Source organism: Aplidium turbinatum, chromosome 17, assembly GCF_918807975.1.
Source record: "Aplidium turbinatum chromosome 17, kaAplTurb1.1, whole genome shotgun sequence".
NCBI classification, from domain to species: Eukaryota; Metazoa; Chordata; class Ascidiacea; order Aplousobranchia; family Polyclinidae; genus Aplidium; species Aplidium turbinatum.
In genome coordinates this window covers 2,468,410-2,536,237 of record NC_137488.1, presented here as the reverse complement: position 1 = coordinate 2,536,237, position 67,828 = coordinate 2,468,410, and the positions used below count along the sequence as shown (strand labels likewise).

The window sequence follows — 67,828 nt, the reverse complement described above, 5'->3', positions numbered from 1 at the left end:
CCCTGTCATAACTCTTTTACCTTCTGTAATTACCACACATCGTCATAACTCTTTTACCTTCTGTGATTACCACACAACGTTCAAAGCGCTGATCAACTCTCTGGCTAAGTGCTAGAAGGGTCACAATTGGACTGGAGCTACTTAAACATAGCTTCTGATTGGTTCATGCCTAACAAGCTCTTACAAAAGTTGTTACGTTGAAGTGGCTACCGAAATTTATGACGTGATAGCTCCCTCTACCGGAACACAGTTTGTAAAAACACTTCACAAAAAGGTCCTGTCTTTCCTTTGGTTTTATCTCCCACCCCCTTCAGTTTGTTAAAAATTGCACTTTCTTCTACCTTTGAAATGCTTTCATGATGACCGATTATAGCAAAACTATATAGTTAAACAATACATGGTAGCTATTACAAGTTGAAACGACCGATCAACGACAAACAAAAGTGAAAAAAATATAATTTGGTTTAAACTATTTTACTACACCATCGAAAGGTTTTAATATTTATGAAACTGTAAAATCCGCTCTTCCGGTTTGATAAGAAAGTCTGGATTTAATTCAGCGATTCACTTTTGGTCAATGTGTCCTTCTGGCGCTAACTGACCAGATTACAGGCTCGATCAAACCATCTATCCAACATTACTTTTCACCTCTTGCATTTCTTTTTACACCAATTTGGTATTACATCAAATGTACATCTGCAAATGTTGAACCAAACTAAACAGGACTGCTTAGCTGACCAGGCGAAAGTTTTTTTATTTTATTTTTTTATGAGTTATCCAATGCCATATACAAATCTGTTCTTTAAAACCTAATTCATAACACGCGGACGCTTGATAAGGTATCAACTAGCAACACTGTTTTAATATTGAGTGAATAAGATTTAGCACAAAGTCACTAACACACTGACTTTATTTATGCTTGTAAAAACAGCACTTTTAATTATTTATTTGGTCATTATACTAAACTCGTTATGCAGTATATTGGTGACGTAATGAGCCCTTGACGCGTAAATCAACACATGACCATGAGCAACAACATCCTTAGGTAGTCATGAGCAACAATTCTTCCAGTAGCTTTTCTCGCAAAGTCTAGTGACTCATGGGATAAAGTATAGATTATTAGATTAACAAGATCACTAACACAATTCTCGCTTAGAATTGTTGCTGATCCATCAAATGTGAGTTTACAAGTTTCTTGCTTATTCCTCCGCACATTTGCATACACTGTAATGCTTGCATTCATGCTTCGCAATCATCGTCTGTGCGGTTTAGGTAGTGATGTACGCGCATACAAAAAATGTTGACGCCGTCAGCGTAAACGCAAACGTTCGAAAAACCATACGCCGTATGCGTCAACGTAACTTGTAAAAAAAGTTGGAGGCGTCAGCGCATACACTAGCGTAAACTCATTTTGCTTGCTAGGTGCCAAACATTCACACGGTATAAACCACTCGAAAAAAACAAGTTTTATTTTGAATTTCCACGAAGAAACACAAGCATCTGAAAGTGTTCATCTGACATTTTGCTGCGTTTTGGTTTCAATATGCCCTTGCCCATTGAAAACATTCTTTCAACTTATTCAAAATTTGAAAAGTTCAATAAAAAAAATGCAAACAACAGCTAAGACATTAAAAAGTATGCGTTGATGCCAGTGCCGGATTAAGGGTCTGCTGGCCTGTAGGCACATTTTATAAGTGGCCCGAAAATCAGGGTTGCCAACTAAAAAATTAGAATTATCAGTGTTGCCAAATCATTGTCACAAAGATGGTTGTTGCAACTATAACACGGGGTACCGTGCAAAAACTTGGTCATATATGCCTAATTAAATAGCACCTTTGCGCGTTTTTGCGATTGAAAACTCGTTAACTAGTTTTTGGAGGTCAATCTTACGGAGTAGATCGCTTTCAATACACAAAAGTGCCAGTGTACTAAGACGTTGTTGACACATTGTTGATCGTTTAACGTCTTTAACCCATTTGTGATGAAAGTGAAAGTGCTTAAAAATTTTTTTTGAAAGTTTAAGTATTGCATAATCATGACCTAAAAAACATTTCACAATTAATTTTTTCTTAATTATGTTAGTACTGGTCGAGAAAAAGACCGTCCTACATATAGGACGCTAGGCAAATCCGCTATCAAATTTCGCAAGTTTCTTGTGCGTAATGCGTAGGCCTAATCGTCATCGCTCAAAGTGATAAATGGGAAATGTCTTGTCATCAAGCATTTTATTGAAACGAAAGTTCACAAAATACGAAGATGAAAATTAGAAAAGCAACACATCACTGAAATAAGTCATTTAGCAGATTGAAATCGCTGTGAGGCCGAATTCGCCCACGTCAAGATGCCCTCCATGTAAAAACGCCAACAAAAAACTAAACAATTACCAAAATTTCAGTAAATTACGATAATTATGTTATTGTTCTAAAAACAAACACAACTAGGCTACTTTGTTATACAGCGTGGAAATCATAGGGAATCGCTATTTGATACCACTGGATGCGTGGGAATTGATTGTCACTTTTGCTTCATTTTGCTAACACGTGTGCCTAGCGGCCTATATCTAGGACACCAATCTTTTCAATCAATTTTCTCGAAAATGTTGCTGCCAATTAAATTTAAACATTTGCTGTAAAATATGTTGATACATAACGAATAAAGACAATGACAAATATTTTTGGAAGCTTATTTGCATATGCAGATTTATTGATATAATTCGACATGCATCTTCAAAATTTCAGAATTAGCAAAATCGAGGAAATTGAAAATGATGTCAAGTCTCAACAAAACAAGCAATTTTTGAAAAAAGTTGTGATATATGCTGCAAAAACACTCATAAACGTATTTTGACTTCAGCTAAATCTAAAAACTGAACGTGCAAAGAAAAATTTTAATTTGAGTAGGTGTCCTACATATAGGACGCTAGGCATAAATGGGTTAATTCGTTTCAGTTGTGAAAACGAGCGTTCCCCCCGAGCAATTCGTAGCCATAAGAGACAAGTACATTCTAAGTGCTATTTCAGTGTTCGGAAATGCATTATAAACACTAGTAGGCTAGTGTGCAGCATTTTAAACATCTTCTGGGCACTTCCTGTTGCTGTTGTTTCATCGCGTCTTTGCTCTTTATACCAGCACATAAACTGACGAAATTCTGATGGGAAGTCGGAAGACAGGTCCTTTGATTACACACCAACCAGACCTGCAACAGCAACATCGATGTCTTTAACAGACATGGAGTCGTACTCAGTCAAAACTCCAAACCTCTACAGCACCATGGAATATGCATCGATACGTTTCTGTGGTGCACTCTTCAGTTGGTCGATGATCACATAAAACGTGTTGATTGTAAATTTTTGCTGGCCCGACATTCCTTCCACATCATCTGTAGCAGCTCCATCACTGACATGCTTCTGCCGCTTTGGTGCTCGCCGACTTTCAGATTTATATATGCTGCTGCCACAGCGATCACGTGCCTGCTGCTCATAACAGTCAAAATTCTCTCTGCACTCATCCAAGAATTTATCCAAGCTTCAGCAGACCAATGGCTAGTGTCAGTTCGATAGTGGAACTTTGAAGCAACTTGCTACTAGTATTGAAGCGCTGCAAAATATTGTTCCAAAGTATGCACATTAGGGCAACTTCAAGGGTGTTCATGTGTTTGGCCAATGCACCTGCTTCATTTCGTGTGCTACCATTCTGAGTAGCATCCCCAGAGATTTCCTGGAGAGCACTTTGAAATTTGTGGTACCCAATGGTTTCTTGTGCATCAAAAGTGCTCTGCGGGCAGCACAAAATATGTCCGCGGCCCGCGTTTGGGTTAGACCACCCTGCTCTAAATCACAACATTAGGCTAGAAAGTTCATATCAATAATTAATCAACTAACAACTTACATTTTTCTTAGAAGCATAAAACGTCCGATAAGAAACGGTTCACAAGTCACAGCTTCAATTGCACCATAAAACTAGTCTATGGAAAATTTTTGCAATTTTTGCGAAATTACGATTTTGCAACCTTTAATGCATCTGGAAAAACAGAGCTATTAAGATGAATACTTATTAGTTCAGAAAATAATTATTTTGAAAACATGACTAAGTTTTTACTGATTTTAAAGTGGCCTGGATTTTTGACTGGCCTTGTAGGCACGTGCCTACTTTGCCTAATGGTTAATCCGGCACTGGTTGCTGATGCCATGCGCTAAAAAACCGCGAAAACTTTACGGCGTAGCCTCAAGCGACAACTATCCAAAAAAAATGTGGCCGCAAGCGTTAGCGTAAACAAAAAGTCTACGCCGCAAGTCTGCGGCGTGGAATTTGCGGCGTATAGGCTACGTACATCTCTGGGTTTAGATTATGTCTCAACAAGTTGCTGGTGAAAAATCTTTTTTAGGATTGTTAAGACTTCTTAGATTACAATGAATTTCAATTACAACTCTACTGACTTTTAAACCTAAGATACAAAATACTTGGCCAAATTACTAACCTCAATAAAAACACAAATTTTCTAATTTATTTGCTTTTCAGCTAACTGCAAATTTTTCCAATAAGACCCAAGGGAAAAATAAAAGGGGATGGGGTGGTTTTGAGGCTGATCTCCCACTTATTTCTTTGAATGAAGTTCTCGGGTCCAATCAGCAATAAAGTGGAAGTAGATATAAAATAAATTCCCACGATGTCAATTGAGACTGGAATGCACTTACAACGACTGTGCGTTGTACCCGTGGCCCTTACTGGAATCCTTTGGTGAATAAACGAAACATCTGAGTCTCTCAAAAGCAAGTTTTCAAGTTTTAGGGTATCTTCCTGTAAATTTACAATCTTTTATTTTCTAAATGTGGAAATGCTTAAAGCCCTGGACGAAGAAGGAATAGACATCATATGGAAGCTGTTAGACAGAATATATGAAAGTGGTGTGATTCCTGAGGACATGTTGAAATCAGTATTCGTTGCACTACCCAAAGTTCCAGGAACACTTGATTGTGACAAACATCGCACTATTAGTCTGATCTCACACACTGTGAAATTGCTGCTAAAGATCATTCTCCAACGCTTAAGAAGGCAATTGCTTCCAGAAATAGGGGGCAATCAATTTGGCTTCATGAAAGACAGGGGAACAGCCAACGCAATCTTTACGATGAGAATGCTTGGTGAAAGAGCAATCGAAGTCCAACAAGACCTATATCTAGCATTTGTAGATTTTAAAAAAGCCTTCGATAAAGTTCGTCACGAACAGCTTTTTGAGATGCTGAACAACATTAACGTTGATCACAAGGACCTGCGCATAATTAAGAATGTGTATTACCAACAACAAGCTGCAGTTCGCCTACCAGAAGGTCTGTCTAGATATTTTGAAATTCAACGTGGGGTCAGACAAGGCTGTGTGATGTCACCAGATTTGTTTAACTTGTATAGTGAAATAATTCTCAGAGAAATAGAAGAAATTGATGAGGGAGTTTTAGTGAAAGGCATCTCATTAAACAATATTCGCTATGCTGATGACACTGTGCTCATAGCGACATCCCCGGACGGTTTACAAACACTAATCAACAAAACTTCAGACATCAGTGCAAAATATGGAATTGAAATTAATGACAAAAAAACAAAATGCATGACTATCTCCAAACAAAGTCCTGAACCCCACTTTGTACTTCACCAGGGAGGCAACACAATTGAACAAGTGTCTTCTTTCAACTACCTTGGTTCTCTCTTGACAGCGGACGCACGATGTAAGAGAGAGATACGAAGAAGAATAGGCCTAGCTAAAGACGCTTTTAATAGACTACGACCTATTCTATTGGATCGCAAGCTTTTTATTCTTCTGAAGGTGCGACTTCTCAAAGTGTTAGTGTGGTCTGTTTTCCAGTATGGTTGTGAAACATGGACCTTCAACACAGAAACTAGGCGTAACATTGAAGCAGCTGAAATGTGGTTTTACAGGAGAATGCTCAGGATTTCATATACTGATCACATCACAAATGCAGAAGTTTTAAACCAGGTACATCAAGACAAGGAACTATTGAACAACATAACTCAAAGGCAACTCAAATTTCTCGGTCACATCATCAGAAAAGAAGATTTCGAAAATCTCTGTCTAAGCGGCCGCCTTCTCGGGAAACGTGCTCGTGGCAGACAACGAACAACATTTATATCCAATTTCAATACATCAATCAGCCAACCAAGAACACTTTGGGACACTGCGCGACAAAGGGAACACTGGAAAAATTTATGAACTGAGCATCTAGTTCATCAAAGGCCGCATCGGCTATGATACAGTTGATGATGATTTTCTAAATTGTTTTCACATGCATTGCAAAAATGCGCTTGTACCAGCAAACATAATTGAATTAGTTTTTGTCGTTTGAGCCGACAAAACCTTGATATGCACGGTTGCACACATTAGTTACTGTGGCCCAAGGCTTGGTGTTACAAGGCCCAAGGAAGGTGGTAGTCGAACGACGGACGGATCAGCAAATCCGTTCTTTTTCACATTGATTCAACGTCCACACACAGCACACGTGGAATCAACGTAAACAAACATTGATTTGCTAGTGAAGGTTTTATGAGAATAAGCCAAATGGAAGATTATGGCAGAACTTCCATATTAATATTTTTTTTATTTTGTGAAGTGTGCATTGTAATTTTCAATGAGACCGTCAGCTGCAATATGTTGTTTTGTGTAAAATATTCTTTCTGATCAGTCACAGCCTTGTAGGTGAGTTTGAACTTCATTCTACTTTGACTTGGTCTCCTCCAGTTTAATTTTGTATCTGGCCATCAGCCTACACACAATATTGTCAAGTGTGAGCACACAAGACTAAGCGACGCCGCAGCATTTGTGATGTTATCAAATAAAAAAGAAAAGAAACATGCAAATTGTTTGTCTCTTGATCGCCTTGCAGTCTTCTAGCATTTGAAAATTCTACGTTGCACTAAAATAGGCTACTGAGTGAATGTAACACTTTCTATATACTGACTAAAATCTAACTTTAACTTGTCACAACAAATACAGTAAAAGAAAATCACATTTAAACTAAGCGACTTGGAAGCCTATTTTAGATGAGCCTGGCAACCAAAAGCTGCAATTTGTGACGAAATGTGCACAAATTGATGAAAGCAAAACTATAAAAGTTGCTTCCTCAGTGGCGAACGATGTACAACAAAACAATCAAGTAATACAATGAACTAGTTTTGTTACGTCACTGACGTTTTGTGCACCGCTTGAACATACTTCTCTGAGCCAATCACACCGCATAGGCTTCAAACAATGTGAGCTCTAATGATATATGACGACACAATATAGCAACTCTTGAACAGAGGTGAGCGTCAAGGTTTGACGCAATAACAATGCTTGCGTTGTCTGGAAACGCACAACCGCCGCTCTGTGAGCTGCTTGAGCTTGACCGACGACAAAACAAGGGTATTCAGAAAGACATTATTCTGCAAGCGTATACACTGTGCAGTGTGCAGCCGTAAAAGACCGAGATATTATTCTGACTTGCAATGAGCATGCGTGAATCAACTTACCTTATTTACAAACCAAGCTATAAATGTGTTCTTCTTTGTTCTGTTTCAACAGCGTCTTGATCGAAATATCTTGTCATGTCTCCATTAAAACTTAATTGTTTCCAACGTCATGTAAATCCATGCAATCATGTTAAATGTTAACAGTAAACACTTTAATGATCAGTGTCTGCACAGACAATCTGTGAGCAGAAAAATCATTGGCTTTACTTAAAAACATTTCAAATTCCTCTTAATGTCAAAATGATTTGCTTGTAGCTGGCCAAACGCTTGTTGAAATGGTACAAACAAAATTGAGAGTAATGTAAATTTTTAAAAATGGCTTTGCACTTTAAAACTGCAACCATTCTGTAAAACAAAGTAGCTGGTTTTGAAGTGCATTGGTAAAATGCACAAGTCATAGGAATGAAATGTCTTAAAGCTGGTTCTGATAAATATCATCTCCGTTGTTGCTGGACAAGGAGCAAATCAAAATGATTGTGCTGCACACGTCGCTGAGCTCTTGTTGCGATCGAACTGCCAAGGTTAAGATTGTCCACGTGAAAAGTTTTAACGTCTTGGGAAAGCATGAGTTCGCCTCATTGCTGGACCACTGGGCCAGCCTATGTTCGATTGTGCGGACAAGACTTAGGCTAGATTAGATTTATGAAATCCAAAACTGTGCGTTGTGTTTAACTATGATAACTAGAACAAGTTTTGGTGACTGTTGCAACTTTTTTACAGCTTCAAACAGCTTCTAAAATGAACAACTTATACAGCAAGTCATTTTCAACTATTTCCAGAAAGTTTATTGTCCAACTTTTGGCAACGTTTTTCTTTTTTAATTCAACTTTTAACTGAAACTTTTCTCAAGTATTGTGCCAATAGGAAAAAGAGTAACGAAAATGTTTGTTTTAACTTTTCCAGATGTCAATTGGGGATAAAGTTGCATTTGGATCATCGGCTTGAGCCAAATAGTGGCTTAAAAGCGATTCTAGAAATGTCCCAACCAAACATTACTTCATCACTACATCTAAATTATTACATAGCCAAGCAACTTCATGGACTATTGTGAAAAGCAAGCTATGCATCCAGGGATTCATACTATAGGGATCGCCAACTCGGTTGAATATCCGACAACCGGAGTGTAAAAGTGTTGCCAGACAGTTTTTATATTTAAAAAAAAAATATTATTTTGGCATTTTTAAAGTAGTAGTTGCCCAAAACTTGCCCGTAAATAAATATTTTAAAACTAATCTAAAGCAATTTTTTTTGTTCACTTATTAAACTATCATATTTTTGGCAAATTTACCCTCTCTTGTACATAAAACATATTAAGCCTACTTGAAAAATAATTACCGGCCTCAACACTTAAAACATGAAGCTCTTTATTCCTGAGGTGTATTTTAATTTTCTCAATTTTTTTTGTTCTTAATTGGTTTCTAATAATTTTTTTACACCTGCAAGTTTTATTTAAGTTTGGTACATAAATTTAGAACATTCTTATTGCAAAGTTACACAACTACAAATTACTTTAACTCAATCTTGTGCAACTTTAAACTTCAGGTTAGTTTTAAACGGACAAGCTTTGGGCGACCACTACTCTTTAAAAATGCCAAAATAATATTTTGTTCTAAAAATATATAAATGATCTGGCAACACTTTTACACTCCGATTGTCGGATTTTCAGCCGAGTTGGCAATCCCTATACTATGAATCCCTGTATGCATCTTAAGTAAATGATCATCATACATCGTCAATTTACATTCCAAAATGTTTGGAAACATTTGGCATCGCATGTGAACGAAATTTATCAATAAACTACTGCGGTTTAAAATGCAACTTTCCTTCAAAGTAAGTACAGTTTGCTGATTTTTCACAGCAACAAAAACTTGTCATAATAATAGAAAAGTGAATCACCACAGTTCAAATTTTCAAACAAATTTTAACTTGGAAAAACCAAGGTTTGCAGGGTAAATGTGTTAAAAAAATGTAACAAGCTTTGAATGATTTAAAGCTACAGCAGACCCATTCCACTACATATCGCATTGTTGTCGATTCAATTGTCCCTTCAACCATGTCCCTTTAGTCTTCTGGAATGCAAAATCTAGAAAAATTTACTAGGCCACATTAAGATTTGTATGGTGATATTAAAAGTAACATTTTTGCAAAACCTAAAAGGGTGATAGTCGATATTTTAAGGCAATCAGCAAATTAGTTTATTTTTTCTACGGTTTAAATTATGGTGATATTTAACAGCTGGTATGAATCATTTCTCTGGTTGGTTCTTATCTACAAAACACCGGACAAAAGTGCAATCTTGTGATAAACGCATCATTTTTGAAACAAATTGATTTCAGCAGAGTATTTCTCAATTATCGTCCCAATGGTGTCGTTCAGCTGTGACCTCACTTGCTTCAATTGCTGAGAAGCGAACGCTGTCTGGCTTCGGCCAGTCATCAGCATGACCACTGACCAGGCATGTAATTTTTGATAATGCTCATTCAAAATTTGATCAGTACCATGTAGGCTGCCGTGTCATTATTTGAAGTGTTGATTTTCAAGAATATTTAACATGAATAATTCACTCCTTGCTCATCATCATTGAGGTGTCCTTGTGAAATCATTGATTGGACCTTTAATAACCGCAACCGAGGAAGTTTACGTGCAAGTCACAACTGATTTCAGACTGTGCCAATCCCAAAGCCAACTTATGGTCCATCTAAATAAGTTAATCAATTGGGATTAAATGTTTTCCCATCGACGAATACTACGGATCCATTGACAAGACATCGAAACGACTTGCGGTTACCAATAAGTGCCTGACTTTAAGAACAAAGAATCTGCAAGATCATGCGGCACTGGTTCGACTCTCGGGGTGTGCACTTGAGCAACACATTTCAAGAACAGCTCTCCATTCAGTGGCATCTAGTGAATGGAATAACTCACAGACAACAACGTGGTTATATTATATACGTACAAAGGTGACTTTAAGAAACTTGTTATTAATTTGATTGTTGGCAATAAACATTGTAGAACATTGACATCCAGGATGATAAAAAGATGAGCCCACAGACTCAAATGCAAACGATTACTGATTATATTACTGAGAACAAAATTTCAATAACCAATAAGGGTTCACTTTTTTTACCAATTCACCAACTGCAATTTGATTTTTACTAACTGCATGTTATCAAAAATCGATGCCATTTTATTTTGCGTAGGCCTGTTGTAAGCCAGCAACTAGCATGCTTGTTCTCGCAATCTGGAATGTTGACTATTCAATAGAAAAAATAAATAGAAACGCTGCCAACAATCTGTTTCTTTATTGAGTATTTTTATCTTTGCATGTTCAAAGAGACGATATGCCCTGTGTACACCAACTGTGCGCATTGTAGTTGTACCTACAAAGAGTAGACAGCGTGAGCTTCTAAACGGAAGCTTTTCTCTAGAAACGGCCCACGTACAAAACCTGGACAGACGCAGACAGCAATGAGATAAGAAAATCTGGATTCCTTTCAGTGAATCACTTTTGGTCAATATGTTACTTCGGCGCTAACTGACCAGATAACAGGCTTGATCAAACTTCTATCCAACACTATTTTCATATCATTTCTTTCGCAACACCAGTTTGGTATAGAAAGAGACTGTTCATCAGGCGTTTATTGGTATCGAACAAAAAGTACTGAGTTTTTGCTTTACTGTGTTATCAATCTCATACACAATCTTATTCTTTGAGAACCAATTGATGATGAAAAACTTGTTCATAGTTTATTAAGAAGTAGAGACAATGATACTTCAACATAAAACTGATCAAATTTAACACAAAGTCACCAACACACTGACATTATCTCTACTTGTAAAAACCGCACTTTTAATTATTTATTTGGCAATCAACTGAACTCGTTATAGCTTGGTAATATAACTTTAACGTGTGAAGTTAATCAATTCTTCCAACAGATTCAATAAACGATAGTGACATACTGACATGTCTTTTCGAAGTCTTCAATAACTTGTGGCAAGAAGCATGGGTTTACAATTACGAAATAGTAATTATTATTATTATTTTTCACCACAATGTTAATCCACCAAGTGATAATTAACATGTTTCTTGCCTATTTAGCATCCAGGTTATATAATCACTGTTTCTTTGGGGAAGGGAGTTTTGAAGCAGCATTCTATTAAACGTTTTACTTCTTTTTTTCAATTTTAAGTTGTTGCATGGTAGTTTTAATTCCCTTTGCACGATACAAGATGACATTTAAATATAACAATGAATGTCAATTATAGTCACGGACCAAAGAACTAACAAAGTCAGTGGACCCCTAAACTACTGACAGTGATTCAAACAGACAATGTTTCAAACTCACTTTCAAGAAAATAAATTTTTCTGCTTCAATCTTGAAACTTTTTTAAATATTGTTTTAAACCTTTCTCGGAACGCTTGGAAGTGCATGGCTTTTGGGTTGAAGACCACTGAATTACAGTCTTGTTAATTTTTGTACAAACAGAAGTGAGTTTGAAGTTACTTTCTCCCTGATTGTTTATTCAAACTATTATCTTTTATAAGGTTACATGTTCAGACCTTATTTTATATGTTAGGCTATGTGTTCCCTGGAACCTCATGAGTGGAGTTATAAGTTGATGACCAAATAAAGATTTGAATGAGGAAGGATGGATTTGCTTCTTAAACTATAAACAATAAATTTAATAATTATATGTACACTTGGACACCTGAACAATTATTCAAAGATTGCTTATTTTGTATGATGTCATAACCAAAGCAGTTTAAAACCTTTAAATGTGCGTTGATACGATCCGCCACCGCCACATTTACTGATAGATTTAAACATAAACTTGACTTAAAGGGGCTCTTCGGTTATAAACTTAATTTCCAGTTAATGATGAAATAACTTGTTTGCATAAAACTATTATATTAAGTTTCATCTGAAAGCTTCCTCGTAGCTTAAGAGCTGAAGGTACGGTCATCACTTAAAACTTTGTATTCTCCGGTGGCTGTTAAACCGAACAACTATGACGTCAGAAGAGCGTAAAACACAGCTTTAGATTCAATTTCATAACTTTACATATTCTCTTTTGCCTGCTAGTTGCTTCTTTCAATATACGATTTGACTTTTCAAGCAGACCTTTCAATCTTCCTTATCAATCTTGCCCTTGCACAATCTCATCACGTGATCAAACGTCACAAAGGCATGTTTCGAATTTATCCACTGCTTCTGCTTTTGAACGCGACGCGTAGGAAAGATAACTGATGACAAAAAGACGACTCCACTGATAACAACATAGCAGATGAAAAGTTTGTTACTCTAGCGCCGCTTATGGCAATGTAATGCAGGAATAATTGTCGCTTGAGGGCTGTCACCATTGCGAGTTTGTCACCACTGCAAAACAATTTTATAATCGACGTTTATTACAACCTGCCCCCATAGCTCACAATTGGTTAAGAGCCTGGTTTTACCCAACGAAGCACCTGCAAGATCAATGTGTCTTAAAAGTAGCGCCTTATAATTGCAGGGGTTTATCTTCGTCCCTGCATGATGTTAAAATGTTATGCAAAGATTATCACATCATATTTCTACAGGAAACCTGGCTTGCGAAGCAAAATCTGATATCTTTATCCACTATCAGTAATTCTCACAATGGCTTTGGTATCTCTAACATTGACTATATGAGACTGGTATTCTAGTTGAAAGACCACATGGTGGTACTGCTATCTTGTGGGATAAATCCTTGCAGGCCTCCGTCATCAAATATGAAAATGGCACTACTATTATATTGGTCTAGATGTTGATCATTCTACTTGTAAAATTTATCTCATTAATGTATATTTACCTTGTTGTAGTAACTCCAATACAGATGCTTGTTTACAATGCTGTAGACTATCTAAGCAGTCTACAATTTATGTGTGACAACCTTGCCAATTCTAATCTTTGTATATTAGGTGATTTCAATGCTGGAGAATCAAATGCATTTGGAAATTTTTTGAAAACCTTTAGCCTACTATGAAACACAGCTATTGTATATCTGATAAAGAGCAGCTCTCTAAAGATTCTTTCACATATGTAAGTGATTGCCATGTCTCAACTTCTTGGATTGTTCACTGCCTAACCTCTTTTTGTGTTCATCAATCAATGTCTAAAATGACTATCCTGCATGACTTCATCTCTTCGGATCATAGACCACTTTCTGTGTACTTTTATTGTACAAATCTACCGTACCTATTCTTGAAAAAGTTTCAAATGACTCTTCTCATAATGCGATCAATTGGAACTGTATCTCCCTTGAGCAAAAATATGTGTTTGGTCTGGAATCTAAAAAATGCTTATCCATCCAAAGTTTCTTTGCCAACTGAAATTATTGAATGCAATAATTCTCATTGTTCAGATGCTTCTCATATTGCCTCAATAGACTCTTTCTAAAATAGTATAACTGCTGCTCTCAAAGCAGCTTCTGATAAAATCTTTGTTGATAAGAAAAAATGTAACAAATTTTCTGTCCCTGGTTGGAATAATGGTGTTAAGTACGCTCGTGCTACTGCCAGAGAAACTTACATCATGTGGGTGAAAAATGGGAAACAACGAAATGGTTACCTGTATGTGTTGATGCAGAACAAACGAAAGGGTATAAAAAGGCCTTTTGCCGTTTTATACATGCCTCTGAACAACATAGAGCCAATGCACTTGCCTCAGAACTTAACTTGGACAGCTCACAAAAGTTATTTTGACACAAAGTAAAAAAGTCTACTTGCAAAAATAGTTCTATTCCTGTAAATGTTGGTGGAGCAAAAAGTCCTGAAGCAATTGCTGAGACGTGGAAGCATCACTACAGCTCTTTGCTAAATTCCAGCCAAACCAACACTGAAAAAGAATTTGTTAACTCGTAGGCCTATATTCAGTCTAGGGATAAATATTATAATCTTTCAATAATTCTTTGCAACATGGACACAATATTGGTCCCTTGCTAGTCAAACTGCCATTAAATCGCGCTGCTGGTGCTGATAAAATTTCAGCTGAACATCTTGTTTATGCTGATTATTCTATTTGTTTTTATATTAGTGTACTTTTTAATATGTATCTTAGTCATGCACTGTACCAAATTCTTGCTTAGACACTGTCTTAGTCCCAATTGCAAAGAGTTTGAGTGGCGACATTCAAGATTCAGGTAACTATAGACCTATTGCTGTAGCCACAGTAATCTCAAAACTGTTTGAATGTTTTATTTTTAATCATCTATTGCCCTTCTTGAATACCAGTGACAATCAATTTAGGTTTAATAAGTCTATGGTCCTAGTACCGACATAAGTGTTTTTATTGAAACAAGCAGTGTCCTCTTATATCAGTGATGACACTCCTATGTATATTCTGTGTTTTGGATGCTTCATTTATTGTTTCAAACCCTGATTACACGTAACGTGCCTATGCATTTTGTTTGCTTATTGGAATATTGGTATAGTAAACAAACCATGCAAGTGAGGTGGGGAGATCACCTGTCCCAATCATTTACTGTGTTCAATGGAGTCAAACAAGGTGGGGTGTTAAGTCCCTATCTTTTTGACATATATTATTTTATATATTTTTGCCTTATATTCAAAACCAACCATTCCTGTATATTGATCCGCATTCTTATGAGCTCAATAAAACAAAAGTTGGTTGCTATATCGGCAACTCTAGTTTAAATAATATTGTATTTGCTGATGACATTTGCTGCATCTCGCTTAGTTTATGTGGCTTACAAATTTGTTAGATGTTTGCCACAAGTATGCTGTTGAACATGAAATTACTTTCAATTCTAAAAAGTAATTAGGTATGTTATTCTCCCCAAAAACTTTTATCTTTCACTTGCTCCTCTGCTATATCTAGGTAAATCTGAAATTATGTTAAAGACTCTGTAAAGATCTGAGTGTATTTATTGAGCGTTCTCTCTCAGATGAAAAGGATATTTCAAGGCAGGTACGCTCTTAGTAGCCTAACAATGCAAACAATGCAAACAATGCAACCCGCTGTAAAAAACATGGTATTTCGCCCATATTGTATGTCGTTTTACGCATCCCAGTTGTGGAACAAGTTTAGATCTTCCACTATAAAATAATTACTTGTTGCTTGCAATGATGGTCAACTGCATAGCCGAGTGGTGAAAGCTCTGGTACGGCAATTGAAAGGGCGCTGGTTCGACACCGCTCAAGAGCATGCAGCTGTGTCTTTGGCAGGACACTTAAAGACATGCCTGAAGGTGGACACGAAGATTGGCTTCCTTGCCTTCCCGTCCACTTAATCTAAATCTTCAACCACCGGGTGTAAGCCTGGATACGACAAACAAAAAATGACTTTCAGAGTATTGCACCATTTGCCTCGTTATGTCAGTGCCCGTGAATATCAAGTGATGAATAATACAACAACGTTCGATGCTTTATTGAGGAAAACATGTTTTCGTTTATCAATAATAATAATCGTATTTTTATTTGCGCCCATTGCGATAACATACAGTACACTGCGATCACAGATGCGATACAACAGACAGACAGGAAGCAGCGAAGTGACATAATAGTCTTCGAGTCAGCTGCTCCCCTTATTTTGGCTTGCCTTTAAGTGTCTTTCGCCGAGACACAGCCGCGTGCTCTGGAGCGGTGTCGAACCCACGTCCTTTCGAACGTCGCGCAGACGTTCTCACCACTCGACTACGCAGCCGACGTAGTCGAGCTGTTATTATTTTTATTATTTTATTATTTACGTTATTATTATTATTATTAACTGACGCCATCCAAAGTGGCTCTCTGTGACCTTTGTTCATTTGCAGTTTGTGTATTATTTCGTTATTTTGTTTTGGATATAGAGAGAGAGAGAGAGATACCTTTTATTTTGTCTGTTGCGAAAAAAGTATACGGTACAAAATATAGACAATGCAAATAAAATAGCACCATAACTAGAATCTACAACAGACAGGAAGCAGCGAAAGACTATATTAGTCATCGAGTCAGCTGCTTCCCGTGTTTTTAATGTGACAAATGTCAAGCATCGACATTACGTTGAAACCAAGATATGCGTTAAAACAGGATAAGCTTAAGTTCCGTAAAAAATGAACACAAAAAGTTGTTTACTGCTGCGACAGTCAAGTGAATTCCTGTGGTTTTATTCAAATATCAAAAAAAAAAATTATGCCCTACAAAAGTAGTAAGTTATGAGAAAAAAACAAAACAAACAAACAAAAAAACTATGCATAAACAACAACTTCTAACTGCTAGCTTAAAAGACGAAGCATGAACACTAAAAGTAGGCCTAATCATAGTATATAACTTTAAACCTTAACAAAATCAGTCAGTTTATAGGCCGACTTGAATACAGTTAATAAGATGACAGCTGTTAATAAATAGTACTTAGCACCAGTTCGTGAGTAGTAGGCCTAGGTCTACGTAGTATCAACAATGTTCAATCCGAAAAATTTGCGATAACACTCGTCAATGTTGTGGCAATAAAAACAGTCACAGACAAAGTTTTTTCATATAATAAATTTTAAGTTTTTTTGTGAAAGTTTTTATACTCGTAGTCCCTACTACTTCTGAAGGTAAATCATTCCATATTTTTGGGCCTAAGAATTTCAAACTGCCTTGGCCTTTTCTTGAGCTGACACTACGTAAGTGAAAGTTATTTTTTTGAGAAGCTCTCGTGCCATGGCAATGGACTTCAGTAATTTCCTTAAAGTAAGGTTCAAAGTAGCTTGGCAATAGCATATTTTTAAATTTAAAGACAAATTTAGAAATTTCTAATTGATACAAGTTAGTGATGGGAAGTATGTCGAGATCTTGGTACAGTAGTGAAAGTTTTGTCTGACACAAATAAATAATAAATGGGCACAGGTTCGACTTTCGAGGTGTGCACTTAAGGACGTATTTCAGGACAGCACTGCATCAGCGACACCTAACGGATGGAATAATTTAAAGATCACCGAACGGAATTTTGTTGACCGGTCCTGCGTCAGTGATTCGAAGCTTCTACAAGTAGGCTAGATGCGAAACTGCCAGGAATAATTAATCAAAGAAGCTTTCTGAGTTTAGTTTGTTTTTATTCCTGAGTCCTGACCATCACAACGATAGGCCTATACATTTGTTTGTTTTGTTTTTCATATCTTTATCCTGCATTGCGGAAAGCGGACTTGAGCGCTATGCATCGGTGTACGCCTTCCGACGTACACCTGACCCACGCTGCAGCCGACGGCAATGTCTGTTTCCGGTTGTCTACTCTACTTGTGACTTAAATTTAGTACTACCCATTACTCGAAATCGATCACTGGGTAGAGGCAATTATCGTAAAGTTTCTTGCCCAGAGAAACAACAGCAAGTGCTGGTGGCTGGAGTCGAACACGCAGGCTCTCGACTGCGAGCCCAACGCGCTAACCACTCTTTAAATAAGTTATATCAGCGTGGTTGTTTTCAATGGGTGAGCACTTAACGATTCACACCAGCCTGTTATGTGTTTGTGGGGGTAGATGGAGAGCATGTAAAGTTGGGCGAGTTTGTGACGACAGCCAAACAGACACAAGGTTTACATTCCGAGGACAAACATTTCCACAATCATTTTGAAATAAGCAGAAACAAGCTTAACTACCTATGTAATGTATTTATAGCTTTTTTTTTTTTCAGAAAATCACAAGCAACTGGAAAACTTGTTTGTTCATTTGTAGCGTAGCCTAATTGAAAGCAATTTTCGGGCTTGTTAGCTAGCCTCAAAACGCACCGTTAAAAAAGCTGTCGTTTCTTGATCAAAAAAAAAGAGAGAACATTTTTAATGTTCAAAATAAATGTATGACCAAGTCCAATTTGAAATTCTTCTGTTGCAGATCGCGATTTCGGGTAGCCTATTGAACCCTTTTCAGTAGGCTACAACTTTATCAACAGCATAGTAGGCCGGCTACAGTAAAATTTACAGAAGTTCACTTTAACATTGAATTTCCAGGCAATGTAGCCTACCGGTATCTTTTGATACGTAATTGGGCTTCTCTCTTTCACCAGTTTGACTAGGCGTGTAGTTGTTTTGTAATACGTTAAATTGCCTACACCATTTTTTGCATAGAAAATTCTTATTTTGTTTGTTGCGAGGGTAGTAGGCCTACGTACGGTGTAATTATAAACAATACGAATAAAATAGCATCACCAAAACAACAAGATGTACTGATTCCAAGTGTGAACTTTTATAACACATTGGAGATTGAAACTGAACTCAGCTGGGCTATCTGTGTTGTACATCTGGTCTTACAACTAGGCTAAGGCATGGATCACTGAATTAGATAATTCCGTGATCCATGGCTATTGGCTAAGGACACGCAGCCAGCTCCTTTTAGGGAAAGTCCGATTCTGTAAAATCTAAATATGTGCAGAGTTGCCAGTTCGACTATTCTGTAACTTGATTTTTCTATTTTATGCTTATTATTATAACAATTATAATTTTGCTGAAAACAAAACTTTGTCCATAGTAAGCACACAAAGACGAAAAAACAAGTAAAGCAGACAGTATGATCAATTAATGATTAAAATAGCACGCTCCAAATTTTTATCATTTTTATGTGGATTCATCAAGTTCCTAGGCCCCTTGGAAAGGTTACAGGTCACTAAACTCATCCCGGGCCCGAACCTAAATGTACCACTGGGACCTCCTGTCAACGGTACTGTATGTGATATTAATAACGTGTTTTTATAACTTGAAGTCAATCATTAGTTTATTTTTTTTCTCAAAATATCACGATAACACACTCGTGCATCACATTACGTCATCGTGCATTACATTGCACATGTCATCCAAGTGACTCCTTACGTCTTGTTTTTTTGTGTTTTGGCTTTAATATGGACAACCTTGTCTGATACAAATAAATAAAAATATAAAAAAGTGGAATGAGAGACAAAGAAGCGGAAGACCTTGCGAGGTCACCAAGTCAGCTTCCATCCTGTCAGTTATAACACTCTGTGCATCACAGATATGCATTGTTCTCCGCACTTTACAAATCAGACTGTACTAGCATGGGCGTCGATCGCTCTCTAAGATTGTTGGGGACATCTACTGAGAAAAATTGGAAATAAGGTGGAGACGAGCGAAGTGAGTTGAAAGATCGGGGTCTGTTCAACAAATAAACAAATACAGTAGGCTAGATACAAGTCTAATGCGATGTATTTTACAGTAATTGTCAGTGTCAGCATTGGACAGCAGATGTCTAAACACTGCAACTCGGCAACGAGTCTCCGGCGAATTAAAAACGAAGTCCTTGGAGAGGTAATGGAGGTTGATCGAATTTAAAACTTTGTTGTGCACATGGCAGACCATTGCATGATTTTGCCGTTTGTGTGTCATAGTAGATCGTAACCAAGTTTAGACACGGCGCAAAGTTGAAAATGACCATTCAGCTGAACACGAACTGGCTGGTGAAATGAGCAAAAGTTCCACTTGCGGAAACATTTTCCAAACAGCGGATGGCATCTTCTTGAATATCATTCGAAAATCTTGTGCAATAGTGCTCAAGATCGGTCGACTTGAAATAGTCAGTAAGATTTTGCTGCGCGCTGTCAATGACTGCAAAATACTCTGACCGATATTTCGTTTCTGGTGTTTGAAGTTTAGGAGGTTGACCATGGCCATGTCCATACCGAAGACGATTTGGAACGTGACAAGTCTTTTAAAAATTGGGTAGGGTAAGAGTTTTCTTAATTGAAAAAAATCTGCCTGCCAGCCTTCTAACTGCTGATTTGGCTATATACAATTTTTGCCAAACCGGCAAAGACGTTTCAGCAGCTCTTAACCTCAATGTAATAATAACTGAAAAAACAGCTTTTTTCTTACACAAAAGTAACACCAGCTAAACTTACTGCACTACATGTTTGTGCGACTCTTTCAAAGTAGGCTAATTCTAAAACTCTGCACTGTCTGGCCCTAGCGTAACCAAAACAAATACAATTTGCAAGTTGCACCAGGGTTTGTCCGCCTAATAAAACATTTCTACTGCGGTTGGGGCTTCCTCGCATAAAACAAAAATGTTGTCCCCTCCTTTCAATATATTTTAAACGTATGACTGATAAAATTGTGACATTCGGTTAATATTTTCCCTTTTACGTTACAAAAACAATGTAAAAAGATTGCGGGGACATGTAAAAAGATGGTGGGGACATGTCCCCGCTGTCCTATAGGGATCGGCGCCCATGTGTACTAGCACAGTCGAGAGCATTATTACACACAGCCTGCCGTAATTGCATGAAATTGTGCATGCAGAATTACAATTCTGGAAATTTAGCTTATGACAATCTGGCAACTTAAATAATTGCGTAATCTCAGAAAGTCAGAAGTCCAACTCAACCAGAAGAGCGTCGGTCGACTCGGTCTACGGTGAGAACCAGACCCAGTATTTTTGGTGTAGAATTGTAGTTTAGTGGACTGGATACTGTGGATAGTCTTTTGGATTAGGCTAGGGTGGTTATGATTTTTGGTAGAGATGTTTTAATGCAATAGTTTGTTGTTTTGCGCATGCCAATATTTGGTTTGAAAGGCAGAAGCATTCATACCGGTATCGTACTAGTCGCAAGCAGCCTACTGAACATTGGAATATTAACATCATACAGCCTATCCTACAATAACATGTGAAATGTATTAAATAGAATATTTAAGTAGACATGTTTAATTATGCTTAAAACAGCAGGGCTACGGTATTGGAGCATGTACAAATTAAAATATGATCTCTTGTTTTAGGCTCTAGCTACTAGGGAAGCATAATATAAGATGATGCATTAATTGTTTGTTGGATCTGAAATCCACAAGTTATTTATTCAAAGTTTGTGCTGCTACAACCGCACAGTTATTTGCAGACAAGAACTAGTTTGGAAAACAAGTGTCAGGCTATTCAATTGGTGATATTTTCTAGACTTTCTGTCTGTATATAATTTTTAACATGGTTGCACAATAATGCCTGAGCATTGTCGAACACTAGTACGTTGCTATGTACAAAAGTGTCAGCTTTTCGTCGTTTGGTGCGACTGAAATGAAAAATACAGAGGCATGGAGGAACAAAATCGAAGTCCCTGTTTTTTCTCAAGGTACCGTAAGCTTCATTGTTGTTTAAACTATGAGTCAGTTTTAAAACTAACTCTTAACTATAAATCACGAGTTTTAGGACTTTTGAAAATAAACAAGGCATTTTTGTAGACTTCCCTGTACAAATCACATGAACTACAACAAGTAAAACATGTGTGTTGATTGATCAAATAATTGCACGACTAGATCTGGATTAGATTTCATCAAAGATATGTTATTTAGTATTTATATCTAGCACTTTTTCTAGGTCAATTCATCTAGATGGGGTCATAGTATTGTAATTATTGTTATTTGAAATTGGCAAATTGTCAACTTAAAATAACAATAATTACAACACTGTTATGTAGCTCAACTTATGTTGTTCAATCGCTACAATCTTTCTTTATTTGCAGGTCACAGAAAAGGACCCATCACTCTAAAGTTTAAGCCTATTATCGCTGCAGTTTTTATCATATTATGTATGACTGTTATGTATTTCTACGCTCAACGACCTGAAGAAAGCAATATCTATCATCCTTATTCAAAACTTGGCCGGGTTTCAGGTTTAGGTCAATTGACCTTGAATTTATTTAAATTTTTATGTCAATTTGCAATTTAACGTTATTGGTTTGGTGATTGGAAAAGTTGTTTTATTGATTTGCAATGCTGTGGGGAATTCTGAAACATTTTTTTAGACTAGTTTACTTTCTCGAATACTGGTTAGTATTCAGAATTTTAGATACCCTACTTGTCATATATTTATGAACCCGTTCAACAGACTCTGTTCAAGTTGCTTTATAACACTTCTTTTCACTGCTTGTGCACTAAGCACTTGTGAAGCTGACAAACCAAACTATCTTTTCGCAAATAAATGCCACTGGATGGATGGTCATTTATTTTTGTTTTGGTGCAAAGCAAAACGTACATAAAACAAAAACATACAGTGTACATTCAATGAGAGAGTGCGGAAGACCGTAGCCCTATGAAGGCGTGCATATCTTATAGATTCATTTTTTTTCTCCCACCAAAAATGATAGAAAAAAGTAAACAAATATTGCATCATAGAACTTTTGGAGTGCAGTAATGAAAAGCTGAACACAATGTACAGGCAATTTTTCCAGATGGTGTAAATTTAGGTTGTGACAAAAACAAAAAGTACATCCACAGATTCTTGTCATGCTACATTCATTAATATATAACGTGTAGAACTGTAGGGTCACTGTAGAGTTTACAAAATACCTCACACAAAAAATATTTATGAAACTAAAATCTAGAGAAAAGAATCCAAGTGGTCTTATAATTTCTGACGGCATCGTCATTTCTGACGCGTTGTTTTTAGTTGTAGGTTGGGCACATAGGAAAGTAAAGCCCATGATGAAAAATGATACATTACATAATTATGTTGTATGAACAGGGGTCTGCTACTATTCGGTGAGTCCGATTCGGTGAGAGCCGTTTCGGTGAGAGCCTTTTTCGGTGAGAGCCCTATTCGGTGATTTTTTTGAATTTTTTTTTTTAAATTATCGGGTACTTATAGCCTAATTATCATTGCCGCTTTTTCATCGTTTTAACGTCGCTAAACGTTGAAATAAGACCCTAACTCGTAACCCTTAACTCCTACCCTTAACCCCTAACCCTATAACGGCAATTAGGCTACGGTACTCAATAATTTAAAAAAAATCACAGAATAGGGCTCTCACCGAAAAAGGCTCTCACCGAATAGGGAACTCACTGAATCGGACTCACCGAAACGGGCCATTCCGTAAGAACTAGCCTATGTAATAGAGCATATTTCAGCATATTATATTTTCTGTATATATATCTTTCCTATTACAAAAGTACTTACGTTTGCGTCTTCTAGCCGGCGATGTAGCCAGACGTTGTCCGTTGTACGCAAGACTGCTTGTATCTCAAGATTTTGTATTTTTCAGATTGTAACTCCTTATTGTTGCACAGGTCGTGGCCAACATCGCAAGTTGATGTCATATAACAATACGTACCCATTGACAAAACCAGTTACAACAGTTACTGGAGCTTCATTTCATGTCGGACTTATTACTGATATGGATACGATGTCAAAACGTATGTGGGATAGTTTTTTCAAATGAACTAAGTTATGTTTGGAGGTTGTTGCATTAAGTTTTATCTAACCTTGTGCTTAGCATTGTTTGTATGAAAACACGTTTACTCTCAAAGTATTGTATTCAATTTGTAAACATGTCGTTTCAACAATACTGCTCGCATAATATACCAAAGTAAGGGCAAAAATGAAATCACGCATGGGACAGCATCAACAAATTATGTTCTTCTTTGTCGTCGTATGAGCCTCTTGGGCTGATAGTACCCTTTTACCACCTTAATTTTACCATGTTCCTGGACTACACTGGAAGATCGGAATGGCTCGTTTCGGCGAGTCCGATTCGGCGAGTCCGATTCGACTAGTCCGATTCGGCGAGTTCCCTATTCGGCGAGAGCCTTTTTCGGCGAGTGCCCTATTCGGCGAGTTTTTGAAATTTTTAAAAGGAAATTATCGGGTACCGTAGCCTAATTACAATTGCCGTTTTCACATCGTTTTAACGTCGCTAAACGTTGAAATCGTGCAGAAAGGAATAAAAATAAAATGTTTGAACTATTAAATTAAACTTCGTCATGTCAGTTCAGTTATTTTTATTTTTGACCATCATATCAAAAACAATACACGTCAACATAGCAAAGGTAGAAGCGACAAAACGCGAACGTTAAAACGTGCTTGAATTCGTCATGTCAGTTCAGTTGTTTTTATTTCTGATCATGATATCAAAAACAATTCACGTCAACATAGCAAAGGTGTAGAAAAAGGTAGAAGCGACAAAACGCGAACGTTAAAACGTGCTTGTGACCGAAGTAAGTTATTGAGTTGAAAGAAGTTTGGCAAGGTTGCATCACCTTCAGAAAAATTTAAGATATGAAGGAAAAATAAAACAAAGAAAATGTTACAAAAAAAATAATGTTTATGTCTATAAGTTAGTACTTTTGAATAGTTAAAATCATAGGCGCCTAACAATTTTTTTGGCCGTGGGGGCGAAAGCGTGTTTCATCAGCAGCAACGTAAATTCAGCGAAATGTCACGCAGATGGATGACGTAATTATGTCGTCACATTAGGATTGCTTTTATTGCCACACTCGGAGTTATCGCTACGTTCGACCTGCCGTTAATTATTATAAACAAAGCTCGACCAAAACACATGCTATGCGTCTGCGTTGGCTAGCGGTTGATGGACTGCGACTCTTTAAGCTAAGCACAACATAAAGTTTAGCAACGAACAAGAGACGAAAAGGTTTACTAAAAGGTATACTGTAAATGGAACGAAAATACTAACTTGATCATATGCTTGAAAATATACCTGTTGAAAGTAAAATCATTCATGTTTACATCAATTCAACAGCACGTCACCTTTAATAAATTTAAAAGTTGCTGACATCCGTAAACAGCCCTTGAAAAATATTTACGGAGAGACGTTTGATTAAGTTTTCGACTTGACATTGCTCCCTTTTCACTACAATATCGCAACTTATGGCTGACCAGCTTTCAAGTTCCAATTCGCTGTAAAACGCCCGTTTTCGTGTTGCAGATGAAACAAAAGATGCGCATATTCCCCGCCTTTGATCGGGTTTCTATGGCAACGGACGTGTGTGCGCCATGCAGTTTGCGCGAGTCCGTTGTTGTGTTGATTATGCCGCTTGTGCGACTGTGGGCAGTGCGGTTTGTACCAGCCCTTGTTACGTTGGTTAGTAGTAACCTCGGGCCGAGACTTCAAGTTCATTTTCACAGCAACCGATTCACTGCCGCAACAATTCTCTGCAGAGGTTTCGACTTTCGAAAGCGACAGCGAGACTGTTTGCAAGCGTCTGCAGACGTTAAATCAACGTAAATATGACAGATTTTTTTGTCTGGGGTGGGATTGTAGCATCGCTACTCATTCTAATGATTATTTACTGCAAAGCTATTGCGGTTTGCATTTAAAAATGTTTTCCTGCTGCCGATCGCTAGTTCATCTATTGTTTTATGTATCAATGCCGCATAAAAAGTTGCTCCCACGCGGAAATATGCGTGGGGGCCTGGTCCCCACGGCTTAGGCGCCTATGGTTAAAATGATTAGTTTGGATCAACAAATGTGTGACCTACACTCCTACAGCTTAGATTGAAAGGAAATTATCGGGTAGGCTACCGTAGCCTAGTTATCCCGACCAGCAAAAATTTGTTCCAAGAACCCAGTTAGCCTAACAGTTCATTTTTACATTGTAGTAACAGAATGAAAAGGCTAACCAAGTGTGTGGCCTATCGTTTTAACGTCGTTAAACGTTGAAATCGTGTAGAAAAGGGTGCTTTTGCTGACTAGGATACGTTGAAACTGAGAAACATCCAAGCACGTTTTAACGTTCGCGTTTTGTCGCTTCTACCTTTGCTATGTTGACGTGTATTGTTTTTCATATGATGGTCAGAAATAAAAACAACTGAACTGACATGACGAATTTTAATTTAATAGTTCAAAACATTTTCTTTTTATTCCTTTCTGCACGATTTCAACGTTTAGCGACGTTAAAACGATGTAAAAACGGCAATTATAATTAGGCTACGGTACCCGATAATTTCCTTTCAAAAATTTCAAAAACTCGCCGAATAGGGCACTCGCCGAAAAGGGCTCTCGCCGAATAGGGAACTCGCCGAATCGGACTAGTCGAATCGGACTCGCCGAATCGGACTCGCCGAATAGTAGCAGACCCCTGGAAGATTACTGTATATTATGTGAAGTAAGTGACTACTACGACGATGGACATTTGTTAGAATATTGTCATTCAAAGAAGGCAGAATATTATCAAACAAATACATTTGTGATAAAAACATTTTTCCATTATTATTTTTGTTTTTGTCGTATTCAAATTTTTATGCGGGTAATGAAATATTTAAATTAAGTAAAAGAAAATCAAGCAATGAATCCAATTTTGAAAGCATGTTTTGTTGTTTGTAAAGATCCCACCAAAGAGAACACATGGAGGAGCATATTGCGGTTCGCCAACCTCAGTTTTGACAACCACAGCAATGCTATTTCTATTAACTGGAAGGGTGGAGACGAACAAGGCATAGAGCTTACCAGCTCTTATGCATACAAGTTAGTCACTTTCTATTGCCAACATGCCATGCCAACTTTTACCGACACAGCATTGATCATTCTGTCAATGTAGTTCTAAGGTTTTTCATGACTTACTTGTGCTCATGAAGACATCATCACATCTCACTGATTAACACTCTTCTTAACATATTTCACACGTGCTTGGCAATGGCTAGACGGGCTTGCATTAGTGTCATTTGCCATGGGTTATAGAAACTTACAGTTGATACGGCTTGTAGTTTTACATAGCCGCAAATATTATTGTGCGATATAAAGCTAATAATATGGCACGGCTCAATATTTGTACTTTGGTCATAATAATCTTTGCAATTTTTTTATTGCTTTACGGCCACCCCCACCAGTGGGGACAAAACCGAATTTGGGAAATGATATAAACTCAATTATTTTTTTAATTTTCCATGCTAGAGGTGGATTTTATTCGTTGAAAGCGTAAACAGTGCCGGATTAACCAAGTGCGGGGCCTGTAGCAGATTGATTTGTTGTACAGAATACAGATGATGACTGGGAAGTAATTCAATGTTTTATAGATTTGATTTTCATTCTACAACAGCAAAAGTCTGATGTAATGTTTTAGTTGCAAGGAGAAATATAAAACTTCAACAATATCATTCAAAGGTCTTTTCGACGCATTTTGATCTCTGCAAATTTGGCAATTGTTATGTTAGGAAACGTGGTGTCAATATCGTTTTATTTAAGCAAAGTGAAATAGTTGAGTTCTGGAGAGAAGCGATCAATAGCAATGTGCTTTACAAATTCTGAAAACTGAGGTAGTTCATCTTTCAATCCGTCTTCCACGTCGTCCTGGGAATATGCTTCTGAAAGTCTGTCAGCACTTTCTTGGATCTGCGCAGGTGTTGGGTCATGCAGATTTCGCAAAAAAACTAAACCGTGTGTTCAATTGGGTGTATGCCTTGCGACGTCGCTCCAGCGCAGATTGTAGGCTTTCCAATACTGCAGGGAAACCTTCCACCAGGAATCTGTCTTTAGGTGAGTGATTATCCATTGCATCTGGAACTGAACGGCCACTGCCTACATTCTCATCGCGCCTTCGATTTCCGGACAATTCTTCTTGTGCTTGTTGGTCGGTAATCCTTCACTTGAGTCAGCTTCTGCGCCTTTGAGTCAAACTTAGCGAATTGTTCTCTGAAAGTCTGTAGGGATCAACGCAACGAGGCACACAACGCTGAAGCACTGTTGAGATTTTGCTGCTTTGCTTGAAAAACAAAACAAACTTGAGCTGCCTGCGGAAGCGATCGAGTAGCCTAAAGCTATTCCAAAAAAGCACTCAGATTCCAGTTTCGCGCAACTCTATTTTCTCGAGGAGTCCATTTGCCTGCTGTCGACATTTTGTTCTTGGTTATTCGTAAGTTTCTCCAGTGCCTCCTTTATTAAAAGAAAACGTTTTTTAATAACCTTAATGGCATCAGCTCTTGCGGACCATCGTGTTGCAGAGAGCCTCTTTAGCACTCCACTACCTGAACACTCCAGAACTGACCACCGGTGTGTTGAAGCAGCAAAGAATACATAGATATAAAGTTTACAATAATTAGGAAGGGACAAGACGTTGGGACTAGCAATTTAATCATATAACTATAATATTCTCCGATGCCGTTTCAGTTTGCAAGCCAAAAGTTACTTACCAACTAGGCTAGTAGGCTATGGTCGACATTTTTTTTGCAAAAAAAATGTTTTGCTCACCAAGCGCGGGCCCGTAGCAGCTGCTACATTTGTTACTATAGTTAATCCGGCGCTGAGCGTAAACAGTTTAGCCTTCGTCCAGTAATGGTCGTCCATCATTTGGTAGGGGCCGTGGTATGGAGTTGTCCGAGCTCGTGGTGTTCAATGGCGGGGTGTACTCGGTGGACGACAGGACAGGGATTATTTATGAAATCATCAACGGCAAGGTGGCGCCCTGGGCGATACTCTCCGATGGCAACGGACATGAAGCTAAAGGTGACGGCTTGGACAAGCACTAGTAGACGGCCTAGTTGTAGTCATTATGGTGAAGCAAACTCTTCAAAATCTTATATGGTTGTAGCTACACGTCTTTGCCTGTCAATTAATTACCAGAGAAGGAATTTAAATCAATAATCAAGATAGGAGGACTCATGCCGTTCACTCTCCTATCTTGTTGTTATTTAAGTTTCTTGTTGACCGCAATTAAGTCCCCCTTTTTTCTAACTTATTTCAAACTTTGCGCGCGATAAGTTTTTGTCCAGAAGTTGAATTTTCATTTTGCATGTTTAGTTGTTTTCAGCAATATGTCCTGTGTTTTGCCATGCTAGACAGGTAGTCACTACCTGGTCTAGCCCCCCTGAAGAAGTCAGTCGTGTCTGATTGACGAAACGTCGGAATAAAAGCAGATTGTCACTGTATACATCTTGTGATAGTTTAGCTTAGTTTGCACCAGTAGAACATCTTATATCATTTAAGAAGCATCATAATTGTTGGTGTTTTTAATCTTATCCGAAAGTAGATAAAACACGTTGGAATTCTTGAACGTCCAGTATCAGAGTAGGATAAAGACGCAGCGGCCGACCAGTGTAGATTGTTGAACAGGACTGTAGTTTATTGGCATGGCTGGCTGCTGTTTTATTGCTTTCATCATAAACGTGTCCACGACTAAAACTAAGGTACCCTTTGCGATATACCTTACCGGTATGCCATACAAATATGAAAATCAACAACTCAAAGTGCTCAACGAATACGAACATAAGTGAAATGTTTAACGATTTATCATCTCAGGTTCAGTGCATTTTTGAACTCTCCACTAAACATCGATGACACATGTTTTAATGGTAGAATGGTAGTCCTTGTCGAATAACTCGCAATTTTCAAATGTAATTTTCGCTCTTGCACGAGGTTTTGTTTGATCACGAAGTCATTAAATTTCGAAGTTTTATCTTTCATTGACGGTTGTGTTATCTGGTAACATGACGTCAGTTTTGACTGCACACGACGCGACCTTGTAGCCTGCACACTGCGTATTACCATAGATATCTTATATATAGATATGCAACTGAGTGGTGCGTAACGATGTTTGAAAGCTAACAGCGTAGCTATGGCTGTATGCATTGACTTCAAACTTGGCACAGCAAAACAACTTTATTTTTAATATATTTTTTTGGTTTTTGTTTAAATAAAACTTTCTTCGTTTTCAAGTTGACGTATGGATTGCTTGTGATGACGTCACATTCTCGTTCCGCATGGACTGCTTTATGGAGATTCTGGCGATTGAAAACAAATCACAGTCACAGAGGGTACCTCTAAATACCCATTGTCTGGCATTGTAGGCATTGTCGGGCATTGTCAGGCATTGTCGGCTTTTTGGGAGGTTGTGGAGCATTTTCAGGGGTTGTCGAACATTTTCAGGGGTTTCAGGTATTGTAGAGTAGGCTAACTACTTTCAGGCATTGTTGGGAATTTCTAGGCATTGTGTAGGATTTCCAGGCATTGTCGATCATTATCAGTGGTTGACAGGCTTGTGAGGCATTGTCGAACATTTTCAGGCATTATCGAACATATTCAGGGTTTGTCGAGAATTTTCAGGGGTTGTCAGGCATTGTAGAGTAGCTACTTTCAGGCATTGTTGGGAATTTTCAGGCATTGTCTACTGTCTAGGATTTCCAGGCATTGTCGATCAATATCAGTGTTTGACAGGTTTGGTAGTCATTATGGAACATTTTCAGGCATTGTCGAACATTTTCAGGGATTGTCGAGCATTTTCAGGGGTTGTCAGGCATTGTAGAGTAGCTACTTTCAGACATTTGTTGGGAATTTCCAGGCATTGTCTAGAATTTCCAGGCATTGTCTAGAATTTCCAGGCATTGTCGATCAATATCAGTGTTTGACAGGTTTGGTAGTCATTATGGAACATTTTCAGGCATTGTCGAGCATTTTCAGGGGTTGTCAGGCATTGTAGAGTAGCTACTTTCAGGCATTGTTGGGAATTTCCAGGCATTGTTGATCATTATTAGTGGTTGACGAGTTTGTCAGGCATTGTCGAACATTTTCAGGGGTTGTCTAGCATTTTCAGGGGTAGTCAGGCATTCTAGATTAAGCTACTTTCAGGCATTGTTGGGCATTTCCTAGCATTATCTAGGATTTCCAGGCATTGTCGATCATTATTGGTTTTTGACACGTTTGTCAGGCATTGTCGAACATTTTCATGCATTTTTATTCCCAGCTCTGCATGAGCAGCAGAATGATCCCTTTCTATTTTGCGTAGGTTGTAAACGTATTTACGGTATACACAAACACAGCAGCGTTTAAATGACCTGGCTATCATAAGTATCGACAACGCCTGACAAACCTGTCAAAACCTGGTAATGATCGACAACCCAAGAAAACGTTCGACAATGCCTAACAAACCTATCTACCACTGAATATGTTCGACAATGTCTGGAAATCCTAGACAATGCCTGAAGATGTCCGACAATCAGTGGCGTAGCTAGGGGGGAAGGAGGGGTGGACCGCCCCGGGCGGCACGTCTGGGGGGGACACTTTCAGACTACGATTTTTGATTTTGATTATAATCTGATAAAAACGCATTTCATTTTCACACAGGGCCGGATTTAACTGATGGGAGGCCCGGGGCACTTTTAGATCAGGGGCCCCCGTGCAAAAAAACTCGCCTACGGCGCGAAACACCCCCTCGACGTCTACAGTAGCATCAATCCAGCACTGCACAGCATTTTGCAGAAACCACAAAAGCTAAAAGAAAAAAAATAACACGAAATTACATTTTTTTCACGTAGGGGGGCCCTTTAAAAGTCGGGAGTCTGGGGTACCTGTACCCTCTGCCCCCCCCTAAATCCTAGACAATGCCTTGAAATTACTGACAATGCCTGAAAGTAGCTACTCTACAATGCCTGACAACCCCTGAAAATGCTCGACAACCCCTGAAAATGCTCGACAATCCCTGAAAATGTTCGACAATGCCTGAAAATGTTCCATAATGACTACCAAACCTGTCAACCACTGATATTGATCAACAATGCCTGGAAATCCTTGACAATGTTTGGAAATTCCCGACAATGCCTGAAAGTAGCTACTCTACAATGCCTGACAACCCCTGAAAATCCTCGACAACCCCTGAAAATGTTTGGCAATGCCTGAAAATGTTCTATAATGCTTAACAAACCCGTCAACCACTGATAATGATCGACAATGCCTGGAAATCCTAGACAATGCCTGAAAGTAGCTATTCTACAATGCCTGACAACCCCTGAAATTGCTTGAAAATTTCCGACAATGCCTAACAACAAGCCTGTCAACCATTGATAAGTAGGTAAAGACCTTTTTTGGAGCTGTAGTTCCAGGACAAGCTGAAGTTTTATTCAATTAATCTACTGAGTATTACCAAAATGAGAGTTAGGCTACTGCTGGCTACCGAAAGCTGTGCTATAGCATTTGGTAGCCTAGTTATGGTGTGTAGGCCTACCAAACATTAAAATTGTCTTGGTTTGGCGGTTGGATCCGTGATGCTAATGAAGCTGTCTCAGCAGGGGAGAGGATGCCCCTGCCCTCAAATTTTTTCTGGATGGGGGGCAATGGTGCCCTTTTAAGGTCATGTAAGCTACTGCACATTTTGCAATATAACAACTTCTGCTATTCGCTTTTAGCCAAATTATAGGGCCTATAGCCTACAGTAGGCCCACACAAATTATCCCGTGGACACATTTTATACTTTGCAGCAGATTGTGATGCTATGAATGTGAAATTTGCCTTTCGTTTCTTGTTCAAGCTATTGCAATTATTCATCTGTCTCACATTTCGACTTTCATGGCTAATAGCGGGAAAACGAACGAGTTGCCCAGCATTATCGCTACCGTATATCTCACCCTAAAATCGTTCCGGCGCCCCTCTATCTCAGGTTTGTAAACTGCCTACAACAAGCTTTAATGAGTCACTGGAAATAAGCTTAAATGGTAGTTCCAACGATCATGAAACAGAAGTTGCATAACCTACGTGAAGAAAGATTATTGTCTTGATTTTTCATAGTAGGCTATTCTGTGAAAATTTGAAATATACGCCAAACAAAATATTCCAAAGGAGCTCAAAAGCCACCACTCGCCAAGCTCAAACCGTACAATAATAGCCTATCATAGATACGCTAGCCAAGCTGGCAACCTTGATTGTTGATTGTGTCCATAAAGTCAGTCGAGCGTGACGATAATTCCACGATTGCTGAGTTGCATATCTATATGTAAGATATCTATGGTATTACCTTTGACAGGTCGTTTTCCTCTTTCACATATTTGATGGTTTCGTTTTTCCTCTATTTTCGCATATTTGTGTGAGGACATGACCATGGTGAGGGTAGAAATTAATATTGACTTTGTATATTCACACGCCGTTCTTGTTCTTGTCAGGCTTTAAAGGCGAATGGATGACAGTTAAAGATGAAAAGTTGTACGTGGGCGGACTGGGGAAAGAATGGACGACTGCGGACGGCATAGTGCAACATAGCAACCCACAGTGGATTAAGATAATAGATAAAGATGTAAGAATTTGGTGATTTCAAAGCGACTGGATATTTTAATAGAAATGCAAGTGACCAGTGATACAGTATATCAAAAGACGATGTAAACTTCCTTTCAGTGTGAAGACAATGGGTTAGTTTTATCACATATAACTTTCCATTAACTTTTGATCAGCAAAAACTCACCCTGTGTTCCACCACTCATCAGTATCTTCTTTGTGCGTAGCATCCCACCCACCGTGCCTGAACTATTCCGACAAGTATTGTGTGAGACAAGGATTGACTGGTTTAGCAAAATGTGCAGTGTAGATTTTGCTTGTGGCCGCATGTGAAGTTATAAAGAAGTATTGTCTCGATCCATTTCAATTCAACAAAAGACATTATCCCAAGTATATACGGTATTTACAAAAATGCTTTTAACAAGAAAGGAGGAACAACTCGAAGTGTGTGCAAGTAAAGGCACCATAGAGATGTTATACCGCAGTGAAATCTTTTTATTGTAATCATGCATGTGATTGACAGAAAGGGGTGACAGACGTGAACTGGGTTCCGCATTTCAAAGCGATGCAAAAAGCCTCCGGTTACGAGTCCCCGGGTGAGTTATGTCTGACTAACAATGCGTCACCCAGTGGCCTGCTCATATGCGCCACTGCGTGGTGATTCTTTTGTTTCGAACTATGAGCTATTCCGTTTCGTTATGTACTCGATACGGATAACGTGCTCTTTAACCAATCATCTAGTTGAGTAAACGTTTGACTCGACAAAAATATCGTTCCAAGAACCTCCAGTTGGCAATGCGTGCTGATAATGATCGTCATGTTAGTTGTTGACACCAATTTGTTGAATTATTTTGGATGCTACTTCGGAGTTAAAAATACTTAACTCCAATGTTTTTATGGCGGAGTCCGAACACGTTAAAGTTCTTTCAATTGAAGGATTCATAAAGGAAAAGGTTTATGACGGGTTAGCGTGTCTCTGGCCTTGCTAACCGGAATGGTTTCGTACCAGTAGTGTGGAAGTTATGACTTTGTTTTTGTGTCCGTGCATTGCGCTTCCACAAAGAAATTTTCTATGTGTGTCCGGACATAGAAAATGAAACGCTCCCGTGTTGCCAGGTTACATCATTCATGAAAGCGCCGTGTGGAGTGACATACACAAAGCCTTCTTCTTTCTCCCACGACGAGCCAGCCATGAAAGATATGACGAAACGTTGGACGAGCTGCGTGCTACCAATCTTCTATTCAAGTGCTCGGAAGATTTTAAGAAAATTGATGTCAACAAAATAGGTTTGTATCTTGCTATTATGACGTGGAAAAGCACAGAGCTACTGTATGTACGCACTTCATTTCACATTGGCCGGTGTACAAACGACAATATGCTCACTGAGATGTTACTTGATGCATGTAAAATAGCCATCGGATTTTAAGATTTTAATGAAATATCTTCAGAATCTGTCCGCCCTTTGTCACGTGATTAGGCAGGTAACAGTCTTGTTGACGATCTCGATTCCATTTCTTTTGAAATAACGAACTTATCAAACCAGTGGTTACCGAACTGCCTGTGGCTTGCTTCACTGGTTGGCTGGAAGGCACAGCCAGTGCAACCTGGAGACTGTTCGTACTTAAACTGCTGTCCGCGCATGCGTTGTGTTTGGCTTTGTTGTATCGCTGCTTTCTCCTAACCGACTTACAACGCCATCGGTCGCGGTACATCGTTTGTTTGTTTAAAGTTAAATTTAGCCGTTTGTTTGTTTACTTTTGTTTCCTTTCTATAAGGAATTCTTATTATTCTTTTCTGTACCGATAGCACACAACAAGAAATAGTTGATGAAAGCAATGTCGAGATATTCAATCTCTCTTATCGTAATAGTTGTTAATTATATGCTAATTTTTGTTAAAGTGGCGTCCAGTTGCTGGGTTGTGGTATCTTGGTATGTTCGCCACGTGATGAATAATCCGGTCAGCCAATTATGTGCCTAGATAAAAGGCTTCTGTTGGTTCTTGTCGCGATGTGTTTCTCTGCTCTTCCAAGGTGTTAAACCACGTGGTGTTAAGACATGTCCTTCGAAGGCTCAGAAATTATCAGGGCTTACGGCTATTCGAAACGAAACATATCGAACAATTTTCTGCCCTGGTTTTGCTTTTCAGTTTGCTCCATTTTAACTCACTGTTCATAGAACAAGATCTTGCTTTGTACAGAAACTATTCGGTCAGATCTGCCGTAGTCACAAGCTCCTATGCTACTTCAATTATTATTTTATGATTTAACTGCGTAGCTGGTCTCCGGTTCCCGGGATTTAACGAGTATTTTGACATCGGGGGTTTCACACACCAAAACTTCGTAGATTTTCAACATGATTATTGTGTTGTGTATTCCACCAACACCTGTTGGATCAGATTAGTTTGCTATGAATCTGCACAGCTGAGCGACAAATCGCTTCATGCGCTGAGTTTCCTTTCCACTCAGTCATAAAACGAAAAATAAATATAAACAAGCTTGAATGTATTTTTGCTTTATTGGTCTTGTTGATAAAAATGCAATCAAAGAAGCGAAAACACAATTATTAATTATGCGTCACACACAAACTCTCGGGATTGAGGTTGTTCTCACTCTCGTGACCATCTTGTACAACACAAGAGGGAAATTGACGTTGATCCAACATCACCCGTTGTGGAAAAGATGTAGAGTTGCCTCAAGCGCTTGGCTTGGTAGTAGATGAGCGGCTATTGCTTCAACTCGCGTTATATTGCGAGCCTGGATAACAACTTGTCTAGCCGGTTGGCCGGGTGGCGTCAAAACAAAGAAATCTTTGTTTTTTTCACCTACTGAACCCACGCGCTTGCGTTCATCATCAAATTTGCATGTTATTAGACGTCACTTTACAAACAAATCGCGGCCAAAGATCAACACTTCAAGTTTTGAAAGCACTCACAAGTGCAACAAAACAAAGTTTTTGAAACAAATGTAGTTTGGCCGTTGTAGTTTGTAAGTTGCTTCACGTCACTGAGTGTCGGTTATCTTTCGTATGGCGCAGGGAACTCTAAATCTTCTCCGCGTGCAAGCTTGAGTACTATTGTTGTCTTGTTGAGTTACTTTCACAAAGATTTGAATGATTGTAGTGTTGATTTTTGTTGTAACTCAAGCTTTTTTGTTTGACCTCAGCATGTCACAATGTTTTTCATTCAATGCGTTGTAGAGGTTCAACAAACAAAACTCTAAAATTCAAGTCAGTCGTTATGTATGTTTCGTTTAATCCGTGCCTCGTGAATCGGTTCAACTCGTTTCAACCAAGCCAACGTTACATGCTATATACTTGATCAATGATCATTCTTCATAAGGGTCGTGAATCGTGGTATTCGAGATAGTCGTTAACCAACAGGAAGGGCGTTGCTGTCTATATAACTGCCAAGTAAAGAAGCTAACAAAGCCACCTTCGCTGTTTATACGCATCTGTGTTTGCTCACGGCATAGTTATCACTTTATGGGGTGTGGTGAGTGGTCCGTAGAAGGTCACACTTGTGGCAATCGTATGCATCTCGTTGAAGTGGTCGGCTGAAAGCTGAAATGTCTTTTAAACTTTGTAAGTATCGCCGGAAAGTTTCAATGTTAAAGTTTTATTCAGTTTGTGTCAATGAATAAAAGGCAGAAACGAAAGTCAGTAAATGTTCCGGAAACCCTGTTATCATGTTTATTGTTAAGATATCAATCACTTTCATTTTTCACCGAAGTTGTGAATGATTAGGCCACCGAAACTTGCTGCTGCGAAACATTGTAGTAAAATGAAGCTCTTGTTGTTATCACAAGCTTCGTCGGTTCATCTATATTATTTCAAGTTGAATTGCCACGCAACCGAAAATAGTCTTGTAAGTTGTTTAAAAGCTAATTTTATTTTCCCAGGTAAAATCGACCACCCAGCAAGAGGATACTCATCTTTCAAATTCCTCCCTGGCTCCAAGGATCAAGTAATCTTGGCTCTCAAGACAGAGGAGGTTGAAGGGAAGACGAAGTCCTACATAACTGCTTTCAATCTGGACGGCAAGATTCTCATGCCAGACACCATCGTGTCCCTCCAGTACAAATATGAAGGAGTGGAGTTCTTGTGACGTAATCAAGACACATTTGTTGCGTAAGGATTGGATATACGTATTGTCTTGGGTGCTTTCGCGTAAAGCGACTGTTTGTTTTGATTTGACGTATGTTGAGTCAATATGAACAGTAGCTAAGTTAACGACTCTACGAGATTCTGTGTATTGTATGACGACGGTGTATACAACTAGTCAAGATATTTTAAGACCTTGCTGTCCTCATGTATGTCAATTGCTTTTGTGCTTTGTTGGATTGAAGCGTCATCCGTTGAATTGGCTTAAATATTATGTTCTGGTATTTTACACCAAAGGTCGTTTGTATTCAAAATAATATGATGATGTTAGCCTGGAAAACGTCAAACGCATCACGTGATCATTATTATCGTTGTAGCATGCTTAGAGTGCTGTTCTTTCACTTTTAGCTGGTTCAATCTTGGAATTATTTCAATATCATCCCACAACCGATCGATGGGAACACTGCAGGTGCTGCATGAACAATATCAATGTATACGTGTTGTGCATTCCCACTCCCCAGTAGTGTACCGGGAAAAGTGATTGGCAACTGCTTGGACTGGTATGCGTTAGAAACTCAGCCAGGAACTCGCGGCCACTTGCAGAAACGCCACGATGCTTACCAAATAATGATGCCTGTCGAACTTAATACTTTGTCAACTATTCCTTCAGTAACAAGATATTGTGCAACGTTTCTGTATTGGAAGTACATGATCATCCAGCTGGGATGTCGTGACGTTACTTCCTTCTTGTGGGTGCAACCATCACACGGGATCATTGGCTACACTTCATATCTCCTTTCAACAATTTCGTGGTTTCAATCTTTCATGTGTACCCATAACCGAACATCCGTACCCCCCTGCTACCCAATAGAAACTGTGTATTTTTGTTTGGCTTATATCGTTTGCAAGGAGCTGGTTTGCGCCAGGAAGGCCCGACATCGGCACAGCAAGACGAATGTCGTCGACACAATTTCTGTCGTTTGTTTCATTGAGCGCTTGATGAAAACACACCCGATGTGGCGTCCTCTATTGTCCACTGAGGTAGACCTCGTGGCCTGGTTGAGAATCTCCAATAATAACTCAAGGCCATGTGGCACCCACCGGACCATTGCTTCCAAAGTAGTTGAGGGATGTTGACTAGACTGAGGCAGAGCAACTTATTGAATCAGTGTGAAATTTACAGCTAGGTTAGCGAGTGTGCACTTGTGTTTTGTATAAGTTTTGGCGACCTTGGTTGATGTATGTTTTTAACTTTATAAAGGAGCAGATATGAAAGCCAACCTTTATTTGGCCGGACTCGATTCTTGGTATAATTTTTATTTTATTCACAAAAATGTTATATCTCCTTGTGTCCAAGCTTTGTATATTATTATGTAGGCCTAGTCTTTTATTTATTGAAAGTAGGCAAATGCCACATCTGTCATTGCTCTTGTAGACGACTAACCCAACATTTGTTCTTTCTAAAGAGCAGCTAACTCTGTAACGTGTTTCCAGTCATTATAAATTGATGCCACAATGCTGTTATTGTATTGAAACTATCGTTTGTGTGGATACAGAGATGCAATAAATAGTCAAAACCAACAAAAAGCGATGTGTTCTCTCTAGACCTGTGTTAGGCGTGAAACATCCCCTTGCGCACTCTCCCTCTGTGATCCTGTAGTCTGTGCACTCTTCTTCTGTGATTTTGTAGTCTGCGCACTCTTCTTCTAAGATCCTTTTTAGCCTGCTCACCGAAGCTCAATTGCTCCTTCAATCATTATGACGTCGTTTCATCGCGTGTGAAGCTTATCTATTTAAACGCGAAGTAATGGTGCGGACTTTATGGAATCAAAATAGCTCGTCATGATTCTTCCTGGTAGTCCAATCCATAAATGTGTGTAGCCCACACCGTGACAGCTCCATTCAGCGACACCTAGTGGACTGAATAATTTACAAACAACACTTTCACTTTACATTGTCAACATTGGATATGAAACTGCACCAGTGACTGAGCCTTTACTGGGTGGTAGATAAAACTGCTCAATCCATCTTCACAGAAAGCTTTCTCCCTTCGATTATAAACATTTCCCCAATTAGCTAAGGAAGTAGACTTCAAATCCCTCTCACTTCTGTTGCTTAATTGGACGTGCTGCTGTGCAAATGCAATGTTCATCATTGGAAGCGTGTATTCGTTAGAAAATTTTGGCTTACAATTCAACACAGGTTAGTTGTGAAATGGCAGTAACGCGGTTAACGAAAAAAGTTGTAACTCTTACGTTGAATCAACGCACATGGTGAATCAATGTGTAAAGGTGAAACGATGAAACCAGTTGGCCTGTGAAGAGTTTCTGGAGTCAGTTTTTGAAATGTCGGGCACTTTTGATTTGACCCAACTACTTTGAATAAGATCAAGTCTACACTCTACGTGCAAAGTTTGACATTGTTTTAATGTAGAGACGCAAAACCAATCTTTTGTTAACTCTCCAGACATCAAAATCTGTCATTTTTACATTGATTCAACATCTGCAGACGTTGAATCAATGCAAAAATAACGGATTTTGCTGCCGAGTGAAAAGCACACTTCGGAAGTCAACAGTAGCCTACAACCGCGATGAGAATGTGCGATTGACATACAAGCACAACGAATGAATGAATAGAACTGATCAATAAGTAGAGCTTCCACAAATTAGAACAAATCTTGGTTTTCAATAAACTGCATCATCAAATCATCTTTGTGCCCGGTGTTTTCACTCCTGTGGAAGCAGAAATTGCTTCTAGACTTTTTTCAATTTTCTGGTTGTCATTGCCTAGAAAGCAAGTCAATCGTTTTTTATATTACTTTAACGTCTGCAGACGTTGAATCAATGTAAAAAACATTTGACTTACTGTCTGGGTGTAAATGTCGTAAGCAAATCTTTTCATTCATTCCACTCGGCTTCTCCGAAGAAGTTTTGTGGAAGATTTCGTCTTTACTGCATTTCGTTGCTTGGATAGTTTGCTTTGAATACGATTGAGACAGGGATATCTAGAGAAGGGGATATGAAGGTTCGCAGCGATTGCCTTATTCTCATGACACTACCAGGGCGGTAGTTTGTAGTGCTTTAAACATGTGGTTCTTTTTAAAATCGTGGAAAGTTTTGTAGTGCAGCTGGTACAGTGAGCTACAGGAGACAGTTAGCAAATGTTACGTAGAGCATATTTGAAGAATACTTGTTCACAAAGACAGTTGAAAAGTTACCAGTAAGCTGTTTTTTTTTTAACAAAACCTTTGCGGTAGGCTAGATGTAAAGCAAGTATACGGGTAGTTGAATTAACAAGCAACCATGAGCATGTTGTGAACATCCAGGCCTGATGCTAATAGCGCAATGCAAGTTATCACACGGCCACCTGGAGATGCGGCCTGATTTATCACATTTTGCAGATTTTGATTACTACTAGTGTTTGACTGACATTTTTTGAGATGTTTTTACTTTTTGCTGTCTCCTAATGACATAAAACTTGTTTGTTTGTTTGTTTATCTTTATCCTGCATTGCGGGAAAGCGGACTTGAGCGCTATGCATCGGTGTACACCTTCCGACGTACACCTGACCCACGCTGCAGCCGACGACAATGTCTGTTTCCGGTTGTCTACTCTGCTTATGACTTAAATTTGGAACTACCCATTACTCGAAATCGATCACTGGGTTGAGGCAATTATCGTAAAGTTTCTTGCCCAGAGAAACAACAGCAGGTGCGGGTGGCTGGAGTCGAACACGCAGACTCTCGACTGTGAGCCCAACGCGCTAACCACTCGGCCACTGCTGCCGACTTTTTTGTTGCCTTGTGGAAGCAGTAGCAAATGAGAAAAAGTAAGTTGAAAAACGCAAAATCAGACTGTTATTGAAAACTAACAGTCTGACTAAAATCTTCGAAATCAAATTTTCTTTGTTTTTCAACATGTGAGAATGTTAAAACCTATTGTGTCATCTGGGGAAAAGAATAAAGAAAGCGTAAAAATCTAATTTTTAGAAAAATTTATTTAAACGTTCGCCCAAAGTTAGAAAAACCTGAAAATTTCTGCAAAATGTGACAAATCAGGCCGTATCTTTAGGTGGCCATGGTTATCATAACAAGATTTAATAAACTACTATCGGTGCCAATTGTCATTTTACGATAGGCTAAACACAGATTATTTACGATAAACAAAAGCCCTTCTATTGTCAGACGTAATAAAAGCCTTCGTATCCCCTTCTTTAGATATCCCCAGATTGAGATTGTCATTGACGTTACATTTTTCAGCATCCCAGCTAAAAATTATGTTATCGTCACTTTAACGTTATCGAGATGCGGAAACGTTACCGCTTGCCAGCTGGGGTGCTCAAGTGACTCCATTTAGAAACTTAAAAGACGTAAATATTCTCTGTCGTTTCATGCACACTAATACTCAACACAATCTAATCTAGAACAATCAACCAACTTCTTCGCCATTCTGAGGAGGTGGTCAAGACAATATAACATTACGTTTATTTGCAAGAATTGGACGCAAACATAAAAACATCAACTCATACAGCAGCAGCCGTCTTGATATCCCTAACCAGCACGATAGGATACATCAAGAACGAACGTTGTATCATGGGAATGATACGATCATACAACAAAATATTTCTTTGGTGAACTTTGTGGAAATGACAAGTGCCTGTTCAAACTGAAATAAATTTCAACTAAAAATCTCAACATGGATGGAAACAATATGATTCGTATCCCATTGTTTCTAGTGCAGCGAAGACGCGGCTGAGGGCAGCATAAGAAGTCCTACAAAGTTAAGACTTTTCTTCGGGTTCAATATGTCCTAAACCTTCTATGTGTAAAGTCTCTAAACCTTCTAAAGTTTCTCCACTGATTCTGGAGTAACAACAAGTTGTGCTTGGCGAGTTTGCGAATAGGCTTCATTCGACTGGGCAGCAGACAACGAACGATCTGACATTGGGCACCACGTGAGGAGAGAGGCATGATTGCAATAAAATTATTGAAAATTTTTCTAGATGTTTTGAAAGTTTTCATGATCACACTTTGGAAAGGCTTGAAAATCCAGGAACTTTTTCGAAGCAACTGCATCAGTGAGTAAGTTGGTAATTTTAAAAATGGCAAGAGTCTATGACAAAAGCGGGTAACCTACGGCCGCCAAGGAAGATCATGCGGCCCGCAGCCCCTCTACAAAGTATACATGGCCTGCCTAGTGGTATATTATAATCGAATGGAAAAACAAGTATTTTTCATTAATTATTTTAGTAGGCCCACGTCTTTGATTTGCAGCGTTTCTGTTTGTGTATACAAGAAATTCAAAATAAAGCTCCATTATGACACGAACAAACAGCCTGCTATTTTTACAAGCTAATGGGTCAAACAAGAAAAGACAAACTTAATCTACTCAAAATTAGCTTAAAACAGCAAAGTTCTGTTTTCCATTGGAAAGGAAAACCAATGAATCAGAAAATAATACTTTTGCTAGCTACATGGTAGCACAATAAATAACAAAAGACACAAGACCGTATAGTATACTGATGACAAATTTGCAAAAAAATGTACGATGAATGTTATTGAATCCATACGTCCGGAAAAAAAAAAAATCAAACATCAGTCTTTCAGCAAGAATCGTAACCAGACGAAAAGTAGAGATGTCTAAGAAAGTAAAATCTAGCAAAAAAGATTCTTGAAGATTTACAGTAGGCTATAGCTTAGATGACTGATACAGCTTAGCTGGCAGTGTTTGTGCGTGGAGTAAATAAAGATTTTGAAGTTGAAGAATTTGTTCAGCTGATTCCAATCAAGGGTGCTACAAGTGAAGCCATTATTCTGAAGGTATTACGTCAATGCTTTAAAGTCTTGAGTCTGAATCTATCGAAAGTGGTATTAGTAGCCTACGTCCCACCAAGGCCATGTAAAGTTTGGTTTTAGCCGCTATTAGAAAAAGGTTTACCGACTCCTGCTCTATGGCTTGTTCCTTTTGAAAGCCATTCATTTGGGTCATATGCATGTTTTAGAATTTAGACGAGTGACTGAAACAACTCATCTTGAAAAAAGTATGGTTTACATTTAGGCGTCTGGTACAATGTTTCCTATTCTATATCACTTAACATCAAAGCAACATGAAAATAGGCGAAGAATTGACACATGGGCGCAAAATAAAAGCTCTAGAAAATGGCATTAGCATCAATTCAACACTCAGACATAGAATCTTCAAGTAACAACTTGTATGGCGCTCAGTCGCGAAATGATTGTATGTTCGTCAAAGTGCAAGATCTTTGGGGGGCACAGTGGCACACTTGTGTGGCGCGGCCTGGTGACAGGTAAAAGATTGTTATTGTGGAGAATGATGAAGATAGTTTGTTGCTTGCCAAATGGGGAAGCTTGTTGAAATTCGTGAAATCCAGCTATCGCAAAGTTGCTTGCAACATACCAAATGATATCTTGAGCTTGATTAATAACAACTCAGCTACATTTGAGTAGATCATTGTCATAAAGGAATCGCTTCTGGAACATTAGTTCAACGATAAAGCAAACGAAAGCGCTTCCGTGTTTATAGCCTCTGCAAAATTTTTAGTCCATGAAAAAGCTCATCGGGTGCGACAGAGGCAAAGTACTGATGCTTCAAAAACGACAAAGGTACCAATCGATCGTTCGGAGTTAAAACAGCCAAGCTGTTGACAAGTTTTGCTTGCTCCATTTCAATCCAAAGTTCTAAAGCTGAATACGGGCTGACGTCATCAACCCCTACGTCATCCAGGTCTTCTGGTCCCCAGAGGGCGCACTGTACAACTTCCGTGGCTTCTTTGACGCCAACTGGAGGTGATTGTTCTAGGTATTTAATTAAATGTTTAATTGCAGTGGAATATTTGGTACCGGGTACCACAACTCTGGATACTGAAGACGCTGTTGAACCACGGTCCCCGGGGTGGCTGATGCAACCTGCAGCTGCCACGAGGTTGCCATTCTGCAGCAACGTCCTCATCAACTCGCCAACTTGTTGGATGTTGGACAAGTTTTTGTTTGCTGCAATTCCAACTTCCGAATCTGAACTCTGATAAGCATCCAAGACCTTTCCTAGGCCTTGGTTCGATCTTCCTGGCGTCTCGGAAGAGCTAAGATGAGGTAAAATCTGAAGGAATCTTCGATCTTCTGTGATGACAAGATGATGGGCACTCATGCTTGGAAAGTCAAATCCGGATGAGAGAAGATGCTTCATTCCTTGGAGGAGTTGAAGGACGTTGATGAGGAGTTGGCGATGATACTCTGTTGGATCTTCCTGATTCACAACTTTATCCAAAAACTCCTAAAATTTTAAACAACTTTTTATAACTTGAATGCATGGAATATCAATAAACCCAAATCGTTTCTATAGTAAGCGACTGCAAGCGGTCATTAGTAAAGGTTTCAAATATGTAGGCTAACCCTACTCATTGTTGCAACTAACTGCCATCAATGATCACCTAAAAGCATCATAGAGTTAAAAGTGACTACAAGAAGCAGATGTCGCTGTAAAAATACATAGTCACTGGCACATATTTTTTATATTGTTACTTGCGGCGTTGCATCAGAAATAGGCAAGCGCCAGTTGCAGCTTTTATAATGCTGCTTCATCTGCCAATGCCACTCAATATCAGTCGAGCTGTTCCAATTGTTTTATCAGAAACTTCTAGCGACGGAGGGTGGAAGTAGTTTAACATTTTTCATCCATGCAAAGCGTCAAAAAGAAATTGTTTCACAAGGTTATCACTCTGATGAAAGAAATCGTCGTTTGAGCGAATAATAATCAGAAGCAGTGTTACCGACAACAGTTAATTGAAAAACTAAAATTTCTTCAAGTTTTGCTAAATCAAATAGTTTACCTGTAACGATTGGCAAGGCCTGTTAGTAAGCACCACACAAACCGCATCGACTGCCCCGCCTCCTGAACTTGGGTCTAAAAGAGACCGTGGGACGCGACAGGGGAAGTGGCTACATACTCCACAGGTGTTAGGGTTAGCCGGAAGTGACGCACAGTTATCTAGTCGACGAAACATCCGGTCATCAATTTCCCGCTGATCGTAAAGCTGAAAATGATGTTAACGTTAAAGGGAGCTTATTTTAAGAAAAGTTCAATGTTTTATTAAAAATGCAACTTTTTTCAGGTGTAAACCACAAAGTAACATAAGCTTTGATGAAATAAATGTCCTGTTTAGAATAACAGTGAAGCTTCAAGCTCCAATTAATTTAGCCAATTGCAATGTGTGACAGTGATTGATCACATTTTACTTGAAGCTCAAAAACCGACCGTTTGACCAATTCATCAGGTGACATAGCGGCCTTGTTTAACTCGTGCAGCAATTCAAGGTAATCGTTCCAAGCGGGGGAACGTGGCTTGTTCGCGACTACGCTCCTCTGGCATCACGTGCCGATGTGGAAATGAACTTTACTCACTTGACAGGCGAGATTGAAAGATTTGTTCCCGGTGGAGACAGCGCTGTACACAATGCTGCTCCCGATCATGCACAGAGGTCGATGACTCGCAAGAGCCACATCCGACCATGAGGTGATGAGAAAACCTCCAACTGGGAGCTGATTCCTCCACTCCGAAAGCCATCTTTCCGTCACCTGTTGAAGTGAGATATTTAAGTGCAACCCTCTATCCTAAAATCTTCTGAAAAGATTGACTGAGTACCCTTTGAAAACAATTTCTGTGTTGTAGAGAGTGGACTTGAAGTTTGTGTTCACTTCAAATGAACTTTGCACATTTATGTAAGTGTTTGGGGAAGTTATTTTTCTTCTTGCGATATCGTATTTTTCACGTTTTCATATGTCTATGCTAAAGCAATTATGGTTGAACAATCTAACTGGCGTGAAGGCTTCATCGTTATGTTAGGAAAAGAAGTGCGTCTGTGCGAGTAAGTACTTAGGCTAACGGTGACAAAACTGTTTCTGCTTATTGAATAGTGTTCACTGTTAAAAGAGAATATGCCCGATTAGCAAATTAGTGTTTTCAGCCCATGACAGATTGCATCTTTCCCTGCAAAATTGACAACCTTAAGATATGGTTGGTACAATTGATATTTTTCAAAACCGTTCAGCAAAAGTGTGAAATACAGACCACTGGCCAGGCAGCTCAACAAAAGGAAAAACGTGACAAAATTGATTTGTTCAGGACAAAAGCAAATTTTGTACTCTACGTCTAAGAAATATAATCGGAGCTTAATTGCTCAATTAGCTCACACCTTGCACAACAAATTGAACCATCACCAAGCGATCTGTAACAACGATACGACACAGGCTGACCTAATTCGATTTGTGGTTAGCTAATGGAATTTAAATTCTCATCGTTATGGGCTTGTCTTGATTTAACGTCGAACTATTTGAAAACATTTCAATCACTTGTTGTGACGAAGCCAGTAATTAGATCAACGTGGCTCAGAAATAGTTTTACCTTCCGCAGTGTTTGAGCATTGAGTGAGACAAGAGTCTTATACTTTTTACGTTGATGAACTTCATAAGCCAAATCCACAGGCGCCGTCTGGCGGCGAATCTGTTTCTGACCTTTACGTCGGTGTGGGGCGAGCTTGGACCGTTTTCTATAAATTAAGCAGAATTAATGTTTTGTAAACCTCGGAAATTAATTAGTTCAAAGTAAATATGATGCTTTGTCATTTTTCAAAAGCAAGCAAGCCTCACGTCCAAGCAAGCGTATAGACACTTTGAGGCATCTGCTTTCCAGAAATACTTTTTTACAATAACTTTACAATTTCCTTAATATCTGGAAAATTTCCCACGGTTATACGGTTATTAATTTAGCCGTGTTTCCTTTTCAATTTCAGCAAAACAAAAAATTACAAAATTTTTATACTTTTCTTGGGCGTGACTTGAGGCTTTAGACTGGTTAGATTCCTCGATGTTGTAGTAAGGGTTCTTCTTATGCTCTTCTGTGAACAGGGCGGGGTCCGACTTTGAGCGTTGAGGCGATATGACACGCACGGGCCGTCTGGGAATGCCAGGGACCACACCTTTCAACATAGCTCCTCCCTTCATTGCCGACCTGAATACAAAAACATAGAACTTGAACCCTTTATTATTATGTGTGAGGAGGGAATAGGTACGTGAGGCCTGAACTCATTACTGTGAAGACCTCATTGGAGCTTCCACTGACAACAAACACCACGGCACTGTGCCCTGGAACAGTTCGGAAATATTTTCTCCCCCATAAAACCTTTCTAACAACCCCCCTAACAAAATATTAAAGAAAAATAGCCATTACCACACTAAGAAGTGAGGCCTGGCCAAGTGACGCAAGTACAGAGTGACCCGGTTAAGTAGGTTACGGCACAAATACTTCAAAAGAACCAGCCAGCTTTCAGTTTTAGTTGAAAAGTCAACAAACCAGCGATTCAGACACAAAATGTCTTTCCGCGCCTAAAATTAACATTTCGAAAAGCTGAACTAAGACTAAGCGCATTATCACCTATGTCGCTATCTTGCCCTTCGCCAAGTTGCGTTGTGTGACAGAAAAGGTGCAGACTGCAGAGCTAGCCATCAAACGCATGATTAAAACCGTTTGTCTAAATAGAGGGTTGTCCGATCCGGTTGCTTGCTACTCCAAGCCTGTCATCCGACGTCAATCAACCATGGAAAGACACAGAAAGAGCATTTTTCACACTTTTACAATATTTCCACCAAATGAAAACGTTCAATCAGTATCAATAAAAATTGCATTCAATATCGTTGTAACAAATTGGCACTGCCTTGTATTTATGAGCATGAAAGTTGTTTTGCTGGCAGTGGACATAAGCAAAGTTGCATACTGTGCAATGCCACAGCATGGAGCCTACTTTATCTGGTAACATAGTTTGAGCTTTAAAACTGCAGCAAAGGTGTAAAATTACGTTATTTGTACAACGGCCACCAGATGGGAAGCGATTCGCCTAGCGTACAACACACAGGACCACCTTTGCATCAACCGTACAAAGCATCAAACCAACGTTTGCAGGCAAGTTTACCTCAAACCAGCGCTGTCAGCGTCCGACTGCATTCCTGTTGAGCTCTCGGCGTCCGAAGGAAGGACACTTGTCGCGGTATCAGAGTCATAGTCCCGGTTCAAAAGAAGATTTTTCCTCCCCTCTTTAAGCATCTGCTTACTTCTTCCTGTCCGGAGTTGGACCTTCAGGCCAGCAATGTCCAAAACGTCACTTCTCCGTGGATGAGAGGACTAAATGATTAAATAGAAGTCACGGTTTCTTTTGCTTGCAGGTGTACTACGACATCAGCCAATGGATGGAACTAACTTTTTGCATGCAAGAAAATAAAATGTACAGTCATTCTGCTACATATCGAAAAGTAAAAGTAAATTTGAACCTGGAGTACAGAGCTCACAATGCGCAAACCAAACCCATACTCAGCGAACGCTTCAGAAACTGTCGCCGTGTTCAGTACTAAAAATTATGATTTAAAGATGAAATGACAAAAAATCGATTAGAAACATCTTTATAAACTTAAACAATAAATAAAGCTTTGGTAGAGAGTTTGCTTTGTTGAACCATAGAGAAATAAAACAGAGTAACCTTAGCGGGTTTAACATAACATTTTTTGTGTGTAAAAAAAGTATGTTAAACCCGCTAAGGTTACTCTGTTTTATTTCTCTAAACAATGAATATTAACCGAACGGGTGAAGAAATGATGTTTACTATTTTTCGACAACATGGGGTTTACAAATGTTGATTATTTACATAAACGTATACCATTTGTCAATCTCGTTTAATGCCAAGGCTATTACTATGGCGTTTACTGCAAGTTGATATCTGATACATCTACTGATATGGCACTGTAGCCCAGCTGTAGGAGGTGATTGCCTTGAGGCAAAGCCTAGTTGAGTTTGTTTGCTTCTGTATGATATGCGTTGGTTGATTCAACGTAAGAAGATGTTAGAATATATGAACAAGACACTTGTGAAAATTGAGATGAGAAACACTGTATCTGCAGTTGTCATTGTGACGAAACCATTGGTTTCTCACCTGAACCGTCACGCTTGATTTAACGCGTCAATATTTTCCTTGTGACGCGCCTTGTTTTTCTGCATCGAAAAACAGTGAAATTCTCACATAGGTGCAACGTCTTTAGAAGTTAAATCTTTGTAAAAAGTAACCAGATGAATTCAACATTGAAAAAGATCAAATTTACAGTCAGTGCAAGTTTAAGTTTTGATGCGTTTTCTGTCATGGCTGAATTAATCTCAGTTTTATTTAGTTTTAGTTGAAACAGTATCTTGGCAGACCCAAGTGCTTCTTTTGTATTCTGGATAGTATTCGATGATGTCACAACGCAAGAACTGACATCAACAAACACTCTCTGACAACGAAAGTTGTACACCTCGCTAATGAAACATTATTTCTTCTTTCATTTAATGCAGCTCACAGACCATTGGGATGCTTGCTTTGCTAGATCTTTTACCAAATGCATTGTATTTATCAACTGTGCTTCTCAAGATTGATACACTTTGTAGAGTTCGACAATCTTAGCTCCTGTGGGTTCGTCTTTCATGAAGGTGTCTAATGGCTATGGCGATGTCTGTGGTGATTGGTTTCTTCGGTTTATCATTTGAACACTTCATGAACTTCTTCAGTATGTCCAAGCTGTGCAAACTTCTCTTTCAGTGACAAGTTGTTACAACAATAAATTCTGAGTTTGTGTTCTTGCCTTCTTGGCACATGAAGGATTTTAATCGACCTTTGAAGCTCAGTTTTTCACTTTTTTGTGTTCCTCATAGCAAGTTGTCCGAGAATAGCTTTCATTGAGGTCATCCGCACAGACACGTTTAATCCGGCGGAGGCGATGTTGTGCAAGGGATTACTTCACGATTCCTCTGTCGGTGGGCTACAAAGAGATGCCACATATCTTCTTTCAGACACTTTTGTTGATTTTCGACGTTTGATGTCGCGACTATGCAGGGTCAAAGTGCAAGCGTTTTCACAAAAAAGCTATTTAAGATGGCGGTTATTCATAATCGCATTAACTTTAAGTAACTGCTAGAAAAGTGCAAGGGTTGATTTCACAGCAGTTTTGTGTATTTGTGCAGCTTAAATTTGTCTCAAGTCGGTTGCACTTTAAATTGTGTTTACATTTACAGTAGATAAAGCATTTCTTTAAGAAAGTTTGGAGTAAAAAAATTTGCACACATTTTATTCCCGGCGTGCTATCACGCACCTGGTATAAAAGATACGACTGCCACCCCAACCCTCCATAATGCAGACCATTTTAAGAATTATCTTACCTTAACTTTAGTTGGAAACCAGGTTATGGTGCCTACAAAAAAATTTCCTCGGCCCACTACTGTGTACACAGCCCTTAATTATTGTCTTATTTAGCAGCCCCGTTAGCTCAGTAGTTACGCGTTCAATTCAAGATCACCCGGCACTAGTTCGGTTCTCGGGGTGTGCACTTTAGGGCTGCTCTCCATTCAGTGGCACCTAATGGATGGAATAATTCTCCAGCAACATCGTTTCAACAATCGGAAACTTCACTCTGTCAATCTCGGTAACCGGCCCTGTGTCAAGAGCCTCTCGAAACTACCAGGAATAAACTATCAAGGCTTTGTCAGTCCGAGGATAAAAATTCAAAGCCAAACTGTCTTGGTCCACCAGACATCATTTCACATCGCTGGTAGCAGCCTACTTTGTTAGTCGTCACTTCAGGCACCAATAAAAATCGAAGTAGGTTATGATGTTAGGCAATAAAAATGATCAATTTTTTAGTACAAAAATTAACATGTAGCAGTGTTTATTTCCTTTCCAGTTTAATACTGTATTAGGCTCTAATCTACACTGCGCGTTCTCCAGTGCCTACATCATATCTTCAACCAAACATGTTCATTCGATTAATTTCGTTCGCTGCACTGCTTCGTTGAACACCTCACTTGCACGCAAGTGCATTGCAATTGGGTCACAATGATGATTGTCATTGGCTGACTTTCTATGTGAGGTAGCATTGACATCACAGACAAGTCACCATTCTATTGCTTGTTAATCTAAGAAAAGCTACGTTGTTTCAACAGCAATAACCGTTGTGTGGATAAACGAAAGCTTTGTTGCTGAAAAACCAAGTGGTCGAGTTTCAAACCGCATTTATTTGAACAACATTTCTCGTATAGCACTAATCTCATTGAAATGAATCTTAAGTTCTCGGAAGCAAAAATAATTAAAGATTTTCTCACAACTCGGTAGTGATAATGCTGGTAAACATTTCGCATCGAAGATTAAAATAAATCGATTTGTTTTAAGTTGTTGTAAAGAGCCAATTATGGTCAAGTTAAGAGTACTTCCACCGCGAAGGCCTATCGACAATTTCGACATGCTTTGCTGAGCAAAAGGCAGTGGTTGGTAATGCGTCGTCTATCGGCTACATGTTCAGGATGTCTAGTTGTCTACTTTGAATTATATTGCAGTAAATATGTGGCCAAAAACTGATGTCACATCCAAATTATCACATCATCATCGCTCAAAATGATTTGTGTGTGTTATTTGCATTGTTTTGCCTGTGTATTCTATAAAATGTATAGCCTACTTCGATGGACTGTTAACATTTTGCTGGGATATATTTGTTTGTATGAAATCAAACTTCTACTCGAAACTTACGAAATGCACAACACGATTTCGTGTAGAGACTCATGGTTTAGTCCTGTCAAGAATGGTTCCGGATTATACTAAGCGTTCAACATATACCAAGAGTATTAACACCACAGACAACGCAAGTGATATCAAGGGTTTACAACCAAGGATAAATTCACTCCTTGGGGTAATCCATCTTTAGACAACGGGTAAACCAGAGCAAAAAGGTTAAACCTTTGCATTAGGTGATATCATCAGTTAAAGTTCAAACAAAATAAACACCAATCAATCAGTTAATTTATTCAACAATACACACTGCAGCCGGAGATGGGCAAGATCATGATCACGTGATCTTCAAGTTCAAGATGGTGGCCATCTCTGGCTGCAGCTAACGTATGTCAATCATGTCATGTTGCTTTGACAAATCAATAGCATTTTGGTTTATGAAGAAAACCTTACATGCACCCGGTGTCCGACAAAGTGTTCGTAAGCAATTGTTCGTAAAGCAATTGTTCGTAAGCAATTGTTCGTAAAACAATTGTTCGTAAAATTAATTCTTCGTAAAACAATTCTTCCTAAAGCATTTTTTCGTGCATGCAGTTAAAATTTGATGTATACGAAGAAATGCTTTACGAAGAATTGTTTTACGGATTTCATTTTACGAAAAACAGTTTACGAACAATTGTTTTACGAACAATTGCTTTACGAACAATTGCTTACGAACAATTTGCCTATAACCCATGCACCCCGTGTAAGGTCATAACTAGGTAAAGCCATTTTTATAGTGACCAAACAAAAACTCTTTTTGGATCATTTTTGTTGAACTTTGAGTGTATTTTTGACTTGACAAATACTTCTGCAGGGTTTGAAGTTTTAATATTCACATTTTATTGAAAACGTTACAGTAAAGGCCGGTTACATAAGATTTGAGAAGCTATCATACACATTTCGTTGCCAACACGTGAAAAATAAGGCTTGGAGAATTATTGACAATTTACTTTAGCCCCCCCCCCCCCCCTCACCCAGAGTCACAATCTAGTAAACAACACCTTCAATTTGATACTTATTCTCCACATTAGACCCAGTAATTGCATACAAACATGCAAATACCGATAAACGCAGCTACTTAAAGTCAATGGGAGGAATACGAAAGCACCCCAACAATGCTGACAATCATGGATGAGATTGACATCTTTGTGTTACAAGTAAACAACCCACTTTGATTAAGGGTTTAAAATAAACATGCAATGACAATGTGCAGGTTAGTATTACACCTCTTAAACTAACAACACCTGTAGACACCTACATCGTAAGACAGTGACCGTGAAATAGATTACGGTACCTTAGCTTAGTCTATCAAGCAAGAGAAATCTGTTATGAGACCAATTTCAGGGATGCATAGAAAGTAAGGTTATTTGTTAAAATCTGCGACATAGTCAAGCTATGAGTTTTCAACACAGTTCGAGTTTTAGAAAAAGGAAACTTTAGTTTGCAAACCCAGTAGAATTGACACGACAGCTCAAAAACGAAAACTCCAACAACATCTGAGTTCTGGTTGGCACAAGTGGTTGGGTGTCAGGAACCCAATGGAATACATCAAGCGTGCACATTGCACAAAGTCCCAAGATATTGCGCTTTATAAAATATTTAGGTTTGATGTAATAATGGAAATAGTACATAATTGTCATAAGCTTTGTACAATACTAGTAGTAGTACGCTATTTTGCAAGGGTTTTTACATTTCTCAAGCACCTGCGTTTTGTTGAGCTGTTCCGAATCGGAGCTTGCTACAGAGTTGCTGAAGCTGTTCTTTCTACTGGAAGGTCGGTTAGGTTTTGAAGGAGGCACAAGGAATGCTCTGTTGGACCCTGGACAGATTTTTATATTTTAAATGCACATTTGCTGATATATAGAGTAATTGAGGCAATGCAATATACTAAAGAAACAAACATCTTTTACTGCATAGCGACGTGGTTCTACTACAACATCTTCTGACAAAACAAGTAGAAAGGGCACGATTGCCTTGCAAGTTTAACCGCCGTGCACTACAACGGAAATGTTTGCGTTCCTTCCAAGTACTTTTCTAAACCTTTGCCAAGACAGGCAGTGGCAGAATCTTGTGGCTTGAAAGTTGTTGTTTGATGAAATAATCGTTGCTTCTCAACGAAAATATTTCTGTATCCATTCTATCTACCGAATCTGACTCCATACCTCTGCATCACACTTTCAAGGGTTGGTGAAACTATGGTCATGGCGGAACAGTCAATAATAATGTCTAATTGCGGTCGACTTAGGATAAATATGCTGCACAACTACAGGCAAATTTGCCCACAAGAATTCAGAAACTTTCATGGTCCACTTGAATGTGAATTGGGCAGGTTACTTATTAAAATATAAAATATACACCGTGTGAAAGAAGTGAAGAACTTTGTGTTTGAAAACTCTAGTGTGATTAAATGGAAGGATTGTTTTATTTCGAAATTCTTGGGCTGATACGCTTGAATAACTCCGTGCGTACAACTAAGCAGCTGAACTAACCCATGTTCCCGTACGCATCCGGTTGGCGGGACCGGTCATTTCTCCTGCGATCCGCGCCGTCCGAAGAACTGCCGGTGCTGGGTTCGGCTCTCGGTCGGCTCGAGCTCACTGCTGACGACATCTTCTTTGCTCGATGAGACGGGGGTGACCTCATGGCTTTGTTTGGTTTCGATGCGACGCTAAAATGCAAATGGCAATTAAATGGTCCGTTTGAAACATGGGCCGTAACAATTAAATTCTTGACAATTGCCACTTTATTTTGAAACTTAGCGTTGAATATCACCCAGTAACTCAGTTTCAAGACATTCTGATTTTTTTTAAATATTTTTACATTTAAAAAAAATATAAATCGACATTTTAAATGTAAATCTAATCGGCATTTTTAAAACTTCAGTCCACATTGTTGCGTAGAAAGAAAACTGCATGTTGTGCTATTTACGTCACAATAATTCAACCGCGCTGATTGCTTGTTGTTAGAGATGTACCGATATATCGGTATCGGCATCGGTATCGGTGATATCGGCCATTTTTTGAGTATCGGTATCGGCATCGGTATCGGCAAAATTTGGCCGATACTGTGGCCGATACTAAACATGTAAAAAAAGGCGTTTGCTGCGGAAGCAAAGATATAGATTTTTTAAAGTAGTAACTAACGTCACATTGAAGTAGAAAAATAACAACTTGTTCAAATTTTTGATACCTCACAGTCCCATGATTCCCATCATGCAGTCCCATCATGCGCGCACCTTTTGGCATTGTTTGCTTACAGTGATTCTTTCACTCAACCAAAACGTTTTGTTTCAGCAGTTTTGCGTTGTTCGATTCTTAAGTTGTGAAGGAGACTCAATTTCTCCAATATTTATCATTTGTGTTTTTTTTTCTTACTTTCAGCAGAGGATAAAACCAGGCCAAGACTACCCAGGTGGCGAGAATGTGTAGTTTTGCATCGTTTTTGCGTTGCTGGACGTTTGAGGGACCCGTGTGGCTTGGTTGTTTTTTGGTGGGCTGGTTCTGTCAGTTTGTGATTTGGTTTCCGCCTTTCGTTGTGGTGAACTCACCAGGCTTGAGCAACGTTGTGGCGGAGTGGGTGGGCTCGGGGTGGGGCGGTGGGACTGCAAATCTTCACTGAACTAATCAATAAGTAGTCTTGTTGCGCCTGGGATGGCGGCCTCATTGTGGGGGGGGGAGTGTCCTTCCCTGCTGTCGGCACGGGGCTGGGCGCTCACTGGTGCGGCGGGCTGTTGCGATTCGCCGGCCATAACGGTGTAGCTTCCACGCTAGCCATTTAGACCATCCAATCAACTATATGTTTCTCGGCAGCCGTTTTGTAACAAGAATTGAAATGGCTAGTGTGGAAGCTGCACCGTTGTGGTTGGCGGGTCGCGGCAGCTCACTGTGCTGGTGAGTGCTCAGCCTTGTGCTGGTGGCCGGGGGGGGACGCTCCTTTCTTCGCAATGAGGTTGTCATCTTGGGCACAACAAGACCATTTTGATTGGTTTGGTGAGGATTCGTGGTCCCATTGCTTTCTTTTTGAGCCTACTTATTCTGCCGTGACATTGTTTTGGCTTGGTGAGTTTATTGCGGCTAAGGGTGGAAGTTGAATCGCCGACTGGTGGAGCCGGCTTGCTGGGAGCAGCCGAGTTGCACGGGTTTTTTGAGCATTTGGCGGGGTGGAAGCGATGCAGAATTGTGCATTTTTGCTACCTGGGTAGTCTTGGCCTGGCAAAAGCTTTTCAACCAAACGACAAGCGCCCTTAGGTTGCACATTACTTGTCGAATAGTTTTTTGTGCGACTACACAAATCACTTGGTTTACATTTTACATCTTATTATTAATTATGATAGCCTATTTGGAGAGTTTGCGCAAACACTTTATTAATTTTTTAGAAACCCCAATTATGATGTAATGTTTCTTTCCTTATACCCCAATCATCAATTACGGTGGCCTTTCATTACTAAAACCTACTATTATGACACAACAATGCGGTTGAGATTGGATTCTTGAATCTTTAATAAATTATGCCAATTCAAAGCTTTTTTTAATAGTTTTATACAAATAAGGTAAAACTTAGCATTTGATATAATTCCTTGCAAACACCAAAATTGCTTCTTTTTGTAACATCAAAGTATCGGCCAAAATATCGGTATCAGTATCGGTATCGGCCTAAAAAAGTGATATCGGTATCGGGATCGGTATCGGCCAAAATATTGGTATCGGTACATCTCTACTTGTTGTATCGAAAGAACCAGAAATTGCTGGCAGACCTTGGACTTTCTTTATTTGAAGGAGAAATTATTGTTTGGTGAGGAATGGGTCTTGAAGAATTCCCATCGCTTTCAGATACGTCATTATTCTTGTAGGCAAGGATGGTGCTGAGGGCTTCCGCAGAATCCGACAAATTTTCTCCTGAAAGAAAAAATACAACATATAAAGCAGAAAAGAAAATCTTTACACATTGAGTCTATATAGCATACAATTGAAATTGTTGAAAATTGACTATGCCTCTCACAAGCCTCATAGTGCAGTGCATACAAATAAATCCATCAACCTAGATAACCGAGCCTGTGTCAGTAGTTCAAAACACCTACAAATATGTGAAACTGTTACGACAGTTTCAAAAAAAATCTGTTTCATTTTGAGAACAGACTCCAACAATCAACTTAGTCCTCGGAAGAGATGTAGGCTACTACGTCCTGTGAAACTGACATGAGACACCAATATCACTAAAGTAGCTTGTTAAAAGAGATCTATGCCTGAGATCTTGCTTTTATCGCAGTTACTGAAGACGCAAAGAAAAGGGACTGGCCATCTACTCTCGTTAGTGTTGAACGCTTAATACAATGAGAACAGGGCTGTCGGTATTTTACCCGACCCAAAAAAACCCGGGTGGGTTTTTAAAAAAAACCCACTTAAAAAAACCCAAAAAAAACCATAAAAAAACCCAGAGCATCATATGTGTCCAGTTTTTATTAGAAAATTAAAAAAATGAACAAAAACACTACAAGGCACTTAAAACAAACTTTAAATTAGGACTTAAGGATGTTATTGTGAAGTAAATTTCCAAGAATAAACTGAAAACGCAGTGGATATTGTACAGTACACAAAAATTAAGTAATGCCACTTTGTGTATATATACTACACTAAAACTAATTTATGCAAGAAGGCCTGATAGTTAAACTGGTGAAAGTACTACTCTACTGTAGTCTGTATATATGATGTGAAATGCAATTTAGGAGGCTATTTACCAATTACAGATTCTGGATTCTAACGCATGGCTGTTTCAGAGCATTTGCCTAAATGGCCACGCAATTGCTCATCCATTACTATATATAATATATATATAAATGATAAAAAATGTTTAAACATGATGGCATAAATGCTCCTTGCCTTCAAATCTAAAGCAAATGATGCAATAATGTGATTTCTACCACGGTAGCATCAACTTGGTATAGAAATCAGTGGATGATGCAACATCCAACTTGATCTTGAAATTAATGGATGATGCAACATTCAAGCAACAACAGCCCTAGTGCATTATTTTATTGAGTTATGCAAGCATGTACTGTGAGTGAAAGGCACTTCATTCGTAAAAAGTAGTTTTGAGGTGAAATAAGCATGAATCTACCTTTTTTTGCATCTTTTTAAAAAAAACCCAATAAAACCCAAAAAACCCGTTTTTTTTTTAAAAAACCCGGGCGGGTTGGGCTTTTTTAAAAAAATCCGGGTTTTTCTCAACCCTGAATGAGAACCTTATCTTTTCATTTCCCGAAGCTCAGTAACTACGTATGGGGCAATCTTCACCTTAACAGTTAACAGTAATTACAGTATATATGTAATTGTGTATACATTACACATGATCTTAGCCGAGATCCGCGAAGCAAGTCTGACTGAAAGGGAGCATAATTATGTTTGTCGGCAGTGCACGGTGCTGATGTGGCCTAGGGACCAAAACAACTGCTACAGCTGACTGGTGACAATTTTTGTTTAAAGCTACTTTAAGCTATATTAAGAATACAAATAAAATGTATTGAAAGTTGAAACAACGTGGCCGCACTTCAACTGAGCGAATTATTATTATTATTTTTTTGTACTTGATTATTTCAAATTACCTTTCCCAGGGTTAGCCATCCGATTGTCTTCATCATCAGATTCCTTCTTACTTCTGAGTAGTTTTTTGAAAAATTTTACCGGATTTCTTCCACGGCCACCACTCGAGTTCCCATCATCCGACCTCTCTGATGACTTTCCTCTTCTCCCTCTCTTCCTGGAGCTACTTCTGTGTCTTCTTAGAAATCCTCGTCCTTCTCGATCTTTTTCCTCCCCATCTGTGTCCTTTGCCTCCGATCCTTTTGGATCCGGCCTCTCTTGTGATTTAGATCTTCTACAAGACGCAACAGCCAGCGTTAGAAAATGGCAATTCATACGTTGTTTCGATGTTCAATCAATATACCTCTGCTTGATGATAAGATCTTGTACAAATTTGTGTCAACAAATCTGCATATCGTCCAGTTGCAAAAATTTACTAACGTACAACTTTGCACCAATTAAGCATTGAAGTCGTCAAAATAACTTATTGTTTAAAATGGTGATAAATATCTGATTGCTCTCTTGATTATTTGGATAATTCTTATCAGTTGTAGCGGTCCAGTTAACAGACCATACAACATTTCAATCACGTTGCCACTGTTTCCATGAGCTCGCTTCGATTGGGCTTGTGACATTGAGAAAGCTTTAAAACGTTGAGTCTTGCACTTGCAAGTGCAACATAAGACGTGTCCATGCAGTGCACTAGACCAACAACGTATTTCACAGATCCTATCGAACAAGACCATTACCTTCCAAAAATCTTTCTTTCCTTAGACTTAGACCTTGTTGGAGATTGCCGATCTTGAGATTTTGATCTTCTCCATTTGGAGGTCATTTTTGACTTATCCAACTCTTTTTTTCGTCTTTCAAGAGTTTGCTCAGATGAATCTTCTTCAGAGACTTTGGACTTGTGACTTCTTCCTCTTCTATCCATCAAACGTTGAGAAGCGGACCTTCGAGGAGGTGCTCGATCACGTGATTCACTCTCAGAAGACTTTCCACTTAAAAAATGATTAAAACAATAAAGATCACACTTGTTTCCGGTAGTTTTTCTTGAAGTTTGTATGATAAAGCTAATAAGTTACAAAACCACAGTAAAACAAAACTCTGAATGAGTGGTGGATGCAGGAGAAAATACGAACTTGGTCACGTACCTTTCAAAATCGTAAACTTTTCAACCGTTTTTGCAAACATTTTTCGCTTGCTCTTCATTTTACATTTCATTAATCTAACAAGCGGCATAGAGCACTCGTGTTTTTAACAGTGTATGCACAAAATAGAATTTTTGTGCAGCTCAAAAGCTGAGAAAATACTTCAGCATCCCAAAGTAAACACATTGCTCACTCAATTAGTAAAATGCTAGCAAGTAAACTAACTTATATTCAATATTTATAAAGTATGAGGTGAAATGTGCTCTGCATAGCCTACGAGGGAAAGGTGCAATTTTCCTCCATGAAACATTATGCAAGATTAAACAAAATTTTGTCAAATACTAAATTATTAAAATCCTCCTGTGTTCATGAAAAAGTGAATTGAAGCCAAACCTTAATTTTATAAATTAAACCTTGTAACTTCTGTCTAATGCAAAAATTATAATTGTCTAATTTTCATCAGTGCTTACCTCTCTGTTTTTGAATTGTTCTCATTGGATACTTCACTCTGTGCTGAAGCACTAATGTCAGAGTTAGTTCGTTCTTCTAAAGACTTTTGAGGAGACTTTGATCTTGGAGGAGTTTTTGATCTTCTGCTCCCACCTGGAGATTTGGATCGCTTGAGAAGTGACCTTTTCCGACGCAAACTTGGCGAGATGTATTTGCTCTCAGGACTTCCTCCCAAAAGAGATCGAAGCTGTGATCCAAGAGATCGAGATGCATTGGAATCTGTTGAGTGGTTGAGAGAATTTTCCATGTTTGCATCTGATGATTTTCTTCGAGGAGCTGCCACAGGCTTAGTTTGAGCGACGTTTGGTTTTGGTTCAGATATTTCATTTTTATCTACTGTTTTTTCCGATTCCAGAATAATTTTGTCTTCTATTATTTGATTTTCCAATAAAAGAGATGTTAAATCTTCGTTTAATCCTTTGTTTGATGAGGATCTAGAATGAGCTGCACGTGCCAGACCTGGTGTGGACATCGGAGTATCTGGAATATCTGAATATACAGAGGCTTTGTCATCCAACGACCGCAGTGCTGGTAAAGGAGAAAGTTCTGGGGGGTTTACAAAGTTATCCTGAGTTGATGTGACTGGTTGTTGTGGAGGAAGCACATGTCTAGGTTCGGGTTTGGGATGAGATTTTTTACCATCTTTTCCTAGATAAAAGTTGTCGTAATCTACTGGGTAACGGGGGAGGGGTAACTTTGGCTTGTAGAGGGTTTCAGGGGGCTTTATGTTTTCTAAAATCTCTTGAACTCTTGTCTTTGCCTCTTGCTGCTCTTCTGATTCAGGAGCAGACTTTGCCACTGCTGTTGATCTGAGAGAAGCGCCATCCAGCAAAAAAGGAACTTCTTCGTATGGATTGACAATTCCGTCATCCAAGCTTTCATCGTAATCCTCTGAAATAGGAAAAGGTTTTGCGTCAGTCAAACTTGAACTGCTGAGTTGCTGGTGAGCTAAAAACCTTTTCTCCGGCAAAGGCTTGGAAGATTTCCGATGTGACTGATCAATATTCTGATTTGAATTTGGATATTGTGGTTTACGAGGAAGATCTCTCGACTGCTGAACATCTTCGAAGCTGTTTGTGCTATTTTGTCGAATCTTAAAGCTTTCCGTACTTCTGGAATGCTTTACTGCAGGTGTTTGCTCAAACACCTCATCAGAATCTTGGGAATGCGCTCTTGGAAGAGTGGAACTTTGATTCTGTTGCGAACGCTGTTGGAGATTTTCAATTCTCCGAGACGCGGCAGATTTGGACAACGATTCTTGTCTTGCCGATTCTTTGGCTCGTTTCAGGTTCCCGCTGTGGCGATCCACAGCGCGCACGGCCGAGCTATGACGAGCCAGTCGCGATTCGGAGGCAGGAAGAGGGAAACTTGAGCGACTTCCCGGACTTTGGCGAGCTAGTCCGGGTTCCGAAGAAAGTGAATCACGCGATTTTGAGTTTTGATTTCGCTCTAATCCGTTTTTCTCCGCTATATTAGGATATCCTTTTTCGACTTGTTTTGTTCCTACTGATTGCATGTACTTGGCGGACAAAGAAGCTTCTCGAAGTTTCTTCTTCTTTTCTTCTGCTTCTCTTGCGGCACCTGCAAATGACTCAAGGTATTTATCAATGTCAACAGAAGCAGTATCAATAAAGTGATCAAAGATAGAAATCTAACTTTATAAGAAGTATTGCAAGATTAAACTATGCCCATTATTTAAAACCACTAAAAGAAAAAGTTCCCTTGTTTTGATTAAAATAAGTGCCAAGTTGCAAAGCAGATGCAAAGTGCAAGCATATTTTAATGTGTGTAACGCAAACCTTTTTCTACAAGTTTGTGTTTTCTCAGAATCGCTAATCAAATGAGATATTGATTGTTGTTTGAGATGTACGACTGCTTCGATAAAATCACAACATTTTGCCTCGGGTGGTTAGTGGTTACTCGGCAACTGCACCAGAGCAAGACGAGCTCCGTGTTAACAAAACTAGCGCAACTGGGCCGGGATACGTTTCAAGGACGATTCTATTAAACTTTCGGTCGGAGCATAAAATAGACCATCACCAAGTAAGCAAAAACTTTAAGATCTGAAACAGTTTCAAAAGCGATATCTCTCGCTTTCTGCTTAAAATTCCACCAAAAGTCGATTATCTGTTTTTACCATATAAGCGTCTTGAGAACACAAACGAACGTAAGTCAACGCCTCATTTCATCACTGCATCCATGGCGCGTGACAAAAACAACATTTACAGCCGCGACTAGCAGTGTCAAGCTTACAGCAAAAGTAAGACAAATAGCTGTGGTTCAACTCTGGACGCCTGCGTTTAAGCAACATAATCGAACCCCTCATTACACGGGGAGTGCATAGCCAGTAAAATCATAATAATTAACCAAGAACGCCACTTCTACTACATGCTACTCACCGCCATAGTTTTCCAGATTGTCGTATCCCACTTCCTCATGTTTTTCTTGAAAATTCTTGTTTGCGTCAGATTTGCTTCGTTGGTGATGTGGTGATGACGCAGCTTTGGAATGAAAGTACTTTTCCTTGTTGACTTTCACATTAAGAGGAAAGTGAGGCATATCTGAAACATCCCCTTCACTGTCAAAGCTAAAGTTCCGCGTTTTGGTTGGGGTCTTCGGTTGGGCGTTTACTGAAGCATTGAACTGACTAACATTATACATGATGGAAGATGGAGTTAGCTCTGGCTCCGAGCATTTGCTGACTGGCCTTGAATTTGAATGTTTGATCTCCTCAAAATTTGGTTGCAATTTTGAAAGGTCAACCATCCCATAAGGCTCCACATCTTCCACAACTTCCTCTGCTTCATGAAATTTGTTAGATTTGGAGGGATTTGAGCTGTCCGTGCTCCTTGTGCTGGAGGATTCGGAGCAACGACTGTCTCTTGAGGTCTCCCTTTTCATGCTCCGCATCGAATGTACGCTCGCCGTGTCGTCATCAGTTTGAAACTCGTATATGCCATCAGTGCTTCCACTTCGAGGTTTCTTCAAGGAACGAATATTAGGAAAACTTCCGGTCTGATTTTGAGAAGATAAGAAATGAGAAGGAATTTTTTCAGGAGTTTTGGAGCGCATTGGATTTTCTTGCCAACGAACTGAAGATGCATCGGAGGCTTCTTCAGTCGAACTAGAGGATGGGCCAGATGCAGATGACCGCATCGGAAAGGAAGCTTCGGTCTCTGTGGTTTCACCATCAGCATGCTCCAACTCGCTATCTTCATCAAGATTTCTCCTGGAAGAATTGACGCTGCTGCTCCAAGCACTTTCAAGTGGAGATTCAGGTCTATGGTGTGGTCTATGAGATTGGATGAAGTAATCGTTTGCAAAGACAGATGTATCGTCTCCGGTTACCGAAGAGCCACAAGAAGAAGAATCTCCATATGTGCTGTCTTCTTCGATAATTGGAGCAAGAGGTTCATCTACTAGCTGCCTCGCCCTCGCATCTTCAGGACTCATTTGACGAGCAAGAATGTTCTGCTGCTGTTGTTGTTGTTGCTGCTGTTGCTGTACAAGCGATGATAATTTGGTTTGAGGCTGGTTTAAAGAAGGGGCGTTCATGGTAGGCATGGGTGATGGCATATGGGGAGTATGCTGCAAAGTTGTTTGACCAGAAATGTCCAAACAAAGCTTTTCATTTTTGTCCCGCGAGTTTGGCTGATTGGATTCCTTGCTCACAATTGGCTTGGTCTCGATTGTTGGACTTTTATCAGCAGTATGAGCTGCTTGTTGACGGTTAAACTTTAGCTGCTTAGGGGGAAGTTTGGGGGGATTTTGCATCTTCTGTTCCTGATCAAGGTTTGCCTTTAATTTCAAGTACTCGTGCTCTAAATCACCAATTACGTTTCGAAATTCTGACTGACTAGAGGTTGTAGAATTCTCGTTTTGCTGTAGAGATGTTACTACAGCAGATTTTTGTTGATGGCTTCGAACAGTATAAGCAGTAGCCGACTTAGAGTTTTCCTGTTTAGACGATGTATACTTTCCGTGTAAAGTCAAATTTTGGCTTTGCGTAGACATATTTTGTCTTAAAAGTTCTTCTTGCTCTTGTTTTTGCCTGACTTTTTCCATAATGTCCATGTTGTCATAATACAATATTTCTTCGTCGATATCACGAGTCCTTTTGACGTCATCACACTCTGGTTGATCTAACCCCAAGAAATTTCCTTCTGAAACAAACTCGCCAGAACCTCTGTTGCTGCTATTTGACTTGTCTAAGTTCTCTTGACAACTGCCGTTTGAATTGAGCTTATTTCGAACGCTTTCGCCACTTTTCGATGCACATGGTTGCGTTGAATGGTTTGAGAATCTGCTGTCTGCTGAATTATGACGCGTGGTATCAGCTAAATGCAATTTGTCATCAATACTTGTTGGGACTCGCTGCGTTGTGTTCTGACTGCTAAAGCCTGGAGCAATGCTGTGGTTATCCGTTTGACACAAGCCAGCCTTGGCGCTGAGAGGTTTAATCGCTTCGTGATCTTTCGCATTCCTTTCTAATTGAGACACGGGTGGGTGAGCAGCTTTGCCATGTGGGGACTCAGGGGGCGATGGGAGGTTGGGGGGCGGGGGAAGATCCATGAAGTCAATTTTAGAAAAGTCTTTTGTTTTTTCACTGCTGGGAGCGGGAACATCTGAGGCATTGAAATTTATTTTATTTGTATTTACATTTGAAGTTAAATTTTCTTGTTTCGTATGGCTCATGAGGTTGGGCAATTCTGGCAGGTTATTGTGAAAATATGGCGTTTTGCTTTCAATTTGAGTTGACTGAAGAATCTCGTTTCTTTGAAATTCATCTTTGCACTTTTGATGTATTTCTTCCATCTTTTGATAACACTCTAGTCGTATTTTGGGTTCATTCTTATCTGACAGCCAACCATCGCTGAGTTGTGGCGCACCAGCAAGATTTGAATTTACCGCGATATTTGTCGCGTGTTGATTGTTGGTTCCGCCATGAACACCTGACGCAGGTTGTCCATTACAAACTGCAGATGGCGCGTTACTCACTTGCGACATGTCATTACCGATACCTTCCAATGAGCTCATTTCTAATATGTCTTTGAAGAGTTCGTTTGCAGACGGGCCAACAGAGCCTTCTTCTTTGTATCCATTTTTGATGGGCGGAGTAAATACAGGATCAGACACAGGCTTTTTGAACTTAATGCGCATGTCCTCAAACTTAGAACGGATGTCAGACACAGGCATCAACGATGCTGGGTCGTTGTTGGATGAGTCTATTTCTGGTGATAAATTTTTGTTGTTTCCTCTCTGGTCTTTATTTGATCCACTGTCGGCTGAATCACTGCTGAATGGTTTGAATCTCGGCTTGACGGCTATCTTTGGCGGCTTTTTTATACGTAATTTTTCTTGATTTGATTCAAGACTTTTCTGGGAGTGCATTTTGGAATCTACGACGATAGGTTTGCTTCCAGATGAATTGTGAACGTTAGTTTGCTTGAAGGTGGGACAAGGTAAAGTCTGAGAGCGCGCTAAACTATTTACCACTTCCAATGTTGTGGAACAATTGTCATCTCTTGATATTTTTTCTGAATTTTTACTTCCAAAATTTTTTACAGGTAAAGGAGGTAGCGAAGAAAAACTTTCTTTACTTTCTGATGCTAAGCCTGTTTGATTTGGCAAGGTTAAAGTTTTGACAACAGGACTAGAAAAAAATGCACTTTGACCACTAAGACTTTTCTTTTTTTCTCTGTTTTGCGTTAAACTAGGTGAAATATCTGTGTAACTTTTAAGCTTCGGAACGATGAAGGGCTTGGGGGAAATTATCGGCGGTTTCTTTACCGGCGATTTACTTTTCGTCAAATCTACTGATGGAATATATTTTTTCGCCTTGTTGTTGCTCGTCTCGTTACTAACTGAGCCTTTTTCGGGATTTGTTTGCCATGACGAAGCGGCAAGTTTTTTATAAACACTTCTTGGTTCTAAGCCCTCTCTGGAATTTGGTTGTAGTTCTGCTGTGTCGCTGTAAACAAGCGGTTTGGCTGGGTTGTGCTCTGGTGTAGATGTTGGCTGTTGCCGACGGGAACTGATGCGTGACGTTTGGCTGCGATCTGTCATTTCTTCCCGTAGCGTGAATGTTTGTTTGTCTTCAACCACACGCCCCGCGGCAAGAGATGTATCTGCACCTTCGCTTTTGTTTCTCCGATCGTTTGGAGTGAAATGTTTATGATAAAGATGCGTGGACGGTGTAGCCGAAGTATCCTGCTTGATCCAAATGTCTTCCTGCTTTCCAGGACTTTGCAAGAAGCTCGACATTTCACCGGTTTCCTATTTAGGTGCTGCAGTCTCAAATTCTTTTGTGGTGTCACATTACATCTAATCGTCCTCTATGACTGCATAAGAACAACATATCATTGTTTATCACGTCATACATATTTCAGACCAAAAATAACAAGAAGAAAATTTAGACTGCAAGAAAATAGTAAAAAATTATTTGAGTGAGGTTAAATACAATATGAAATAATATTTTGTCGCCCTGAGTTGGGCCATGTCTGACAGTCGAACGCTAATTGGGGGCGGTCCCATTCATCTGTCGTGCGATTGGTTTATTATTCATTGTTTTTCTATGATTTTATATTTTGTATTTTATTACATAAAAGGAAACATACAATTGCAAGGAAAAACGGCGAAACAAGGGTCAGAATTCGAATAAATTGGTTGGACAGTTCATGAGAACGGAACGAGTGACAAAGAGGTGATAAAGAGATGCCAGGCAGGATGGGGAGCGTGGAAGAAAATAACAGGAGTCATGTGTGACAGAAAAGTGCCAGAAAAGCTGAGGGGAAAACTTTATAAAACGGTAGTAAGACAAGCAATATTGTATGGAATGCAGGCGGTAGCCCTGACGAAGACACTGGAAGGGAAAATGCAAGTGGCAGAAACGAAAATGTTGCGATGGTTTCTGGGGTTGACAAAGTAAGAAATGAAATCATTAGAGAACAAATGCAAATTGAAGATCTGGAAGACAAGCTGAAAGAGACATTCCTTAAATGGTTGGGCCACGTCAAAAGGAGAGACGAAGATTATGTCGGAAAAAAATAAGACAATTGGATGGTAAAAGAAAGCGAGGAAGGCCGAAATGAAAATGGAGATATTATGTGACAGAACATATGAAAACAGTGAAGAAGGAAGATGCTGCTTGTGCATGCTGCAAGACACGTTTTATCAACATTATTCAAAATATATTCTAAAACAATTATTGCTCAAATACGCAAAAAACAGCTATTTCATTTTTAAATCAATGACCAAATTAATGACACTTAGGGACTACAAGATTTGTTCTTTCAAATTGATACTGCAATCTGCAGGGCATAGCCGTACGAGACCAAACCATTTTGGGGGGGCAGAAAGTAAATTTGCCCAAGTCTGCACGCTTTTATAAAAATTGCCCAAATATAATGTATGCGGTGGATTATAACGGTGAAAAACTAACAGTTTTATAAATAGACTATGATCAGATAATTTCATCTTTTTTTGTTGCCCAAATCTAAGCGATACACTTATGTAAGTGGGAAAAATTAATGAATTTGTGCATTTTGGGGAAACTGCCTCACGCTAATTTGGGCAGTTGCATAAACAGACTAATCAGTTTCATCAGATAATTTCATGTTTTCAGCTGCCCAAATCAACACGATGCATTTGTGAAAA

General features: G+C 39.1%; 2 protein-coding genes across 2 annotated transcripts; one reads left to right on the top strand and one right to left on the bottom strand.

Moving 5' to 3' along the window:
* The first annotated feature begins 21,238 nt into the window (after positions 1-21,238).
* LOC145786640 (soluble calcium-activated nucleotidase 1-like) lies at positions 21,239-38,889 on the top strand. Its single transcript, XM_082598334.1, has 9 exons — positions 21,239-21,577; positions 21,968-22,123; positions 23,511-23,636; positions 26,566-26,704; positions 28,530-28,678; positions 33,100-33,230; positions 33,732-33,804; positions 34,325-34,495; positions 37,107-38,889. The coding sequence occupies exons 1-9, from the start codon at positions 21,481-21,483 to the stop codon at positions 37,310-37,312; spliced, it is 1,248 nt and encodes a 415-aa protein (XP_082454460.1). The 5' UTR covers positions 21,239-21,480; the 3' UTR covers positions 37,313-38,889.
* Positions 38,890-41,765: 2,876 nt separating this feature from the next.
* On the bottom strand, positions 41,766-66,436 carry LOC145786858 (uncharacterized). Its single transcript, XM_082598599.1, has 13 exons — positions 62,572-66,436; positions 60,133-61,753; positions 59,261-59,512; positions 58,535-58,806; positions 56,690-56,831; positions 54,426-54,604; positions 53,640-53,755; positions 48,289-48,497; positions 47,142-47,330; positions 46,725-46,869; positions 45,725-45,898; positions 45,154-45,357; positions 41,766-44,597 (listed from the first exon to the last, which is right to left on the bottom strand). The coding sequence occupies exons 1-13, from the start codon at positions 66,434-66,436 to the stop codon at positions 43,845-43,847; spliced, it is 8,121 nt and encodes a 2,706-aa protein (XP_082454725.1). The 3' UTR covers positions 41,766-43,844.
* Between the last annotated feature and the right edge of the window lie 1,392 nt (positions 66,437-67,828).

Excerpts from the sequence above, each read along its gene's own strand:
- LOC145786640 (XM_082598334.1), top strand. The coding sequence starts at position 21,481 with ATGTACAAAAGTGTCAGCTTTTCGTCGTTTGGTGCGACTGAAATGAAA. Across the intron at positions 23,637-26,565 it reads TATGGATACGATGTCAAAAC|ATCCCACCAAAGAGAACACA; the intron begins GTATGTGGGATA and ends TTGTTTGTAAAG. Across the intron at positions 33,231-33,731 it reads TTAAGATAATAGATAAAGAT|AAAGGGGTGACAGACGTGAA; the intron begins GTAAGAATTTGG and ends TGTGATTGACAG.
- LOC145786858 (XM_082598599.1), bottom strand. The coding sequence starts at position 66,436 with ATGTCGAGCTTCTTGCAAAGTCCTGGAAAGCAGGAAGACATTTGGATC. Across the intron at positions 58,807-59,260 it reads GAAAGAAAGATTTTTGGAAG|AAGATCTAAATCACAAGAGA; the intron begins GTAATGGTCTTG and ends TGCGTCTTGTAG. Across the intron at positions 53,756-54,425 it reads GGATGCGTACGGGAACATGG|GGTCCAACAGAGCATTCCTT; the intron begins GTTAGTTCAGCT and ends AAATCTGTCCAG.